A 72,089-nucleotide genomic window follows, 5' to 3' on the forward strand; every position below is an offset into this window, starting at 1 on the left:
CTTGAATGTGGCAAATAACTACTTGATAGCTATGTATTATTTTATCTAAAATAGGAACTTCAACAGTATTATCGAATACCTCAATTAACTATTGTCCCATAAAAATTAATAGTCTGAAAACTAATAGTTCAAACCGAAGATATAAAGTTAGTTTTTGCTATAAGTCGGAAAATGGATTAAAAAGCTGAATATATTTAAAACGTTGAAGTTTATACCAGTGAAAAGTGAAAACTTGAAACTAGTAGCCTCTTGACGCAGAATAGTTCAATAATAAATGAAGGTTTATGCCATATATGTTTGTCTTGATGAGACTGTTCAAGCGATTTAGTTTTCAGATGTAGGACATTGCAAATAGAAGTCAACTATATGAATAAATGATGTTTGATACTACGTGCTTATGACTATTGTGTTCGGTTTCATAAAGTACGAGTTTTCAAGTGCTAGAGTTTCTTTGTCGATCAATCAAATATGAAATTAAGTAACAATATTTTTATGATAAATTTAGAATCAGGGAGAATTGAAAATCAAACAGTCTATTGGTATGGAATCTGATGATAGCTGCGAAATATCCTCGGTAATTACAAGAGCAGATACCAAGTCTGATTTATCTGATAATCAGATCAGTGGCTGGAGTAGTCATCAAAATTTAAGGAAAGCAAACTATCCAAGTTGCGATGGCTACCTATCAAACGTAGAGGTATTATCAGATAGTTGCCCAAACAAACAATTTCACATATTTTCGCTAAAGCTGAGAGGTGAGTTACTCTGCTCGGATTCCAATCGTTTACCTAGAACAAAGAAAGAAGATTAAACTCCTGGAACAAGAGCGTATTGGCTTTTTGGAACAAATAGCCAGTCTCTGTTCATCTTTAGAAAAAAAGCAACAAGAGTTGGTTGACGTTTTGAAACTTTCGGAAGAAAAAGCTAAATACCACGCTCATTACATGACGGAGGTTTGTTTGTAATTCCCCATTGTTTTTTGTCATGTTTTTATTGATGTTGCATGTAGTGTATGTAAGTAGATTAACTGTCTGCACAGATGTAGTTGTCTTATAATTATCTAGTTGTTTCACCATGGAAAGTCACAGTTTTTGATAGCAATAAGATCACTCATTATTTCATTTTATTACAAGGACATCTATATTTTTAATTGGCTTCAACCGTATAGCCAACTTTGCATATGACACAGGTGAATCATCATCTGTTTTTATTTAAAATTTCAGGAAACACCCGCATAGACCCATTTGAAATGAGATAAAAAACTGAGTTCTACGTCAAACACATTTTGGATTTTAGGTTATTAGACATTACCATTTATTTTACTTTATGATGAATTATACCACCTCATGAGGTATAAAATTTGAATATGAACACAAAAATGTCATCGAGTTGACTGTATGCAGAGTAAAACCTAAACATACTTCGGTTAAGGGACAAAGTAAAAAACCAAAATTATTGTTCTCAAAATGGTTTAATAATGTATGACGTGCCGAGTTTTTTCGTCATTGTAAGATAAGAGGTTAGAAGAGCACTGATAAGCTGAGAAAACCAAGTTATGATTTTAGTTTCTAAAACGTATTTTGTTATTACATATCAGCACATCAAAAGATTATGTACCTCACTTAAAAATGAACTCCTAGGTCAACTTAAGAACTTAGATTATAAATGAGTTCTTATCAACTCTTATTCTGTGATTTTTTTACACTCTTGAAACAAAAATAAAAAACAGGTTAGTAGTCTACTAGCCGAACTGAAAACACTATTTTCGGAGCATTCAAACTGTTTTAATCCAGAAAATCAGGTTTTAATAGATCAGGGTGAACTTGAGGACAAGAATGAAGTTTCAAATGGTACCGGTACTGAAAAAGTACCCTTCAATTCCACTAGTGGTTCAACGAAAGGCGCTCTTCGTTCAGAATTTCAGCAAGATCATCGTAGTCGTGCTCTAATTAATGCACTGTCTACTACTGTAAGTGCTGCCAAAAATATGAACAGCAAAAAATTGTCGAAAAGCGGTCATCCTCCACAAACACAACAAATATTTGGTAAGAATTCTTTTATAATTTCTTATAAATTTCGTGGTTATTTTCCTTTTGGGTATTATAAGGGTTGGTAAACTAGTATGTAATTAATTCGAATTATTAAAAGTGGCTTTTAGTGTATAATTTACATTTTGTGAAAATAGAGGTATAAATTGTTTGAATATTAAAAAAGCACCCTTAAAGAAGACGTGGATCAAAAAATGGAGATAAATATATCTTTACAAAATGGTCAGCAGTGACAATAGAATAAAGAGCTACTCTGTCCTTTCTACTGGAGATAAATTTGGGCTATGTTATCAAGAATGTCTGCTAATTAAATTCCATAAACCACATTCTCCTCCAAAAGACCTTGATTGCCTTCATGATCATGACCAACCGGTACAGTATCTTGAATTTGATTACTTTTAAAATCCTACTATATTTGAGTAAAGTGAACAGTCTGATTTTTTACCAAGGGTGAAACCGGGTATAGAGTGAAAAAGTTTCGAACTTGTTTTCATGGTCCGTCATTATATCTATAGCCTTTAGAATTTACTCATGACACTTATCGAGCATCTTAACCGTTTTCGATTAAATGATAGTTATATTAGAGTGATGCATCTTTTCATATACACCAAGGGGTTGGTATTAACAATCTAAAATGAATATTGTAGTTACGTAAGGTACAAATATTCTGTATATCACACTCTAGAATACGGAATATAGTGAAACAGAGTCTAGGATAGTTTCGCATCAGTTGATGTCCCTATCAAAATGTTGTAGTGTTAAGAGATGACCAATGAATCATGGCTTGTTTTTGTACCAAGATTCCTCTTTGGCGTCCATGAAAAATAAAGAAGACCATGGGAAACTGTGACTTCTTAAACATAGATTTTAGAAGCTGGCGATATCTCGAGTAGAGGCTTGCAAGTAAAATAATGTGTGCTAAAATTAGGTACACTGTAAAATCTCTTGAAGCAACAGTTTTGACATAATTTCTAATATCTCTTAAAATTACTTATAACATGAACTGATTTTATTACAACACTAAAATAAACAGTTAAACTGACTTTGTTCGTTTGTTTTGTTGATCTCCCAATAATTACTAATTTACATTTATTTGCACTCCTTCACTTTAAGTGGAGATGTCCTCACGGGTTAGTGATCATTGATTCAATGTGTGTTTTACTCTTTGTAGAGACTTTTCCCATAAGCAAAGTCTTCACTGTATAGTTTATTTACTTGGAAAACATACAAACCGCCTAACTAGTTAGTGCAATATTTTATTTCAAAGAATGTTTAGACTGAAATAATTAATTGACTTTTTATACCATTATTCCACGGTTTCTTCTTTCTGTCAGTGTACACCTAATAAATTCTTGCGTCATATATATATATATATTTGGAGAGAGAAAAGCAAAACTACGAATGAGTTACGTTGCCTTCAGGGTAGTTTACGTTTGAACACTGTCTTTTCAACAAAGACTGGTGAGAAATTCCAAATTAAGTATGATCTCGCTATAAAATCATCAGTAGTCCTGAGTTTAATTGAGGTCTCATTTCCCCTCATTTTTAAGTTTTCCTTGTTTTAATTAATGACAGTTTGAGTTGTCTAGTAGATTCAAGCGAAGGAAACCTGAATATAGTGTTTAGCGAAACTGAGGAATCTTCAGGAATCGGTGACCGATTTTTTGTTCAAATTAAGGTATCTTTTCATGCCTCTTCAGAATTTGTAGACTGTTTAAAATCCATTATGTGGCCCTTCCTAGGTGTAGAAATTACTGTGTTAACAAAGATTATTTTTTGCGGTCAACTGGTTCAACACACAGTTTAATTCGAATCATTCGTAAAGGTTTTTAACTTGACCATCATAAAGTTTTAGTCAAGTGTGATGATTTCTAAATCATAGCCACAAGTTCGTGGTTTCAGGAAGATGTCTACGTAGTTTTAAGACATTTTCCTCCACTTCTTATGGCTTTGCTTTGTAAAGAGACTATTTTCTCAATATTGAGTTTCATTTGAAAAATCCTGAACCTGTTTAAATAATAATATAATCATGATGAGTGTACACCTTTATATTCTAAGTTTGCTTTACTTAAGTCTATTATATTTACAACCAAATACCAATCTTACCTTGTCCCGTCAGTAATTAATCTATACACGATATCGTTTTTCGTATTAACTCCTAGCATAAACTATAAATGAATAACATTTAGCGTCACTAAATTGGTCATTTGACCTTTAAAAATACCTATAATAGGGTTAAAAGTCTTCGTATTACCCTGTTTTATTTTATTTTCTTTAGTATTTTTGTTTGTATGGACGATATTAAAAATTTTTTTTGAATTCGCGTGCGAAACCGCAGGACCTGGGTTCGAGTCCCGCATGTGGGACCGTGGATGTGCACTGTTGGGTGGTCCCATACTAGGACGAAAAGGCCGTTCAGATCTTCCAAGTTTTCAATAGTGGTCTAACATTGATCCATTCATGATATCAATCTAAACTCAACAATCTCCACAGCACTATACTTATAATTCTAAAGCTACCAGGCGGACGTTTTCCCAAATTATTTTTATTGGCAAAATTTAGTTTTACCTAGGCTAGATGTTGTAGTTAAACCGGTTTCTTTGCAGTTGCTTCTTATAAGCGTATAAGAACTCTAATTGAGTAAAGAATTTTTAAATTGAGGGTTTGTATATTTTTTTTTTATAAAAGACTATAATTTCGATCAGATTTGTGGAATTCATCATCTAGTTGAATTTGTTAAGCTATAAGTAAATATATACTGTATACATATATACATTTGCAGCTTGAAATATTGGTTTTCAGGAGTAGGTAACCCTGTATTGGTTCGCGTCTAGCCAAAAGGTACTTTGTGTACTAGGGGAGGATGCAAAGTATCGTGCGTGACGAGGATTGAGAGAGAGAAGAATATAAAAAAAATTAAGTCGAAGATCCAGTTAGGGTACACAATGCTCTTACATTTATTACAGAAAGCAATAGGTAGCGCTGAGCAGTAACATAAACCTCAGATTATGACAAACTCGGAATCGAAACTAGGAGCAGATAGTTAAAGCCAATACGGTCCTCGTAGTTTAAACGTGACGGATATTTTTGAAACGTTTATTCATATGATGTGTCTAGTTAAGTTCCGTTTTAATTATTTAAATAATTTAAGCAAATTAAGTTATTGATTTTTCTTAGCTTCATATAGATTTTTCTGCTTTGCATCTAAAAAAAATTTGATTTATGGTCACCAGGATATAAAGACGAAGAAATCATGAAACAGTTTTGTGTGAACTTTTCCTGTGATACATAATGTGACAGTTTGTGAAAAAATTATCCCTGACATGTTATTAAGCTCATTCAGATGGAATTTAATAGAAAGTGATGATTGAGCGTGTTTAGTGAATATATCCTGGTGTAATGATATACCGCAAGACAGAATCGCTCTGATTTATTTGTCGGTTTTATTGTTGTTGTTTTTTTGATTGATTATTCGTTATAGTTTTGAGTTTGTTTATTAGGTTTTTATATTCTGAATACACTTAAGTGCTGACTGGAAACAGAATAAAGACATGAAATGTCTATCAGAATACGGATTTCTGCGATATATATATATATATATATATACATATATATATATATGGCACTAAAGATTAATTAGGTTATCCAGTCATTAGTTTTTAAACTCGAGATGTGTTGTGATACAGATGTCAGACCATTTCTACCTTTGTCTCATCGATCATATAGACTTAGTGGTAGTCGTTCTTATTTCCAACAACTTTGGAGCAAAATAAATTAAATTTTTTGAAATTGGGATCAACTGGAGAAGGAAATTAGTTTCTTTTATGTCAAAAATTATGCCTTAGGCAAGTATAAATTGTGTTTATTGAAACGCAGGTAGTAATTTGTCACTCCTGGGACTCGTCTTTATTTTTATTACCTCAGTACCTGATTTTGTTCATTGTTAGTTACTAAATGCTTTTACACAAATATCTTTGTGTATATCATTAAACTGTTTAATTCATAGCAAAAAGAATAGTAGATTACAGAAAATGCTTCATTATATCTCTAAGCCAAAATGAATTAACCACTGACTTTGTAAATTATTTCACAGCGTTTGTTTGAGTGAACCTCTACAGTCCTCTGAAAGCTGGATATATATGCTCAGAATATTCAGTTCATGCAAGATATGTAGGGTAGCTTGTAGGGTGATAAGTCAAGATTATTTACTGTATGCTGTATTACTATGATTTTTTATTTAATTTCTGAGTTTCAATGACAGTTTATTTTTTAGTGAATGGTAATATTTTTGTATAAATATATTTTGAAATGTTTGAAAGTCACCATCATATTGAAATACATATATAAGCAAAGAATATTCTTTTTAATAAATTTGTTGAATAACTTGAATCTGACAAAAAAATCTATTATTAAATACATTCCTCTTTCATGTCTTTAATTTCAAAGTTTTTTTCATTTTCCGTTTTTATTACAATTATATCACCCCAATTTCCATGAGATTATTATCATTATATTTGATTGTGTTCCCAATATGACAAACAATTATTATAGAAAGAGGTTTTTGTGTAGATTATAGAAATTTTAAAGAGTTGAAATCATGAGTCAATTGAAGCTAAACCACCATGGAAAACCTGGAAGCACTTGACGGCAGTTTCGTCCTATTGTGGAACTCCTCAGCAGTGCGCTCAATTTCGTAGATTGGTTGAAGTTAGACATTAGCACCGTTGGATGCCGGCTCAGTGGTCTAGTGGTTAAGTGCTCGCGCGAGACCGATAGGTCCTGGGTACGAATCTCGCGGGCGCGGGATCATGGATATGCACTGCTGAGGAGTCCCATAACAGGATAAAACTGCCGTCCAGTGCTTCCAGGTTTTTCATGGTGGTCTAACTTCAATAGACTCATGATTTCAACTATATAAAAATTATTATGGAATTATCAAAATTCTGAAATATCATTTTACATACATTCTCTTAAATTCAATCAATTATCCTTCATTATTTTTATTTCAATGAAATAATCATAGATAACCCACTATTATTTCAAAAAAATTTTATTTCCATATTTTTTCTACACTTAATATTTTCTATAAGTTCTGTAACTTACGTTATATTCGTTTTTCCAAAAAAACCTATTTTAACCTTAGTATATTTTGTCTAAGTCTTTAGGTAAAGAAATTCAACAACACAATTGACAGCTTCTCATACGAAAATGTTTCCATATTAGGTATATGATGTTATCATAGTCACAGTGTAGGCATTATTCTTAAAATCCTGACAGAAAAGATTGTATATATATGTATATAATATAAAATGTAGCTTTTCCCATAATTGTCTTTTTTGTGAAACATTTACATATTGAATTGACTGAAGTGAACATTTCATATATGACTGAAAAGCTTAATTAATTTATACACCGATTCTGTATTTTAATTCTAAATAGTGTTTTCAAACTTTTTGTTCAGACGACAAAGATTAATAACTAAAATGAATATTTCTTTTTCGAGAATATTAGTCAAACTTAATTAATTAAGTATTAATACAGTTTAAATGATTATTGTGTTTTATATTATGTTTATTTTAATAGTGATATATTATTTATAGAATTAATGAACCATTTATTAGAATCTTGTTTCTCCGGTAACAGAATGAAATTTAAAGATTTTTTTTAAAAAACATAAAAAGGGAATAAAGATGTTATATCGGGTTAGTGGGCGCCCTGTTTATATATGACGTGATAATTCATGTCAATTGGAGAGGAGTGAATAATCGATCAGTGCAATGATATACAAAAGTCTTGAGTACTTATCAGTTTTGCTTTCTGCCTATCCCAGTCAGTTAAGTCCAGAACACCAATAACAGCCTCTGCAATATGAATCATTTTTCTCAAACATACTGGGTTTATATACCAAACAAACCGACCACATCGTACCATAAAATTGAGAGATTCGTTTGGGTTTCTAATTACAGTAACGTAATTCAGCCTGAATGAAAACCTATGTGTATTTTAGATTTCAAATAGATATTTGTTAATCAAACCAAGCAGAAGCAGCCAAGTGATTGGTTCATGTCTAAACATTTAAAATTACTCTTTTTTTCAAAAAATTTCGTGTACCGTAAATGAGTATAGTTTATGATTAAATTTCTAACCGTGATCAAATTTAAACGGTAAACTATTCGCTCAACACTTGTGAGCAATTATTATTGAAACCACATGTTTTGTTCATTTAATATTTGGCAAATGCTTTCATTACTGTTCTTTTAAATTCGGGATCGCAATAATTTCATTTATTTTTATAAGCTATTTTTCTTAGCTTCAATGTTTTAAATGTTGGCTACTTATTTAAGCTATTTTTCCTATTTGTTGCATAATGTAACGCCAAGTTTTAGTCACATTTTGAGAATTAAATCCTAAAGGAAAGAAATGGGGCTAAGTAATATATTCCTTTGTAAGTATTTCTTATAAGATTCTTTTTGTGACGGTTTTGCGTAATCATTTTACATCTTTTGGAAGTGGGCTTAATAAAAAATACATATTATTTACAGTAGGTTATACAAAAAAACATTCCACTTAGTTGTTAATGTGAGGTGAGTATCTGACTTTCGATTTAAAGCTAATATCTGAAACTCTCAGATATTTAGTACCACTTTCCATTCGTATTTAATATACTGCTAGTAACTCTTTTTGTATATCATTTAGTAAATCTCTTTTAATTATGAAATAAACCAATCTCTCATTATTACTTAATATGATGGAGTTTTACCAATAAAACGACTCGATATGTATATTTTAGAAGTTATGGTTTTTCCCCACTGTCGTGAAACAAAATTTATTCGTGATCTGATTGTTTAAATAAATAAAATGCCAAAAAAGTGAACTCATAAATATCACAAAATAGGTATTGATATCATAAAAAAGACGTTTATCGTGGCTTTAATTGTGGAGATACTAGCGAAAACCGTTGTTTTCTATGTACCAATATAGTTAAAATCTCAATGAAGTAATATACATTAATGCAAACATTGAAAATATACCTAAGGAATACACTATGTACAAGCAAGTATTAGTATAAAGAACTGCGGAACAAATGATCATGAAATGTCTGATAAATAATAAATAATTTTATCAGTATAAGCTAGCGCTTATATTTAAAAACTATGTGTATTATATTGGACCTTAAGATTGAATCTATTTAGTTATCATGTAAATCTTTTCAATCGATTTAGTGAATCATTTTTAGGGTTTATATTTTTCTACTAAATTCTAGATTTCTTTAAACCAGTTAGTTATGAATTGAATATTTATCAACTATGTCTTGTCAGTAAACAAATAATATTGATTGGGGAATACTCACCAAATTTACTACTACTTTTCTTTGCTCATATGATATGTTTGTTATAAATGTTTACATTTTTTTCGAGCTGGATCTTTGTGCATTCTTATACAGTTACCGAATGGTTATATAATATATTAACAACAAATATTTAAATAATTGCACATGACTAATGTTTTTAAAATAGTAACATTTTAACATACTATATTTATAATAATCAGTATAGGGTTCTGGAGATTGTTGAATTTTGATTGATATCATGAATGGATCAATGTTAGACCACCACTGAGAACCAGAAAGCACTAGATGGCTTTTTTGTCCTAGTATGGGATTCATCAACAGTGCCAGTGGAGTTCAGTCGTGTATGTTGTGGGGCAGTTACTCACTTAAAACAATGGTAGACGGTCGTGCAATATCGTATATTTATAATAATTAAGAGTGTGATTCAATGATATATATATATATATATATATATATATATAATTTTGGTGTATAAGAATCAGAAGGATGACAAAGTTAGTAAAATTGAAGTCCTATATATTAAGAATAGATATCTGAGTAGTTATAAAAGACTGTGAAAAGATAAATTTCTGCTTCCGTCTCTCATTTCTTACATTTTGAAGCTGAACAATAGTCCTTTTAGTGAAGTAAAATATCCATCTACTGTGTAATTTATTTTTGGTGACTTATTTGCAAAACGATATCAGGTAAGTCTGAGAACTTATTAAATTTTATGTCATTATTTGCGTTTCAGTACTCTCAATGACCCTAATGAATTCATTTCGAAAAGTTATTTACGTGCAAAGCTCAAATGAAATTCATGACGTTTATAATTTGTCTGTGATAATAGGGTTTAATTAATGCCCCATTATGTATCTTAAGAGTTTTTCCTTATGATAAATCCTTTTATGTATGTTTGAGTGTCATTTAGGTTTGTTTAATTAGTATCTACTCACCTATTGAAACTGTTTCATTTTAGTCGTAGTCAGTCAAACAGCTTTAATAATGGTCTTTGCATGGTTTCTTAAACACGAAGCTGCTTTGTTCTCTTTTCGATTCAAACTTATCAACCAATTTAGCCTTACGATAGTTAATTTGAAGGCTAATACCTTATTGGTAGACATCATTAAGCCCAGGGAAAGTTATATTTGAGCACGTTAGTATTTTTACTTACTGAATAAAGCATATGCTGATATTTATTTACTAATTATTAAAAGTGAACTAATACAGTTTACAACATCGTTTGGATGCAATATACAACTCCATGACTCTTTTTCAAACCAGCTTTCAATGTTCTGTTTTGCATACAAATTCAAAGTTTAATTATTTGGACATTGTCAGTTGAAAATTGAGTAACAAGTTCATCTATCATTTTATTTCCTGTTGGATAAAATCACTACTGTCATTTTATACAACAGTAGTTTATTTTAAGACTTAGTTATAAGGATTTCGTTTTGTTTTAATATATTGTATTATGTAAAATACTTAGGAAATGATCAATGAGTTGCTTTAATTAACAAATATTACTCAACCTCAAGTTAATGATTAAAAAAAACTTTATTGAAAGGATGAAGTATGTATTATTTCATCTTATTAGAAACATAATTATATGCAGTTTTTTCTCATGTAGCTCTTAGTGATAATTAAAAATGAATTGTAATATATTTTATGAAATAGGTATATTGAGTAATGATAGTTGATGTGTGAGGTTCAAACGTTAAAAAAGCGAATAAGAGTTATTCAGATAAGGTTTTTTTAAAAACGTTTTCTCATTGTTTTTCTGTCTTATTGTCAAAAAGCATTCATTTTTATTTCTTGGTGGTCTGTTTTGTTTTGCATTTTATAATGAATATTTATCAACACTATCTAATACTCTTATGTATTAAAATGGTAATTTAAAAAAATACTATCAGCTTAACATGGAAATTGTCATAGAGTCAAATTACACAATGTGAATATTTATCTTTACATGTACCATCAAATGAATAATTAAGTTAACGAATAATATGCTGATATATGCTTCATACTGGAGACAATCTTTTACATCTAAGTTTTTATATATTAGTACATTTTAAACGATAATTAATCAGCAATACGCATCCACGATCCCGCCTCGCGAGATTCGAACCCAGGACATATCAGTCTCGCGCGCGAGCAATAAACCGATAGACCACTGAGCCAGCATCCATGGTGGTCTAGCTCCAATCGACTCATGATCTCAACTATAAAAAAATAACTAAAATCTCCACAAAACCCCTTTCTGATAATTAATCAGTTTACATGTAGGAGATGTTAAAAATACAGGATGAATTATTTCACCATTTTATACTTTTTGTCAATTATAATCGTCTATCCATTTCAGGTGGGTGAAAATCATAAATTATTTCTATGTCCAATTCAATTTTCTAAGTTATAAGGTCAAAAATGAAGAAAAAATATTTATCATTATTATTTAAACGTGAACTATTTCGACATACAATTAGTGGATAATAATTTTTCTCTGGCCTTCTGTTTATATCGAAAAGCACATAGATTTCCACTGCAAATAAAGCTGAGACACTTATCTTGATTGTTGAAGTATTTTAATTTAGTTGAATACGTTGATTAGGTTCATTTTTATGTTTTCTTTACGTTTAGTTTTTTTAAGTAAAACATTAACTTAGATAATATTATAACTTAATGCGTTAGTGTGCTTAAATTATACCGTAGCTCCTGAATATCCGATATCATTTAATTTGATTTATTAATAATTATTGGGTGAGACTATAATTTATGTATGATCTTTGAGCGACGCTAAAAAAGACCTTGAGAATGTCCACCTACATACTACGGCTAAATGAGGGTTATAAACCAGTGTGAGGAATTAGAATTTTGACTTAGAGTTGATAGTTAGGGTTAGGAATTAGATATAGAGTTTTCATCACGGACTGACATCCGCTATAATGCCAAAACTCTATTTAGCCAAATGAATGAATTAATTTTGCCCCGAAATCCAAGATCTGCTGACGTAAATGTGACTGGTTCGTCCATAAATTGTAGTCTCGCCAGTTATTGCTTTCAAAAATAGACTATAAAATACTTCTGCTATGACTGTTTTGTAGTCATATTCATATTTATTTAGTTATGTACTAAATATTCGGTAGATTTACAAACTTTTACTCGAGATAGTAAGACTGATGGGATGGTAAATGAAAAATCAAGGGAAAGCCAACCCGATATAACTTTTGCTTATATTACTGTCTTTCATATAACACGAATAACTTTGCCTATATTCATCGAACTACACGCTTACCGTTACATAAATCTGAAGGAGATATTCTTCATTTACTCAGGACATAACTAAGAACCGAATTCAGGTTATTCACGTCTCTTGGTGATCACAAACATTTTATAAATTTTATAAGCAAAGATTGATAGTGGATAGAAGTGGAATCTAGGAAGCGCGTTTCGTTGTATGTCGAACTTGTCAGCCGCATGTACCTGCATCTTAGGGTTTGTGTTCACTCTGCGACTCAAACGCAGTGCCGTTCGCCTCAAACGCCATCGCGTTTTCCACTTAGCTACTAAGTCCTGATAGCCACTAGTTTGGGCGATGGAATGAAGTTTAAATTCATTTTTTATTATCAGTTGCAGTCTTGGATATCAATGGGAAGATTCAAATAAACAATATAAATTGTAGATTATAACGACTTCAGAAATTAGTATACTTGTTTTATTTAATATTGGTTGAATCATTATTTAATGTTGACAAGATTACAGATAATTTTTTTACTTAAATGATACTTTATAAGAGGCTACTATTCAAATATTTTAAAGAGTTCCTTTATTTTATAGTGTTTTGTTATATGAATATGTTCAGTAAATGTTTATTTCAAACTATTATTACAAAGTTTATCTAGTCGTGTGACGCAAATATAAATGACATTAATTTTAATCAGAATTGATTCTTACATCAAGTATTGACATTCTATAAACAAAGTGTTATCGGCGTAAATTGTTTTGCTCATTTTGGTATTCATAAACAACCTATATAACTTTGTCATAATCACTCAATATTACGTCTTATATTTCCCAACTGTGTATTAAATATCTAGTCAATATTACTTCTAGGCTTAATGATCACTTCTAAGTATCAGATAATAGTTTGAGAAAGATATGATTAAGTCCTATCTGTTGAGATTTTGAATGATTTACTGTTCCAATACTGGAGCATTCGCTACTGTTTTCATAACGTGTTGTTGGTAAATATAACGAAATAAGCATGTTTATTTGGGTAGTAATGCGGGGATTTTCTGAAATTACATTTTATGTTAGTTCGTATCCATCAACAAAGCTTCGTAAATCAAAGTCATAGTTTTATTATGAAATCATTTCAGCTTCAACAAATGCCACCAAAAACTCAAATATGTTATTAGAAAACAACTTATTGTATGCACCACCTAGTACACCGAGGTAGCTAAATTCAGTCTGTTTTGTGATATTATTAGTCAATAGGTAAAAGCTATCAAACATAAATTTTAAGGTTCATTATCAATTACTTCCAATCATCTGACAATGTATACAGAAAATGTCTGACGTGACTTTGACTGTTTATTTGAGTACAGTGAAAATATGACTGATAATATTAGATCACTATGTGATAATCACTACTTTCCTGTGGCTATTTAAAGCGTAGCATTCCTATTTCTATCTTAATCAGCTGAAGGGATAATCGAATATAATTCCATGCATTAACACTGATGATATTATCAAAAAACAACCTCAAAATGCTTTCCATTAATAATGAATCTTGGATAGATATCGGATACTTTCATTAGGGTGTAGCGTACAGTATTGTAATAGCACTTATTATATTTAGGATTTCTTCTAATTCTTGAAATATTTTTTTGATTTTTGATTCTTTTTCAGAAATTAGAATAGAAAAGGTTTAGGTTTCAAATATTTGAGATTCATTGCGGTTTAATGGGACCGACCTGAAATACCCAATTTCTATTGTAATTTTTTCCAACTATGGATTCAGTTCAAGTGATGATCATAACATGAAAAGATAATTGTGTTCAGCACGATAACTTATTACTATATATATATATATATATATATATATATATATATATATATATATATATATATAAATTTTCACAACTACTATGGTTAATGAATTGAGTCTTCATTTCTCTTTTTTTCTAAAAATCAGATACGTTATCATCCAAACCTTTAAATAGTTCTGATCCTATTAACGCATCCACAAATCAGTTGCCTAATAAATTAAATCGACACGTTCAGGTGACAAAAAATCCTATAGCTTCAGATGTTTGCATATTACCATCATTTTGTTGGAACACTGACCATGTTCTGTACTGGTTACGTGAATATGTTTGCTTACCTGGTGGATGTTTGGAAGCTGCTAGTCGACTTCGTTTAGATGGTAAACAATTAACAAGTGTTTTCGACAGAAAAATTGAAAAACAGTTACATCTTAAGTAAGCGGTTTTCTTTTTATGTTATTCAGGCAACTTTATAGCCATTTTTAACATATATGTATACATTTACTCTACAGTTAGCTCTCTAATGTTTGAAGCTGACAGTTCACCTGAACTGGTTGACTTTAAATATGAAAAGTAATTAGAGTCATGAAAAATAAATCACAATAGACCATCGTTTTTTAATTTAACTCATAAATTTACGTCTAAAGTTTTAACTAAAATAGGTGTCTTATGAATTACATATTCTTTATTCCTACTAATAATTTGTGAGGGCAAACTATTCATTTATAGTTTTTTTAGTCTTTAATTTCAATCACTTCATGATATTATAGTAAACCGTTTGTTCTGTCTGAGGATAGATGTTATAGCAGCTCTCCTAAAATTAATTTCGACTATTGTCAATTCTTTTTAAACCCTTTTATTAACTTAATTAACAATGTTATTCAAACAGTAACGATTTGTTTATCTCTTAGTACTACTACGATCACTATCTTATATGTGCAAACGTGTATCTCTAATCATATGACAGCATACACACATATCTCTCTAACTTAAATGTTGATAGCTTTAATATCACTCGATGAATCATTATCTTCCACACGTATATATGTAATCGAATCCTGTCGATAGCCTTTGCCTCGCTGTACCCCTATTCGATTTGACTAGGAGTTCTCCTCTGTACTTGCTCGCACACACCTATTCGCTTCTGCTTCAAATTTGTTTGATGTGCTAGTAGCTTTGTGATCTGTGCTACCCGCTTATAAACTCTAGTTGCCACTTCTTATTGATTTCTGATTTCAAATACCATGGGATTTATATAATAACTGTTGTCAAGTTGATTGATTAACGAAGCTAAGCCACTACGAAAATGGGCTACTTGCCTTCTCCACCGCGTGTCATTTCGCTTAGCTCTGTCTCTCTGTTTGTCTGTTCTGATCTGCAACTGTATGAAATACACGTATTCGAAATTTATTCTCGTATTTGACTTATTTAATTCCGTTATAAACTAACGCGAGTCAAGTCTATGATAATATACGAGAATATTTAGAATATATATTTCGACAGGAATCATTCGATAACGATCATTTGCCCGGTCTAATTGGAGTCAGATAAAGGGCCACCAAAATGTTTCGATTACTAAAAAATGAATTCAATTAGTCAGAAAATACTTAGTCACGTAAAGTGAAAATCCATCTAGTTCATTCATCTGTTTAAAGTTTAATTTAACTAACTTTATTAGAGTCTTTTATATATTCCATCTGTATGCTATAGTGTGTAGGTGTTTCTATAGGTTTGGTTCTGTCAGGACAGGTAACTTGATAATGTTTAGACTACAACAAACTTTTTTTTAGCATAACAATCTCATCGTGTACGGTGCGTTAGCAAACTTATAATATTAAGGAATGAAGCAAGATAAGGTGATGTGAATTGTTTGTATTTAATGTTTATATGTATCTTGATGCAGTTATATACTCACTTGGGATGATACGTTGCTAATAGTTTCGAGACGTCAATTTTGTTATATTCGCTTTGTATAACCAATATCATGAACCGATCTCGGCTACATGACCACTGGAAACCAAGAAGCACTGGATAGCTGTTTTGTCCTTGTATGAGATACGGCTGTGAGAATCCAAAACCCTGAAGAGGAACAAACTCAAAACCTTTGGATCTCTTGGCACATACCTAACCTTTAGTTTGCTGAGCCGGCATCCAGTAGTTGACATGTTTAGCCTCAGTTAATCCCATCCAATAACAGAATACATTATTAAATATATGCACTGACGTTTTTATTATCATCCTTTGAATAGTTTGGACGAAACATTGCGGATTTCACTGTCACTCACTGTTATGAATCCATACTATCTGACGAATATATTTTTTAAATAGACTTGCAATCGGTTTTTTTACTTATCCATGTACATACTTATTCTTATTCAACGAGCAAATAATACAAACGTAGCGTCTATCAAGGACTAACCTAGGCTAGACGACCTTCCAGAGGTCAAGCCGTAAGTCAAATGCAGGACGTTCAGGCTATATGATGAAATCATTTAATTTACAATTTGAGTCATCTATTACTGTCAGTACTATCTTTATCACGTGTGATATGATTGCATTTACTCGGTTTCGAGGTTACACACTTATTGCGAGTCTTACAAGTCCTAGGTTTGATCCACTTGAAGGTTTTATGTGTGGATTCCAGAGGAATTGTATACTGTAATGAAAAAGCTATCTAATGCTTACTGATTTTAGATGATTATCTGACTAAAGTCAATTTGTAGTTTAAACTATCTCGATACCTGACAATCTACACGAAGCTTTGGATTCTAGTTGCTGAACATGATCCTAGGAACTATGGTAAATATTAAGTGAGAATACATTTAAGGACAGCAGTGAAATAATAAATTTGTTTGTTTGTTTCAGTTTATCAGCAAGTGTACGCATTGCGCAACCATATTTCTAAACTAGTCTGTCATGTAATTATTATTCATACCATGTAATTATTAATAACGTTATTCGAATTTCGTTATTAACTACAGATATTGGTACACATATTTCAATATTCAAGACGTTTTGTTGAAAAAATTTTATAAATCTAGAACATGAAAATATTTTCACAAATGCACTTGTTTTAAAACTCTTAATATGTGATACTATTTTCACTTGTGAGTAATTTAAATATATGAGTTTAGCTACACACGTTAACACTAAACAATTAAAGGAATGAATATAGTTAAAAATATTTTACGATTATATTTTAAGAATTGTGAAAGTCATATTGTAAGTTAGAGATAAGTTTCAATTCTTTTTGTGATGTAATGGCAAATAGTTATAACAGAGATAATGAATCTAATTATGAGTTTTATTTTTCCCCGAGTTTCAGGTTTAACAGTCAGATATTTCAGCATTAGGTGCCAATGAGTGTAATGCTACGAAATGACTGTGAAGCTATTAATCATTATACTGTTGAAGTGGCGTAAAAATGCTCATATTTATATTATCGAATACTCGAATTAATTTTAAATTTTTTAAATTATAGGTTAGAACATACTACTTAAAATGTTTACAATATATCTCAAATACAATATAGGGTTTATTATAAAAGTTGAAAGTAGTTAGACTACATTCATTTTTATCAATAGTTCTACGTCATCAATGTCTTAAACGTCAGTTTTTTATTTTTATTTTTTTTTAAATGAAAATCATCTGATATGATTTTCATCATATGATTAAAAATAGTTTATAAACAGAAAATTTAAGCGCCAAAAATGAATTTTTTCAGTGAACAATGCAATTCATTCAATCACTTTGCGACACTTATATTCTAATTGTAACCAAAAGTATTATAAATATTTCTTTGAAAATTTCTTTCATATAATTAATATGAACCATTGATCAAAAGATTAACTTAATGTAAATAGTTTAATGTTGTTGTTGTTGTTTTTTACACAAAATGCTGCCTATTCAACATTACATTATTCAGTTTCGAAGCTGTTTAACTAATAATACTCTTGAGATTAATGAATCAATTATTTGAAAGAAAGGATTCTTTTGAAATGCAGCATGATTTTTTCGAATATTATTAAAATACAATTTCTTGGTATACAGTTTCAAATATTAGTTTATACGCTTACTTATAGATTTTTTAATCATTTTATTTAGTTGTCTAGTGGTCCTAATCTTCGGTCGAATATTGCTTTGATTTATTTGTTTGGTTGTTTGGTTTTTATTTTTACGATGAACTACGGATGACAATAAAGCACTGTAAACCTACTTTGTTTTCACAGAGGCGCCTCTACAGTGAGCAACCCTGCTGTGACCTGATCGTAGCCGTTACATCCATGGGAGAGTCTGATTTAGATATCATGGTAACCTAATCTAGCCATATGGGCTAGGACGCGTTTTTCCTCCGGTCCTATTATACCAAACAGGTTATTTGGAGAAGAGTGGAACTAAAATTAGTCACTTTAGGTCCGAGACCATGACGAAATTAGGGCGATTCCACCAGACAACTGTGATTTGCAGCGAACCTGCCTTTATACAGTGGAAATAAGGGATTAGAAAAGATCTGCCTTAAGGTAGCACACATCAGATTACAACACAGTTTTCCATCTGTAAGCCTTTTCAAGTGTGAGGTTAGCATATCAGTTACTACTAAACAAAAGACCGTATGTGATTGACCTCAAGACCCTTAGGTCATGCTCGGAGATCTCCGAGACCATTACTGATCTAGTTTTCTTCGTAGGTACTTCATGAGTAAGTGATAACTACCCATAAATCCCCAAAAGTATTTGGTAATAATCAGTGACCTTATATACCAGGTTCTGCGTTGTTTACCAATGATTAACTGAGCCTGCCATGAATCGAAACCAGGATCTTCGGATTTAACTGCAAATGCAGATAATTCAGACAAGTAAATGCTGATAACAAAACTCGTGTTCATTTTAATCTTCAACCACGATTTACTTTAAAATGGTTTCAGTTTTTTAGTATCTAAGACTAATGTTTATTTTCTCTTCTAAAAAAACATTTGCTTTGAAAATGAATTTGAATTCTCAGATTTATCGTAATTAGACTATTTACCATAAATTAACCAAATAATTGTAAGTTGTGAGCATAATGCTGAGCTTTAAAACTAATAGTTTTTAAATCCTACAAAAAAATCAATATCATGCATTAATTCAATCCTAACATATATGCCTAACAAGATATACGTTGAACCATTTCATTATTCAGCACTGATATTGTTCTAATAATACATCAAGTAAGCTTTTTATATTAGCTCATAAAAAGAGTATGAACTGAAATATACTTTATTGTTGTTATCGTTTTCTGTATTTTTGACTCATAACACGAAAGGAGAGAGTTTATAGAAGTAGAAATTCATTTTCCAGTCCCTTTTGTTTATTTCTCAAGATGTATTTGTTTACATATTGGCTAATTAATTGTATCATTGTTTGTTTACGGAAAAAATCCCTTCCTTTTTTATTATGTTGATAAACTCCTATAATTTTAAATATTTTTAATTATGAATGATTTATTGTTTAATTCTTTATAAATCATTGTTTCCTATTCTTCATTCAGCGTATAAAATTCCGTATCAGTTAAAAAAGCTATGTTTGTAATTATATGATACATTGGTTTCAATTTAGTGGAATTTTTCCAGTCTTGTTTTCTTAAATAACTATGCATTTACATAATATTTGCTTTATCTGTTGAAAAAAATCTGTAAGGTAGTGGTTGGAGGTAATCGACTGGATACTCTGGACCTAGATTTTGTGCTATTTGGCACTCATCACCAAAGGGTACCTATAATCATTAGGGAACTGATACTCTCTGGTAGATTTGGTCCTGTATCACCCAGCTTTACTGTCAGAGACTTTGTCACTGAGCTATTCGGGCCTCTACTAACCTTCTGTAAGACTGAGATGTATTTACAACTGATTGATCACTGGTTAATGACAAGTGTCATGTATGATTGGTACTTCCTTGTTCAGACCGAATTCTGTCAATCACTTTACAATTCGACAACTAGTCTAGGTCACCGGACATCGAGTGGATTATGTTGAAATTTGAAATGTTGGTTGGAGGTAGTCAACAGGAATTTCTGTTTGTTGACGTTTATGACACTGGTCACTGTCCGGGCATCAATCAATTGTGAGGAAGCAATTTCGTAAGTTTGTCGATTTTATTGGTAAAGTTCCGAATAAAAAATTTCCATATGAAATTTATAGGGGACTGGTCTTATCATTAAAGCACCTAACGTTGAAGCATTCTGATGTATGACTCTATTCATATTATTACTAGCGCTTATACTCATTTAAAGCTAATAATATGAGTTCATAACTGTTCATTAAGTTATATCTATCACATTTATATTTTTATTATCAGATATTCACCAAACTTGTAAAGTACGTAAATAGCTGTGCTTGTACTTTAGATCAAGTTTTAGTGGAAAGTCTTTTAACGATCTGTGATTATAATAACATCTTATTTGGAAGCAAACAGTCAATATTATCTTTTAATGACAACTGAATGTTACGGACACCATTACATTTTAATCAAAAACTTTTCTCAATCTAACTAATTGACCATTTAGATCTTAAAAAAAATCTTAAAAAATTAATACAATTTGAGGCTGATATTTAAGAAACAAGTTACTATGTAGCCACTTTGTTTCCGTAATCATGCCTAACAACTTGTTAATGTTCAAATAGATTATTCTGTTTTATTACCTTTGTAATTAGGTATTTAAAAAAATATTAATTAGCGTAATTTATTGCATCAAGAAACATTAAAAAGTATGTATCTTTAAAAGGTTGAAATATTGTAGACAAACAGTTCAAAACCTAAGTGTTGATCATGTTGTTAGTTGTCAGTATGATGTACATACAGCTTAATTAATCGCATGGTTATAAGTCAAGTATTAAAACTTTTACTCATATACAAAGGCACACGAAAATATCAAAAGCTATGAACTGAATCATTCACGAACTAGATCATTAGGATGAACTTATTTAATGCTTTTGAAGTACTTTTGAAAAATCATCTATTTGTGTAATGTCACTGTGTTCAGTCCTGAGAGTTTGATTGATCTTTTTTTTCTCACTATCGAGAATATATATTTTTATGGTTAGATTTTTATTTCCATGAATGATGTCAAGTGTTCATTTGAGTGACTAAGCGAAAACTGTTTGTCAACATTGATATTTTTTATATTTAGTAATATGAAAATTCCAGTATAAACATTTAAAAAAAGCACATAATGAATGAATATTTTTATTAAAATTTTCATCATCGCTCTACATAGTCTTTGATAGCAAAACAAATGCTTATCAAGTCTTGCGAATGATGGTTAATGAATTTATTTCAACAAACCTTTGAAAAGAATCTAGAATTCTCAAGTTATTTGCTTATCAAGTAACTTTTACATGATATAGAGGGTCAGTGGGGATTCTGGAATTTTTACAGTTTGAATCACGAAGTGATCGCAGGTACTACTAAATAGCTCAAGGTGATGGATGGTTGTTTCGTTTTAATGCGGGATTCCTTCACAAATCACCTATATAATTAATCATCAATTGCTCACTAGCGACTAGTTTCAACATGTAACTTCTGATGTCTCAGCGAAAAGCTTTAGCCAATACGGTTCATTTTGTATCCGGTTTGAGATCGCTATCTACCTCAAGCAATTGATAAAGGTTTTGCAATATCATGAGTTGGCAAAGGTTAAATGCTAACACCGTTGGGTACCCGCTCAGTGGTCTAGAGGTTATGCGTGCGAGTGTGAGACTAAAGGTCCTGGTTTTGGTTCCTGCTTGTAGGGTCGGGAATTCGCACTTTTGAAGAAACCAATACTAGGAAGAAACTGCTGTCTATTGGTCCCAAATTTTTAACTGGGGTTTAGTTGAAATCAATTTATGATTTAAATTGTGAAAATTGTTTTACGAGCAATGCTTAATCGTTGATGCTCATCCATCTATGGCTGTAAATAATAATTATCAACACGTTTCACTTTAATCAATAATGACTGGGTTTTACTTAATTTTTTTACTCACACACTCCTTTACATTGTTTTATCAGGAATATGTTTTGTATCACATTTACAAATATACAAATATGATACTTATTTCATAATATCTATCATTCCGTAGGCGTTGTATTTCTTTCATTCATATAAGTGAATAATAATATCTAAGAGTTACAGATTTTATAATAGACTTGTTATTTAATCATGTAATCATGTAATCAGATTCTATATGTTCTTAATAATAATACAAGTAATAATATCTGATTGTTAAAAAAAAATGACATCATATAAAAATGAAATATTTTGTATGCTATACATGCCATACCTTTTTTGCTGGTCAATAATTATTCAACTAATTGGTATGAATTAGTTCATTAATTTTTGAAAAAAACCAAATTAAAAAGTAATATGATTGATTATTACTTTCATATATTAAACTGATTACATAATTTGAAGAAAATTAGGGAATAGGGATGGCTTTACAAAAAGAATTATGGTCTAGTATCAAAGTGTTTCAATGCTTTCGTATTTATGTTGTATTATCCGTACTAAAGTAATTATGATGATCAGTAGTTATTTTGTAAAATATACTATTCCACATTCCTTAATTTTTTTTAAAGGTATAAACATATAATATTGTTGTTAGTAATATAATATTGATATAAAATAGATAATGGGATGTTCATGAAATGAAGGTTGTTTTGTAACAACTACGAAATACATGTAAATTTTTGTCACATTGTAGTTATAATTCAATTAGTAATAAACGGAGTGAGCGAATAACTACTGATGCTACAAGTAAATGATTTTTGTTGTAATAAGTATAATTATAATTATCGATAATAATAATCATGTTAGTACCATGAGTAAATCCATTATTGTTGGTACGATCATTACCTCATATGGTGGTAAGAAAATAGATATTATTTTCGGTACTTGTGCAATTATTCTGTTTGCATAATATTAATTGCTTGTTAGTTTGATCTATAAAGCTGTATGAACTGTTAACCTTGGGTAACCTTGTCGGTGATAGTCCGCGATTTTTCTGGACACCGAAAATTTAACTTATTAGAGATAGATAGTGGGAAAAGAAATAATATATTCAAGTAAAAAAAGCCTTACTGTTTGATATGGAGTATTATTCTGCTGTAATATTCGTAACTTGGAAATAAATGTATAAATAAAACAGGGATAATTCAAATAATAAAGATCACTATAAATTTTCATTATATAGACTGTAACTGAGTATGAACAGATTTCTGCAATATTTAAAGGTATCTGAATTCACACTGAAATCGTTACTATAAACTGTTACAGGTATTTTTAGTAGTAGTAATAGACTTCGCGTGATGACATAGTTAGAAATTGATCACGATATTACTACACTCCATCATCCTTAACTTTTTAATATGCTGTCGTGTTTATTTTAGATAAATTTTTTGCTCATTTTAATAATTTTTACTTACATATTATATGCTGTTTTATAAATACCATAATTTTAATTAACTAACCGTTGCACAACGTGTCATCTTGCCATTTGGTTTTTTGGCGATAAAGTGAACAAAAATTTTATATTCATAGTTTCTGTTTTCATCTAGCCCGTCGTTTCACCTTATGGTTCGATTTTGAAAACAACCTATAAACTGTTTTATATTGATGTACTTGAAAAACAAATTTGTTACACTTTTAATCTGAATGAGCAAAGACAATAAATATAATACGAGTGAAAAAAGTTTGAAAGAGAAGATATAATCAAGCAGCAACGAAAAAACTAATGATGAACATTCCATAGAAAGTTTTAATAACAACTAACTAGGACGTTTAAAAAATAGATAATCTGAGTAGTTATAGTTACTATTCATAGAAAAAATATATAAATTTTAGTTGTGAATCAGATATTTGGAGAATGAAACTTTGGACTGTTAACTTTAAAAACAATAAAAGTCTTAATATTTCTGGATGAAATACCCGATATTAAGAAATAATATGAAAATACTGAAATACGTCAAGATATGAGTGAGGTGTTTCATGAGCATAATTAGGTACTTCATTTGTTAGTTATCACTATTCAAATGGATCTTTATATAGAAATACAGTGATTATCTTTATTTCTTCCATCCTTAGTTATTTTTAAAGTTGTTCATTTTTACGTCTATAAAGTTTAATGTGAAAGGAAGATAATTCAGTTCATAAGAGCGATCTAAAGTAATCACAATTCAAAGCAAACATCAGGATAGTGTCATAAGAGTTTCTAAATGTAAATTTATTATTTAACAGATCATTTATACTCTAACGGAATCATTTAAATATTTCCTTATGGTGAATTTTACACGCTACATATATTTAAAAATAGAATTTTATCTACCTACCTTAATAAAATTTATTCAGAATCATTGAAATTCACATGAAACTAACATTTGTTTGCCTACATTATTATTGGTACATTGATTATCAAATCACGTTTTATAAAGTGGTAATTTTTTGCAACATTTCTCTTTCTGTTTTTACTGTTTTCTTAGTGATGAAGGATTAAGGAAAAAATTTTTCACAGCTCTCGAAGATTTACGAATACATGGACCACCTGGTATATCACGGCATCCAGGACCAAGCCATATAAGCTATCAGTGGATTTGTGATATTTGGTTAAAACATCATTTAGGTCTTGTACAGCTTATTCCTATATTTTCAATTCGACGTGTGGATGGTCGAATGTTGTCTAGTTTAATCACATATAAACGTTCAAAACATTACATTCAGCATAAAAATAGACGAAAAAGTAAAGATATTCATCACAATTGTAATAATGATAATAATAGCCATAATATAATCATTTCTAATCCTAATGGTGATATTCCTGTTTCAAATCCTTCACAACAGAATCTTATCAATTTGAAAAATAATCAAATTAATGGTAGTAGTAGTAGTAATAATGATAATATTAGCAATCATTCTAGTATTAAAAGTATTTCGTCTGTATCTTCTACAAGCAGCTTAACTAACGCTGTTCAAGATTCCAGCAGTCATATTAATAGCAGTAACAAATATGATAATGATAATGAATATATTGAACGTAATTGGCAAGTTGCTGGACGTAGAGAAATGTTACATATTTTATTAGGTTTGTCGCATACATCATCATCATCGTCGAGTAGTGGTGCAGATTTATCTATAGATTCTAGATATTTACTTGGCAAAAAAGAGGCTGAAAGTTTACGTACTGCTATTGAATTATTGCATCATCATAATTTCAATATAGAGGTGAGTATCCAAGTTTTCAGAATTATGCATGTAATATAACAAATGAATTTCCAGTTTTTAATTCAATATGATTTATGTTTGTTTGAAAAGTAACAAATTCAATCTATTTATTTTTTTCACCCAATCTGTTTAGCTATTTTATGCTTTCCTTGTCTAAATTATTAAAACGTTAGACGGTAATATGATGTACTTATTCAAATTACAGTTAACCTAGAAATTCTTATTACAAATTATCATTAATTCATTTCAAAACCCAAATGGTCAAGTTATAGGATTAGAGGTATATTTAACTACTTTTAAATGTGAAGTTTTCTTCCATCATTAACTTCTACAAAATTTCAGAGATTTTATTAGATAAAGGCAACTGAAAGCTATATAGGATAAATAAAAATATACAAATCTCAAATAATGTACCGGGAAGGTGTTTTGGCACAATCAAGATCCAAATGAAGTTTCAATGACAAAAACAGTGAGCTTATATAACACATAAATATTTTACGTGAAAATAAAAATCTACAGAGTATTTATTTGAGCAACGAAATACAATATATGTACGTTTGAACTAAGTGATTATCTACAGAAAAACCATTTTGTACTCAGAGTTTTATGGTATGACTTGGGTAAAATTAGAGGTTAAATTAAGGAAGAATCAATCTTGTTTTCAAAGATGTTAATCAACTGAACTTCTGAACTCTATCATCTGATTTACTTTCCCTCTTTTATGCCTGTGAAATATATATGCGATGTTGTGTAGTTACACAAGACTAAATAATTGTAGAATGCTTAAGTGTTTTATTTAAGTTAGTCTTGTTGCATAGTCGAATGTGAAAACTTACCTATGTAACACAGAGTGATAAAAATTCTCAACACGACAGTCGGCGAACGTCACAACATTTCTTGTCCAGTTTCAGTAGACAAGTAATGCCTAAAAGGTATTGTATCTAGTGAGTAAATGAAATAATGTTATATTTATCTATTCTATTTATAACGATAGAGTTAAACATGATTCATTATAAGTTGTGTGACATGTTCGTAAATAAGTAAAACCTGGCTAAATCGGAAGTATTTAAGAAATCTGAAAGTTGTGTCTGAATAATGTTTACTGATGAAGTCACCATTCTCAACGAAACGCCTATGTTTGTGTATTTCACGCTATCTTAACTTAACAATTAAATTGCTTGTTAGGTGCGACATCAAATTTAAATCAATTACATTAGCTAAAACTTTCAAAAAGATACGGAAAAATGAATTAAATTAAACAGTATACAGGATAACTCAAATCCAAAATCAATATTGAATAGGCCATTCCCAATAATTCCATTGAGAACATACGTTTTTGATTGGCTGTTGAACATATATAATTCGTTTTTAGTATTGAATGTCAACTAAAATCGATAGAAATCCATGTTCTTTTTCAATGTAAAACTTATGAATATATTATTAGTAACAATTTATAAATTAAATTTTCGGAAATATTTTAGAAAAATAATTTCATTTCCTGTTTCACAATTTATGGGATAAAAACAGTGTGTGTTTTATTTACGTTGTTTTCTAATTAAAACGATAGTAGAAAACAATTTAGTAAGTTACTGACATGTTATATTGATTTGAAGCCTGTACAATGGAAAATAGTAAATCTCCGAGTAATAAATACGAATGTTAAACTGAAGAAAAGGATAAAATGAAGAAGTAGAAGAAAGTATATCACTGGCAATATTCCGTTTATCTTGATATTATCATAAAAAGATAATGTGTTTAAAATTTATCTGCAATCCAGGTACTAATTTGTCTTGCCCGTATAGAGATTATATTTATTTTTAATTAAAAGTCACTTGTCTAGTTATAACGTACTTATATCAGCTTTAGACTGAAAATTTGTAAAATTTTGGAGAAGGTCAACTATCTAGCTTTGAAGTATAGCAATAAATGGTTTGAATAATGTTTACTGATGAAGTCACCATTCTCAATGAATCGCCTGTGTTTGTGCATTTTACGTTATGCTGACTTAACAATTAAATTGCTTGTTAGGTGGTACCTCAAAGTTTTTGTTCCAAATGACATAGAAAAGTGCCACTAAAATGAAACAGTTACCCAGTACTCTCCAGATTTGACTGATTTTCCGCCAGACTTTAGCTTATGATGGAGCCTACCTTCAAAATACTTTCTTTGTTAACTGAAGGTTGACGCTACGAAAACTGATGTATGATATTCATTAATTATAGCATGTTTTCAAAAATTTCCCGAAACTAGTAAGACAGTACTGTTAAATTAAGTTCATATTTAATCGAAGCCTGCACATCGTAGTGGTTATGATTTTACTACAAAGTGCTTATTTTGACTCTAATTATGTCCTTTAGGGATGAGTCTACTTATTCTCATTGAACATGTGCTCAGGTAGCTTCAAAACCAGCTAGTGTCAAATGTTCCGATCGACGTGGGAGTAGAAAACTATGTTCATCGATAGCGAAACATATAATTGAAACGGGGTACAAAATTGAAATTAATATAGCTTTTAAAACGTTGTATAGAAATTGTCATGGACGAATTATCAGGTTTATTGAAGCCATGGCTATTCGTAAATTTAACCCCCATTATGTGTATAAAAACAACTTGTCGTAACCTTGAATTTACCCTGGTAATCCTTAGGTCATTCTATGGCCTACGATAATGCGACGATTTCTTATTCTTTCTATACGATGTAAGATATCTCTCGCCCCTTTGTTGACTTTTTACTTGAACTTTCATTTAATTTTCCTATAAAATGCCTGGGCAAGTATGTGTGGCCAGATCGTTCGAAATGTATAGCGCAAATACACCACATTTTCCAGATCAACCCTGTCTTCTAATTGTTCTTTTGAAATTTATACAAGGGACTAATTGCTTTGAATTATTTGATACATAGATAACAGAAATATGTGCAGCAGCGTACCAGTGAATAGATCCATCTCTTTTGTTTATTAGCATATTTTTAAAAATATATATTAGAAAGTTGATCCTTTTATACTTGATTAATTATTTAGCTGATAGAACAAATTCGTGCTAAATCTGATCTTTCCGAGTTAGATCTTTTGTATTGGACAAATGATCATATTGTTAAGTGGTTATCCGATTTGGGTTTAAGTGTAAGTCTTACTATTTTTTTAATTAATATTTTTTTAAAGTATACCAAATCGTCCGTGTGGTTGAATCTCGTTATGGGAACTACACTGAAGACTATTTTGGTAATTTTTGAAAGTTTTATTCTTTAATATTATCTATTATTGACAAATAAGGTAATCACATCCAACTTATTTCTTACTTTAGGAGAAAAAATATTATGCAGATGGTTTTGAACAATGTAATTTTGATTTTTAAGACGTATAGATTAAAAACGGGAATAAATAGTTCTGGAGATAGATGGAACGTTTTTTACTAAACATAAAAATTGCACCTTACCTCACAGATTACCATGGATGACGGCATGACACCAACTATTACTCATAAATTTACCATTAATGACCTGCTCCAAACAACGTTTCCTTGGATACTTTGGTCACGCTCTCAGGTCAACAAGGTCACAAATAATATAGTTTCCTCTTCAGTTACTTCAAGGAATATCCTTTGATGCTGTAGGAAACCTGAGGTTGACAAAAACTCAATAATCTGTTACGGCGCACGTGATATTATTTACAATCAAATCCTAATCCTAACTGAACAGTTTATAACATCAAACTTGGCTTAATTTTGAATACAGATCTGACAAAATTGATAACTAATAATCAGTCTTTAATTACCAATCAATAATCTACTCAGTAATTCATTAAATGCAGATTTTAATTAGATTTAATCTTTGTCAGTGTAAAAAATAACTTTTGATGACGTCATTCGTCCTTTTACTTTTCTGACGGTACCAATTTTAGGACATATCTTTTTGGAATGTAGCTCTCTAACAAAGTCTGGACTGACACATTCGGCTGTTTTAGCCACTAAATTATCGCAAATCTTCAGTAAATGCTAATTTTTTCTTGAAAATAGTTTCCTCCTATAATTTTGTATCAATCATTGGTCATCGGCCCTCCATGGTTGATGAAATTAACAGATTATGTATGGTAGTCAGCACATGTAACGACTTCCTGATCTGCTGTTCGTTCATGCATTGAAGTGTATTAGTAGTGAAACAATATTTATCATTTGGGAAGTAAAACTTACCCTGAAAGTTTTGGGATGTTCAAACAATTGGTTAGAAGAAAGTATTTTGTAGAAGGTCTGACAAGAAATGACTGTTCAGTTTCTGGGGAATGAGAAGGCATTTATTTAAATGAACGGAAAACTGTCAATTTGTTAAATGTTGGTCACGAAATTGAATTGATAAAAGTTGATGACCTTGAAAATATCGTTATATATCCACTTCTACAGCATACTCCTTCTCGTTTACCTTATAAGTTTTTCCACATTTACTCGCAAACTCATGGATAATTCAAAAAAGTTGTCGATCATTATAAAAGAGTACTTGGCAACTGTCTCATTTTAAGCTTGCGACTCTTAGAAGATCCGTATAACCGACTATGTAAACTTCTTGAAGTTGGTTTACACCAGGAACTAGTCTGACTCGGTTCTGTTTCTTCACTTTTGACATAAACATCCAGCTGACAAGTCGGGAATTGGATGAAATGCGCGTTATTGATTCTAATTTCAGCAGCAACTCAAATAGACTGGAAACACCTGTGACTAAAAGACAATATCCAAATAATCCTCCAAGGGTGCACATTAACCAATAGAAACTGAATAATCCAATCTTTCAGTATCAATGACAGGATGTTACAAGCCTTGTAAAAACATAAACAACAATGTATTGGTTGCTTGAATCTTCCCATTGATGTTTAGGACTGCAATTGATCAGTCTCTTATTGGTGTATGTGCATCCTGTGCAGATTACCTCGATATTGCCTTTAATTCACAAGCCTTATAAGCTGAGATGATGGTCCCAAGAAGCACGGTTCCACTGCTAGCCATTGTCATCTCAGCATGTAAACTACAATTTTTGGTGTTGTTTTGTGCTAAAATTAATATGATGTGTTAAGCAGAACCTTAAATATCCATAATCAGTGATTTTATTATTATGCCTCAACTAGTCATGATTTGGACACATCTTAAAGTGTACATTTACATCAAGAAATCATACATTACACTTCTAACGTTAAATAATAAGAAAGGTAAAATAACAAATTGTTTAAAGTTACTTTTGATTAAATTAATAATGAGATAAACTTCATAAGTTTTCTTGTTAGCATTTTGGTTATTGGCAACAAATTTCGTTCGGGTTACTGAGAAAAGAAAACATTTGTAAAATTGTAATATAATACTGTTGATAACAATTAAGAACATATATTCAGTATATTAACAGTAATAATTTTAGCTTGCAAATAATAATTAAATTAAAGATAGTTTAGGAACACTGTAGCTAAGGTGAAATAGTTCGAATTTAGGTATTTTTGATTTTCATTTATTAACTCTTCTCAAGATTGAATAAACAAGTCTACTTTGAGGTAGAAGATTCTTTAATGATTTCTATGATATAGTCTGTACCTACAGTTTGATCATGATTACTAATTGTGTCCTTGCTGTAAAATGCATTAAACATTTGTTTGTCCTTCTTTGGAATAGAGTATATAAATGTGAACTTAGTAAGTAAATAAACAGTATACTGTTTACATTATTTGTGATCAAATATTCATGAACTAATTATAAACATCATTATTACTATCAATATTATTAATACTATTATTATTATTCATATCACATCCTAAATAGGATTTTGTGCATGGAATTAATGCAAGTGGTTTACACGGTGCATATATGGTACTTGATACAACTTTCGATTTCAATACATTGATTAAACGTTTGCATATACCATTGAATGTTGCAGTGGTGTGTAAATTAGAGGAGAATTTACAACGAATATTGAAACCAGCTAGGTAAAGTATCAATAATCTGTTATTATTATTATTATTATTAGAAACATCCATTTAATTAATTTATGCATTTCTTTAAAAGGAAAATCCAATTTTATTTATTCGTAATCAACGTTCATAGTTATGGGTCGATAAACATTTTTCTTCTTTAACAATAGACTATTCATTACATGTATGTTCACATCGTCATCAGCACGAGTCGCATTACTGCTTGGTTGTATAAAAATTCAATCATGTTTTTATGAACTTGAAATCTTAAAATACCACCAAGGAATTATTGAAAACGATTCCTACCTATTCTGTTTAAAGCTAAAACACAAAATATACTCCGTTTTTTAATCAGGTTTTATCAAGCACATTTTTTTGAACAAAATATTCGTTTTTAAAACTGTGCTTACAATCAGATCAGTGTTTATTTTAAGGATGCTAGAGAGTTTACCAGATGAGAATAAAAAATAGATCATTCAGAGATCTCATCTACGTCAACCATTACATTTGGGATTAAGGGTATTCGATGTTAGTTAACAGTGGAGTTTCTGATAAATATTTCACTTTATTTATGATTCGTCTCCTGAGAGTGTCTGCTTCCCACTATCATTGTTCCTGTTGCGTCTCAAAGATATCACTCATTATTTTAACCATGTAATTATTATTTATCAGGTTACTTTTTATTCACTAAATATCAGTTTTAATTAAATCTTGTTACTTACACTTGGTGATTTCTTTTACAAAATCGCATCGATCAGCTTTGATTGAGATGTAGCCTTTTTTTACGAGTATCTTGATATTAATAGTTATACCTTGATACTCTGTATAGCCCTATTAATGCTGTACTTGGTGATACCCGTAAATAAAATTAAGATCTAGTATAACAGTACAAATACAGACGAAATTCTGAAAATCAATCTATAACAGGAAGTCAAAAGCTCTGTTTAGAATTTAGGAATTTACTGTTTCTAAGGTGACAATAAAAGTTGACAGTGATACATATCCTCACATTATTCTAAATAAAAAGTGAGGTATATTTGACCTATATATATATATATATATATATATATATATATATATATGTTTAGCTATTCATAGACAACCAACAAGCCGTATATAATTTGTTGTAAATAAACAACCTTAGTTTTACAAATCACAATGGCTGATATCAATTGATGCACTTTTATAGATATCTGAGAAAATGTCCTTTATTTAGTAATATTAGTGTAAGATAATGACATCTAATTGCTGATTCATAAAAACAGAACTTGGATATTTTAATGTGCTATGTGATATCTATAAAATTGTGCTTTATCGATTTTTTTTGAGTAGTGCTTCACGACACTTAACTATCTTTATTTACAGCTCAAGATTGATGTTTAACAAAAAATTCATATCACAAAATACGATTCTATTTGCTGTGGGACTAGAATGATATTTTTTACTCTATTTAGTCAGTTAATATCAACTTACCTATTTCATTTTTTTGAATAATAATTATTGGGAACGTCAGAAAGTTGTGGCAATAAACTAAATGAATTAGGATTCCAGTATGTTTACTGAAATGTTTGTTTAGGTGTTGGTATTTTTTTATATTGACTCATGTTTTGAACTTTTTAGTACATATGAAGAGTAATTTAGGTTAAAATAGTGTGATCTTATTGCTTTTTCATTAGTGGTTCTGTAGGGATCGAGAATACAGGTGGAGATAACCGAATGTATGTAAATTTAAAGGTACAGAGAATCTTGCTAAGTTATGAGACCCACACACTGAATACTTCATTTGCGAATCTTTATCATTTGTCTGTCACGCTCTGCATGTTTCTTTCAGCCCGCAATTCCTTTCAATTTTTCCTTCCATTCTCTTCAGCTCGATCTTGTTAACTTTGTTAGCCTGCTGCCAGGTTTTCCGCTTCCGATTCTTGTTACATACTACTTATGTCGATAGACACAAGTAGCATACACCACAGTTCCACGTCAATATGTCCACATATTTAATATTGAACAAGGTTACTGTAAATTTAACGGGGAGTTTGAATTATACGAAGATTTGAGTCTACGTTCTACTAAAGAACTCGAAAGGCTCAGAAGTTCAATAAAAGTTTACGAAACATTTTTAACCGTATGACATGAATATAAATAAATAATTATAAAAGTTTGACGGATCAAAGTTTGTTTACACAATAAAGTGATTAATAACAGCATATTCACTGATAGTGGTGCTTTGAAATGAGCTACGTACAGTTTAAGTAAAAGGCTGTGACTAATCGATTCAATCAAGCTAGGAGTGAGACTACTGGATTCGACCCTGTTTTCTTAACGTATCAAGCTCGTTTCGAGGCACGTAGGTTCTGGGAACTATCCTATGAAGGGTCAGTAAAGTACACTTCTAAGGATTTCCGAACAAAGAAGAAGTAGCAATTAGTTACCTTTTTACATTCGTTTTTGGCAGATTTCAATTTATGGTGAAAATAATCTTCGAACTTTTGCGTTCTCCCCAAAAAACACAGATGATATATTTGTATATTCAGTAGAAAGAAGACATTAGTAATTATTATCTCTTTCTTCATAACTATTTCATAAACTGAATAATTAAATGGAGATAAATCTTACGGTTTACATATTCTGCTCATGATGTGTTTCATGCCATTTGTTAATAAATCAAAATGAGTGATTTGTTATCATGTTACAAGTCAATTCACTTGTCTACATGCAATATTCACTTATTAACAAGAATTGTTAAATGCATGTGATTATATAGGCCATAAACTTTAAAACCATTCTAAACATTCTAGACTATACCTATCTGACTGTTCGAAATATTAAACTTTATAAATTCTTTTCCCGATGCCGTTTACTTATAACTTGATCTGAAAACAGATAAAAATTCCATATTTCATCTTATACACCGCATATTTTATTATATGTCAATCAGTTGGATTAACTTCTATTCAGTAGGAAAGCCATGTTAAATCATGAACTGATTGTTATCTACTGAAATTAAGTATTGTGTCTCAAAAACTAATGTACCAACTAGACAGATAGACATCAAAATAAGCCTGTAATTGATGTGGGCTTATCCTAGTTGGCATACCTGATTAGCAGGACATGATAATAGTAACAAACGAGATCGAAATTATGTAGTAGCGATGATAAAAAGAAAGACTATGCCTTGAGAACATCGTTTAAAAAGATAGAGTGTAAAGGTATGCATAAAAAAATACTGGAACTGAAGCATGAGAGAATGAAGAAAAATTTATGGATCTGTACCATTTCACCCACCGTCTCCAATCACTGATTCCAGTTATGACATGGACCCAAACAAGGTAGTTTACATTTACTAACATAGCTTTAACCAACAACTGACAACTTGATTGGCTGACAAGACGTTTTGGTAAGGTCCCCCTAGCTTTTTTCAAATCCACTTCTACATTGGCAAGCGTCACTGATTGAGGTAGGCAGTGGTTAGGCATTTTTATATCGTTGAATGATTTTGGTCAAGCGATAATAAAAAAACCTTGGAGCATTGAGCAGCTATTTTGTTCCGGCATCAGAATCCTCGGTAGAACCCATCCACTGCAACGCCAGGGATCGAAACCCGAATCTTCATTCCTCTCAATAAATGATGCACCCCTAGAATACTAGATACCATCTCAGTATTCTAGGGACAGTTCATCATTGTTTTGCATGGTACTCCTTTGTTTTGCCCTCAGTGTGATTGTAGATGGACAATGATAATGATTCCAATATTAGGACAAGCTAATACTTCCATGTTTCCAGACGTTATTTAACTGAAATTATTTCATAATTGAAACTACATATTCAACAATCTCCACAAACTCATATATTAATAAACCAGAAAACGTTTTTAGAAGTTAAGAATTTCCCTTCTATTTTCCAGCTGATCTTATTTTTTAACCTGGAGTACCATTAAATGACTAAATATTAATGGAAATGATTTATAACCTACAGATGAAATTGGGACCTTTTGATCACTGTTTTTTTTTCAAATTGTCCTCAATTTGTTAGTTCCTGTATATAACTACACTTATTTTCTGTCAGACGTTTTCTTAAGTGTACTGATGAAATCATTATTCTGTCAGTCTTTCCTTTAGGCCAGATAGACAGTTAGTGGCGAGGAACTTCTTATTATAAATTTGCTTTATTTGGGATTCGAACTAGCAGATATTACTGTCATCTTATTACGGAATGTGGGCATAAATAGAATCACACTTGACGGAGAGGCTTTGGAGGATGTGAAGACCGTTTTCATATCTGGGAAGCATCATTGATGAACTCGGTGGATCTGATGCAGATGCGGAGGCGCGGATCGGCAAAGCAAGAACAGCATACTTACAACTGAAGAACATCTGGAACTCAAAACAATTGTCAACCAACAACAAAATCAGAATTTTCAATACAAATGTCAAGACAGTTCTACTGTTTGAGGCAGAAATCTGGAGAACTACGAAAGCCATCATCCAGAAGATACAAGTGTTTATTAACAGTTGCCTACTCAAAATGTTTCGGATCCGCTGGCCGGACACTATCAGCAACATTCTACTGTGGGAGAGAACAAACTGGATTTCAGTGGAGGAAGAAATCAGGGAGAAGCTCTGGAAGTGGATAGGACACACTGAATCACAAGGCAAGTCCTTACATGGAATCCTAAAGGTCAAATGAGAAGAGGAAGACCAAAGTACACATTACTCGGAGAAATGGAGACAGACATGAGAAGAATGAACAAAAGTTGGATAGAATTATAAAGGAAGGCCCGGGATAGAGTGGTTTGAAGAATGCTTGTCGGTGGCCCATGATTCATTGGGGGTAACAAGTGTAAGTAAGTAAGTAAGTAAGAACTCCGACCATTCACGATTCATTTAAACCCACTGAATCCAACACAAGTTATGACTTCCTCTTCGTACAATTTTAGATACGTATAATCCTCTATTGCATAAAACTGTAAAGTGGTAATTTGAATCCTAGATCCCTTACACAAACTAGTCGTCAACAGAGTCTTTAGAGACATTTTCGATTACATTTTTAAGGTGATACCTCCAAATGTTGCTTCCTTGTTCACTAATGTACCACTAACTGAGACTATTGACTTCGTTTGTTAACAACTACTTGGAAAAAAGATCAATATTAGTATTTCCGAGGTTAGTCTCAAAGAATTACTATTGGAATGTACAATGAACATCCATTTTGACTGGAACAACACATATTGTAGACAGATTGATAGAATAGCGATGTGTTCACCTCCAAGTTCTATCCTTGCTGATTTTTTCTCACAGGTTACTGATAAGCTTGACCTTTATTACCGTTCCGTTGATGATACTGTCATTATCGTTGGCAGGAACGTTGGAAAAGAACTTTTAGAACTATTTTGCTATAAACATTCGGCAATCAAATTTACGGGTGAAGAAGAACTTGATGATAAACTACACTTCTTCCACGTTTTGTTGAACAGAAAAGAAAGTGGTTCTGTTAGTGGAAGTGTACATAAGGAAAGTCCTTCAGCAAGCCAGTACACACATTTCTTGAGCTTTGTAACCATTCATTATAAGAGAAACCAAGTTTTATGTCTTGCAGGTAGAGCAACGCAATTATGCTCAGACGACACTATTAACAAAGAATTAGAGTTTATTCATACTATGTTAATTGAAATGGGTCACCCACATTTGGTGTAATGAACAGGAAAATAGAGACATCAATGACTAGCAAGGAACCTCTCTCTCAACAGAGATATAGCTGATGATGTGCTTCGAGATAGTCTGATTAGAGCCATGAAGAGAACGTTTAATGCGACTAACCTCTGTCCTTCGTTTTCCAGACGACCTACGGTGATTCCCCAACTAAAAGATGAATCACCCAATTTTGCCAAATCCATGCGTATCTACGACTCCAGTTGCTTCTGTGGAGAAAGCTATATTGGCCGCACAACCAGGCAACTGAACCAATGAGTTGGTGAACATTTCCCTTCATAGTTAGAAAAGGGCATCTTCAAGACAAAACGCAACTATGTTCTATCACAATTGATTGGTAGCGGTCATCTATTAGATAAAATAGGTCATTCGAAAGGATTTATCATATTCCCACTAGTTTTCTCTATTGGGTTTGATCTTGTCTCTTACACATAGTAGAAGCTATAGGAATTCACGTTAAAAATCCAAGTCATTGTATTCATAAGAAATTTGCAATTTCTTTATCTCTTTCTTGGTCGAATTAGCTTTCATAAAAAAATCTGTTTATTATTCTTCATATTCTATGTTCGTTTGCTTTTCTTCACGCCCCATTTCTTCCTTTTATTATACACGCTTCATCGTCCAATTATCCGAATACTTTTTATTACGTAACTCTATGATTTTTTATGACTGTTATCTCAGTGTCTTAATTTGCAAGTCATTGACCTATTTACTATTATGAAATAGTGACTCATGATTTCAACTGTGAAAATACTAAATTCTCCACAAAACCCCCTCTGATCTATAATCATATGCTCACTAGTGACTGACTTCAAGAGATGTTTCCTTGAGTTCTAGTGGGAAGCAGTGGCCAGTGGAGTTCTACCAGGTCTGTTGTAGAGATATCAGCTCACTGAAGACGATTGGTGAACGGTCGCTCAAAATCGTGGATTGGTCGAAGTTAGACATTAACACCGTTGGATGCCGGCTCAGTGATCTAGTGGTTAAGCGCTCGCGCGCGAGACTGGTAGGTCCTGGGTTCGAATCTCACGAGGCGAGATCGAGGATGCGCACTGGTGAGGAGTCCCACAATAGGACGAAATTCAAAAGTTTGTATAAACCATGTTTAGTGATACCTGAAAACTCTTTGTTATCCTCCCTATGTATCATTTATAGGTGTAGGTGGACGTGAAAGAAAAAATAAATTGTATTTGAATAACCAAATTATTTTAGTTAGCAACATTTTTATGTTGGCTGTAATGGTTAACCAAAATATGTTTAAAGTTTTTGTTGTATTTACTACAGATCTAACGATACATATTTGAAATCTTAATGAACTCCTTATGATTATTGTCATCTATAGAAGGACTACTTATTATCAGTTATCATATTATCACTTAGTCTTTCATGATATAATTCATTTTAATATAAATGAATTTTGTTTCACATGTTTGCGATGAATTTTATGTGGAGCAATATTGTCTTTCACATCATGTTTTCATTACCTATCGGTTTAATTTTAATGTGAACTATAATCTATTGCAAAATTAATAAAAGCAGACACGATATAACATAGACACTAAATATGTAGGGAAGAAGATACATAAAAAATATTTAAGTAGAAGACTGGAGACTTTAAATATCATAATATATCATTTTTCTTATTATCGGATATGGATATAATAATTTTTTTGTGTTGTATACAAACATGGAATGTCAAGTAGGTTGAACATCTAGTCTGTTCATAAACACTTGTATGTAATCAAAAACTGATTTCGTTACCATTTAACTTATCATTACATGTAATATACACTTATTTAGCAAGAAGAAAAGCAGCTAACGTATTAGATATCCTGATCAGTGAATAACGTAGGTGAAGTAATATACAGTGTTATTCCTGTCTAAATTTAATATCAAGTGCATTCTTATCATTGCTATCTGATATTTAAATTAAATCTACCTTATTTTTGTTGCTAGTTTCGTGATGTTTTTATTCGAGCAGTATTGATTTCAATAGCTCGATTTTACTAGAAATTAATCTAAGGATAATGGCGGTTATTCAAGTCAAGTAAATTTGTGTTTTATTACTCTACATATTGGTCTCATAACTCCTTTTTACACCGAACTTCATAGCACTGTTTATTCTGACCAACTGACCAATATATATTAACCAACATATAATCCTAAACTGGATTCTATCAACCAAGTTGTCAATTCAGTTAACAAGCTAGATGATTGAATGCAACGTGCATTAAAATCGGTGTTTGATGGTTTCTGATTTTTTTAAAGGACTACCATTAACAGTTAAATCATATGATTACCCCTTTAAAACCTAAAAAATCTATAGACTTCAATATACATTCCAAAAGTCACCTATTTTTTTAAAAATGCCAATGAATCGTAGTAGTCAACATTTGTTAATATGGTGGTCTGATTGACTTTTTTAAAGAGCTTTATTAGTTTTGTCATCTTTATTTACGATTTTTCCTAAACTCTCATCGGACGAAGATAAATCGCTACAGAAACGTTTCCTTGACTTCAGATAAAGAGATGGAAATTTCAAGAAAGTATTTGGGGAAAAACTGACCTGACAATTAATGCAACTCAGAGAGGGTATTGATCCTATGGTATCTAGGGATAATATCAATTCAGCTGTTATTAAATCATCACTACATGTTTTATAAACAATAAGCAGTTAGGGTAATTTATACGTAGAATAAAGGACAAAGAGACAGCGTTGGACAAAGCTGCATTGCTATTCATATCTATAGGATATATAGGTAATAAACAGTCATATGTGGATCGGAGCAAAGTTATTTGTAGGAAAGCTGGATATTGAGTCATTCCACAAAACCACTAACTGTTGATCTGAACTATAGGATGGATATTCATCCAGTTAAGGCTTGTGTGATGATCATAATCAATGACTTTAAACGTTGCTATTTTTTTGTTTGGGATAACTTACAATAGGGTGGATATGTTCTTTTTTTTTCTTGAAGCTAGTCACGTTTGAGTACATGACCATTATTAATTTAATTTCTCAGTGAACAAGTTCTATTCAATATTTCTTAGTATTTAAACCACTTATTCTTAGTGAGATTACAGTTGATTAATTTCAGCTAAAACACTGGTTCGCAACGTTTTTTAAAGTTGAAATTATTTATCTATCTACCTGCACACCTTGTTGAAAATTCATGAAAAAAACATCAAAGATTCTACTACAGTTACTATATTTACCCACCGAAAAATCCCTTGTTTTTTCAAAAGTACATTTCATCTATTAAATTTGAAGAGATTATTTGATTTTGGTTGAAAAGAAATACTTAGTCATCTAACAAATAGGATTGGTTTCGCTTTTACACTTATTTTCTATTTTTATTTCAAAATAATATGTGGTGCATTAGTACGAAATGTTCTGCATAATGGTGATGGAAAGATGTTGAACTCATTATTTTAATTACAGTTCACTTTATATGACTATGTTTTAATCTTATACAAAGCAATTTAGTGTCGAAATACATTAAATTGTTTTAAAAAGGTAAAAATTATTCATTTTTTTACTCAACTAATAGTTTTGTTTTTAATTTTACATTTAAGTATTCCTAACCGAAAAGAGATATTATTGCGACAATTTTGTTCACGTCATCGACGTATTTACTTACATTCATACATACATAGGCCGCCCACCAGCATTTTCCATCGAACTCCACCCTGGGCAGTCCTTTCCAGTTACTATTCATCCTTTTGATGTCTGCTTCCAATTATCAACGTGGTTTGTTCTTTGGTCTTCCTCTTTTCCGTTTCCCTTCAGGATACGTCATTGACATATCTCAAGAAAAAAATGATGATTGAAAAAATAGTTGATATTAACTAACAAATTAAAACGAAACAAACCATTTTACGATTTATGCGTAGATCTGACTTATACAGAGTAATAAAGTAAGATAGTGATCATTAGCCGAGATGGTCTCACATATATTTGTGCACAATTAAACCTATGGTTTAAATAATTTATACGTGCTTATTAACTTTTGAATATTGTCCTATCATTTAACTATAAGTTTACGTATATATGGAAACTTGACAGATGTTTCCTTTATTTGAATAACTTTTTCTGTCAGATAGAAATAAAAAATAAGTTGACTCATTCGACCAACAGTTATGCTTATTTAAATATTTTTCCTTAAATAATAATAAACTCATCCTTATTTTATATAGTGAACTCTGTTCATATTCCTACTATACCCAACAATCCTGATATTAATCAATACTAAATCTCTATTTAGGGTAGCTAGAAAAAATTATCACTAACTAGGGGAAACACACATATACTAACAATAGAGATATGTATATACTTGTATCTGTATGAGTAGATTGATTGAATATAGAAAGCAATTATTTACTTTATTCCATCTGTTTCATGCATAGATAGAAGTTTTAATTTAATCTCTTCGTAATGAACAGTAATTGCTCGTTTATCGATCATTATTTCCCTGTTCTGATTGATTAAAAATTATTTTTGTGATGAAACTTACATAGTTACTTATTAATTTACCTTTTTTTTTATAAAAAAATAAGTTTTGCATGACTGTGATGATCAGAAATAATGAATTCTAACTATCAATCTTTTAAAAAAAACCCAGAATGGTTACTACTAATCCAGAGGATTTAAATGGTAGTAACTAGCAAATCTCCAGGAAATAAGTATGAATGGTTTTACGATTTAATTTTAAATAACGTTATCTTGGGTTTTTTAACGAATCATATAAAACACTCAAAAATGGAAAAGATTTAGGTTTACGGAAATTGGAATTATGTAATAATATCTATGGGAAATTGTCTCTAATTTTGTAGCCCATGAATTTAGTACAAAGGAGAAATGATAAGTTGTAAGAATCAAGATTTCGAGAGTTATGAAAGTATTAGTTAAATTTATTTGGAATGCTAGAAACGTTAAAGTGAATAAGGTTCGCAATCGAATGTTTGGTCGCAACTAATATAGTATATATAATTATTACATCAAGTTGCATACGTTTTTGTCAAATCAGGCATTAAGGTCTACAAAAATGATTAGATTGACTGATTTAACTTTGATTTAAAGTTTATTTATTTATTTGACCACATTAACATTGGTACAAGGGGGCACCAAATACATATGGGCCACACAAAGCGCTGAACATTCGCTTTCCGTTCTCTCAATTTTGCAAACAACACCCACGCCAAGAAAAAGCAGTGAGTAGGACTTCCCTGTCAGTGGCTGTATACGTGTGGTCATGTGAGAGCATTTCCAGAGGGAGAGCGAACTCTTCGCACCCTCAGACGTACCGGGGTATTTGAGTACATTTAAAGTTTAGCCATCTGTATCATTTTATTGAATAGGTGGATTACGAGTACACTCGAAATATCAAATGTTAGTCCCTTTTAGTGTAATAGTTGTAAATTCTAATGAAAATGAAGATCAGTCAAATAATACATTAATGAATACTGTTCGTACTGTTAACAAGAGTTCATATACAATGTAAACTACATTTGGAAATCAAATGATGATTACTGAATTTTCTAAAATTAATCCTTTGACTTGAGTGAAGTATGCTAAAATACTTCGATATGAGTTCGGTAAGAACAGTGAATAAGATTATTTAGTTAAATGGACTCATCAGTATTCTCCCAAACTGATTATGATAGCTAAGGAGTATAGAGGTATACAAACAATCAGAAAAAAATTATATATTGACTTGGCTTATCTTTGTTCAAGAATGTTAACTAGATACAGTGTACTTTTATCAATGTGTTTATTATCAAGCAAAAACGTAGATAGAAATTCTCACTTTAAAATCATACGATGAGAATTCATCAAAACAATAAAAGTCATGAATTTAAACTCTGTCATCAAATAACCTATCATATTACACGACTTTGAATTCAACATGTAAGTGGAATAGTATTTGTGCAATTTAAATCATTTAAATCATTTAGAAAAATAATCTTGAATTTTCAATAAGGATACAATATTTACGGATCTAATTATACATGAAGTAGATTGTGTGGTAGTCATTGATGTATTCATGTTGAAGACCACTAAAATAAATTGGAATGATTTATCTAAATTTTAGTACGAGAAATTCTAAAGTTACTTAAATGACTTAGTTGTATTTGATACTTATTTCAACTGTCTTTCGCTGTTCATAATTCAAGGCATTATTTTTTGTTTTCATGATAATCCACTACATTCTTCGACTATCTGAATAATTATGCTGAAAAAGTGGTCGAAAGTAGACAGATCAAAACATGTTAATAATTTACGAATATGATAACAGTGTCAGTCAGTAACAATGTAGTGCCTGGTACGTATTTACATCGTTTCAAGTTGCCACATTCTATTAGCACTGTTAGATTAAATTGTCAGGCCAAATCTCAGAACAGTAGAGGTATTAACGATAGGAGTGGTAATAGGAAAGATTAGGGATCAATGATATGACTCAACAAAATATAAATTAATGAAATGAAAACACAAAAAATAGTTGTAAGGAGTTCAGAGGCTTGTTGTTGTTGTTTGTTTGGAATTATGTCAATTAATACAATCTATGTGATCACAATCGATCATTTGATGCCCTTGACAGAAAAAGTAGAAAATAATCAATATGACCAAACTGAATTAACTTCTTTTTTTCCTCACTTTAAAACATCATCTTTACTATTTCTTTATCACATCAACTTTTGCAAAATTTTGCTTGTTTGTAGTGTTATAAATATCACAACTGTGAAATATGTGACATTTTGACTTATTATGCCCATTTTTTTTAAAAAAGAAAAAAAGGAAACTGATTCAGTATCATTTTAAAAAGAATTCTGTACAATTGTAGATTTCAAACTAAGTAGAAGTAAAGTTTCTTTTCAAAAACAAAACTGCTTGAAAATGCTTTTTGACAAAAAACAACAATAATAATAATAATTTTTTTAAAACATTCTACTTAGTTCAACAACTTTTTGCTTAGCAAAGATGGATAGTGGCTAGCATTGGGATCCAGGACGCGCGTTTCGTCCTATTTGGGACTCATCAGCTGGATGCACCTGCATCTCAGAGTTGATGTTCACTCTGGAACTCGAACCCAGTACCTTTCGCTTCAAACGCCATCGTGTTATCCACTTAGCTACTGAGTCCTGTTAGAGAATGACCACTTGCAGCCCTAAATATCAATGGGAAGATTCAAACAAACAATAAAAATTGAATTTAAACTTTTTGCTTGGTTTCAGATGTTACAGAAAACCATCATTATATTAATTGACATAGTAGTCAATAATTATGCGAATACATAGAAAAAATAGGATGAATATTACATGTAATTCTAATCTGATTTTTAATTATTTTTTTAGCCTTTATGTTTTACAATAAATGTCAAAACTATTGAACAGAAAACTGTATTTCTCGACTCACAATAGCTAATTATTTTTTCCAACTAATTTTACTATAAGAAGGGGTTTTGTGGAAATTTTAGTAATTTTATAGAGTTGAGATCATGAGTCAATTGAAGCTTCCAGGTTTTCCATGGTGGTCTAGTTTCAAATGACTCATGATCTCAACTCCTATATAATTTTCTATACCTAAGGATTAAAAGACAAATGGCTTTGATCATTTAAATGTTTGGCGCGAAAAGCTGAGAATTCAGTTTTCATCTGGTATCGTTTGTTTTAATCTTCCCATTGATGTTTAGGACTGCAATTGGTCAGTCTCTTATTGGCACATGTGCATCCTGTGCAGATTGAAATATCGAGGCAATCCGCACAGGATGCACATATGTCAATAAGAGACTGGTCAATTGCTGTCCTTAACATCAATGGGAAGATTACAACGAACAATACGAAACAAATTTAAATTTCATTTCAATGCACAAGCTAGTGGCTATCATGACTCAGTGACCGAGTGGGTAACGCCGTGGCGTTTGAAGCGAACGGTGCAGCGATCAAGTCAAGGAGTGGACATCAACTCCAGGATGCAAGCACATCCATCGGACGAGTCCCATGTAGGGCGAAACGCGCGTCTCGGAACCCACTGCCAACCACCAACCATCTTTGCTTATAATGTTAGTTTTCTTCTGTTATCGGATTGGATGCATTATTTCAAGTTTTAAATAAGTAAATAAGTGGATAAACTCTTTTTAATGTGAGATTTTCTGACAAGTTTGTATACTGTGTAAATATCTGAATGAAGAGTTAGATGTTTAATGGATAATAATTTCCTAAATAGTCATTCAGTGCTCCCTTGCTTTTTGTGATGGACTACCATATTAAGTAGTTTCCTGGTGAGAATTTTCTTGTCTTGTTCATGTTCTTCAAAATTATTCTATCTTTTATTTTAAGAGTTGAATTCGTGAGTTGATCTAAGCTAAACCACCGTTGAAAACTTGGAAACACTGGACGGCCGTTTCGTCCTAGCCCGGGACTCATGAGTAGTGCGCATCCACGGAACTCAAACCCCAGGACCTTCAGTCTTATGTGCGAACGCTTAACCTCTAAACCACTGAAGCGGTATCTAGCGATGTTGATGTTTGACTTCAATCGATTCATGATCTTGCACAACCTTTCGTCCATTGTTTGAAGTGGATAACTGTTTCACACCCGACACGGATTGGACTCCACTGGTCAGGGCTTTTCACTAGAACTCCACAAAATCCATCTTGAAGTTAGTCACTAGTGAGCACGTGATTATTACCATAGTAGGGATTTATGGAGATTGTAGTAATTTTAACAGTTGAATTTATTAGTCGATCTAAGCCATTTGTTTATCATTTAGACGTACTGTTGTCAAATTTCGTATGTATATATTAATGTTTATAGTAAAATAAGATTCTTAACTGAGACGATACACTGATAAAACCTAGTTTATGGTGATATTACAGTACACATTTTATTATAAACAAAACTTTAGTTATTGTTTATATATTATATACATATAATCAATGTGTTTCATGTTTTCTTTATCACTATGGTTTGGACATCAGAAGTTTATTTTATACATCTAAATATTTCCATACTATTATATTCAAACACTAGATACTTATACCACAGATAACTTTGGTTTATATATTGAAAAGTATAATGTAAATTAAATGTATATTTTAGAGCACATCGTTATTATAATTTAAATCTATATTAGTGTGTCACATTATGATAATGATAATAATAATCACTACTAACATAATAATAACCACACTAATATTATACCTGAACCAACGTAGTCTGATGAGCAATTAAACACTAGGGAATATTCGGCATCTGTGTGCAACGTTAGCTAAGAAATCCAAGTACCACTATAAGTATTTTGATAAATCTGATCACAAGATTTGAACTTTCTAGACCTAGTTCATGCAACTGGTTCTCTTCACAAAATTTTTCACCAAGCTTTTTAAATGAGTTTATAATAAAATTAGTGGAGTTGAAGAATTAGACAAACTATTCAGGTATTTATTCCTGCTTATTTATTGATTTCCTCATTGATTAGTGTTATTTTGAATACCTACATTGAAAAGGGGATTATTTGCCTTCATAACAACTTATGTTGCCTATAGAAAAGAATGAGATTATCATATTACGTATCAACTATCTTTGAATCCTTATGATAACTGGTATTATAACTGATGTTGTTACTAATTAGTGTTCCTAATATTATAAGAACATTGATCTTTCCTATATAATTAAAACTTCAGCCAATTTTGAGATAGCAAGTATTTCTGAGTTTGGAATTGAAAAGTAGAGGATATTATCATGTTTAAAAATGAGGTGTCACATTATTCACCTCCGAAATTTCCCTTTTAAGATCCTGTCGCATGAATGGCGCCAAGTGTATGAACTTCATAAACAAGGTGTTTTCTTAAAATTGTCACCAAGTAGTCTGAAAAGTTTTAAAATAAAATTTTACTGATGATATCGGTTCCTTAATCTTGTATTGAATTTTGGTTTTCACTTATTAACGAAAAATAGGTTGGCTTTAAGTATGAACATATCATTAAATTCCTGTTATAGATCACATAAGAATTTTTGTTGAAACTTTGACACTAAATAGTCATAATAGTATCTTTATAGTAGACAAAGACGTTTTAGCGGGCTTTGGCTCAGATTATCTGTATATAAAGAGTTGATAGTGAAGCCTTATTAACTGATGGGGGATGTGGAAATATGAGGAGAACTATGTATACAGAAAGAATTCTAAAAGCTTAAGATAAACCAGTTGGAAAACCAGGAGTGAAAATACCGAAATAATATAGAGCAAAATCAGACTACATCTCAACTTTAGGAGCATCTGATCGATACAGTAACGAGGAACTTTCAAATAAAATTTCAAATGTCATTTTATGATGTTTAACTAATGGAACATTCAAGTTCATTTCTGATCACTTGTTGATCTAAGTTCATAATGCTGAATGTTTGTGGTCAATCATTTTTAGTTGTATTTATCCAGCGACTATTTTCCAGTTTACGGCAATACATTACGTCCACATTACATTACATATGTCTGTTACTCCTCAAAAACATTCAATTAACCTTTGTATTGCTGTCTCCTCATTTATCCATTGTTTTTTAGCTTTACTTTCATTTCGGCAGCCACCAGGTGGTGATCTGAAACCATGTCAGCTCCTCTCCTGGTTCTCGCGTCCTCCACTCACCTGAAATTTCTAGTGATGCAAATATGATCAGTCTGGTCCTGTGTAGTGTGATTAAGCGAGACTCATATAAATTAATGTTTACATTTGTGTGGGAATATTGTGCCACCTATAACCATTCTGTTGAATGCACATAAATTTGCAAATCTGTCGGCATTCTCGTTCGTTTCTCCAAGTCAATTCATGTTGTCCCATGATATCTTTATATCCGGTGTTGTCCACTCCGAACTCGGCATTTAAGTCTCCCATTAGGATAGTGAGTTCCTCTCCTAAGTACTCCTCTATGAGCGATTGCAGCCTCTCATAGAACTGATCATTATTATCGTCATCGCTTTCATTGGTGGGTGGATAATACTGGATAACATGCATTGTGATTTCGTCTCTCTTTGTTTTAAAGGATGATTTAATGATCGTGGGTCCGTGAGATTCCCATCCTATGTGTGCTTTGTGTGTCTCTCTTGACTGCATCAGAGCAACTCCCTGAATGTGTGGAGCATTTTCCTCCTCATGACCGGAGTACGGCGGCATCTCTGCCGTACCTAACCTTTGCTTTTTAATTGAGGTCTAATGAGCTTCTCTGATTCCGAGTACTGCCAATTAGTATTTCATCATTTCTGTAACTATTTGATTAGTCATCCCAGTCTCCGATATAGTCTGGAAATTCAATGTACCTTTATTAATTGTTGTGCTGGTTGTTAGAAGGGTCATTGATCCAGTGACTTCCGAAGTATCTCAGGATTCACCATGAGGCATCATAATTCTTCTGAATTAAGATCCTTGAACTGTCAGGGTTGAGTTTCAGTGGCTTTAATTGTTTATTGTGGTTCGCGTATTTTTAACGTTGTTGTTTTCTACGTGATATGGTTGCTGACCCCATCTTCAACCCACCCTCTTTACTCGGTCTTGAGACCGACGGTGACTTTAGAATAGCTACAGGAGGAGTTACGGCAACTTGTTGCTCAGTGATATTTCAGTAGATGTTTAGTGGAATAAATATATTTCATTTATGTAGTTACATCCTTCTTTTATCCTGTTCTAAAGTATAAACGTACTTATTCGCTATTCGTTTACCAGCTTGACTAGTTATTTCTCCTTACTGTTATTGTGACAAATAAGAGTTATTGTTATTCGTAGTACTTAGAAATGACATTAATATTTAATTTGATGAGTAATCAATTTGATATACTGAGCATCTTCTTGGAAATTTAATTCTTATTCAATAATTAAAGTCCCACTAAAACAAGCCGCGGTACATTTTATCTAGTAATCATTTTGTAAGCTTCGGTCTAGTCACAGTCAACTACTACCCCATTCGCCAAGTTTGTATACGACAGATAACAGTGAGATATGAAGAAAATACTCAATATATATTTTGGGTGTCTATACTGTGCTCCAGTAACAAAAACACAATTTTATCTTTAATTTTAAACATGTTTTACATCACAAGTAGTGTAAATGGTTCTAAGCAATATAGAAGAATGTGAAGTTATTTATCTATTTTTTAATGTTTAATATGTACGGCATCCATCATCTTCTGGCATTTTACTTTTCATTTAGTAGGTGAATGCTGCATATAAGAGTGTAATTTTTTCCAGAGATTTTATTTTCAGTATATTAAGTTATCGAGATCTATGTGGTGTGAACATATCAGTATAGCGTATCCCAACATGCCTGATACAAGAACAAATATTGAGAAACTTATAGCTCAAGATGATATCCCTAGTAAAAATTACACTCTCATATTCAGCACTCAAGCACTAAACACACAAAAAATGTCCGAAAATGCCTTACACCGCTCTTATTTAGCTTTGAAAAACGGATGGATAATCTTCTACGACAAAGATGAATCATCGACTTTTGTAATGAAAAACTCGAATAAATGCTCAACCAATACAACGAAAAGACGAAGTTTGAAAGAAGCATATGATACGGTATAATACATTTTAAACAAAAGTGTTAAAACATTTCTGTCAAACATGAAAAGGTCAAACTGAAAATATTGATACGTAGCAACAACACCGATAATGGCATAAACCTTAATGTGGCTTCATTTCAGTCTATTCTAAAGGCAAAGCCTTTACAGGACGGATGTGATAGTCTGTGGGATTGTAGACAGATCACATGCTGTCTCAAGGCCACATAGTAGGTGAGAGGTTCAAAATGGACATGTTAATGTAAGATAATTGTTCATCCTACCATGATCACAGCTTACATATCTCTGTCTGGGTCAGTGAAGATACGTGTCTATGACGCATTAATTATGAACATTGATTCTGTTTTGGGTGTAAAGCTTTCTGCACATTCTGAATTTTATACTATCACATAGCTATGCCAAACATTTGAAAAAATTTAATGTGGCTGAATCGAACTAAATAATCATACAAATATTTAAAATAGATATGAGAAACAATAGTGTTGTGATTTCTCAGTCTAATTCGATCACAAGTCAGGCTTCCTAGCGTTCGACTCAACAAGCTATGCGACATTAGACGATTGAGAATCTGCAGGCAGCTTTAATGTTAAAACAAAATCAAAGTGTTTATAGCTCACGGGTATATATATATAGACAACTTAGCCATTAAATATATAAACCAAATTACAAAATTCGTTGATAAAGTAGTCCTGATAATAATCACATTAATATCAAGATTATTTAAAGTGTAAATTGTCCGCTAATATTTATGACATTCTATAACGCAACAACTTTCATATTGACTATACTGTTAAAGATGATACTTATGTTACATTTGTCTTATTAAATAATCAGATTATTGTTTATTACATCGTATAGTATTTACATTATTTATCATTCTAATTCTTATCACCATCATTACTATCTTTCTTACTACATGAATGATAATTGATTGGCTTTTTTTCAGAATTCGTGAAGGTATATCTACTAAACAGTGAGTTGATTATTTAATGAATGTGTATGTATATATTAATATTTAATTCCAATTTATAAATGGTTTCATTGTAGAATAGTAATTATTATCACAAGGGTATTCAGTGTTGATGTCTATTTAAAGATAATGTATAATGAGTAACAAGATGGAAATTTACAAAATAAACTTTATTTTGAAATATTATCATTGAAAATCCATGTACATTTATTGATAGTGCAATACAATTTCAAGGATCCTGTTTGTAGAAATGGTTTTCATTCCTGATATCATTTTTTAGTTGGTACATTGAGTCCATACAAAAAAAACTCTAAGGCAGATGATATTCACGCATTATTTTCACCTTGTCTTAACTATGTCATACTGTAACAGTTCATAATAACTTTAGTTGTTCATCAATTTTTTGAAACGATTGTTCCTAATTTTCTGTTTGATCTTTAATTTTAATAGTTGAGATCATTCAAGTCAATTGAAGCTAGATTTTTAATTGACAGTGATTATACATAAATGTTGACAAATTTTACAAGTGTACGAAAAATTACAACTTATGATTATCTTATAGTTGAAATCATGAGTCAGTTGAAGCTAGACCACCATGGGAAACCTGGAAGCACTGGACAGCCGTTTCGTCCTATTGCGAGACTCCTCAGTAGTGCGCACTCACGATCCCGTTTCGCGAGATTCGAACACAGAACCTACCAGTCTCGCGCGCGAGCACTTAATCGATAGACCACTGAGCTGGCCGGCATCCAACGGTGTTAATGTCTAACTTCAACCAATCCACGAAGTTGAGCAACCATTTCACCAATGTCTTCAGTGAGTTGATATCTCCCAACAGACCCCCTTATAATTAATACTTTGGCCAGTTTAATATACTTTCATAATTCATAAATGAATACATTACCCTTTGAAGAAAGCCTTTGGTTAAAAAATATTTAGGAAAATACTGATCGATCTCGTAATGAATAATTCATTAAATCATTTTATGTCATTAAAATAAGATGAAATTATATCATAGTTTTCTTTCAGTTTTTTTCGTTATACTTTATTAGTTCGAAATAATCAATAAAAGTAGATGAAATAGAGGGATAGTTTAAGACGCAGATAACTAATATTCCAACTTCATTGCACCTATGTACGATCAATCGATTTACTTAGTAGGGCTTAGACAAAACAAACTTTTCCTTCACATAAATATGTACGAATGTCTTATCATATGTAACAGTATTCACATAAGAATCTTTCTCTCCCACTGATCCCTACCTCACCACTTCCTAGTAATAATAACCCATTAAGTGATTTATAAAATAATAGTGAAAATTGAACAGGCAGATAAAATAAGTTGAGAAAATTCTAACCACAAAGCTTATTTATAATGAACTGTATTTGTTGTAATATGGCTTACGCTAATATTCGCAAAACAGTGAAAACAAAATCTGACCGAACAAAGCTGAGAGACAAAGGTTTTATTGATTGTCGTCAATTATAATTTATGCATTTCGAAAAATGTCCTGCCATGGAAGAGATTAGACTAGTTCATAAACAAATGTATCGAAGTTTTTTACTTCCTTCCTCTTTCTCCTCGCCTCTACGTTTATATAAACCATTCACGATGTGTTGAATGTATGTATTCATGTCAGTTTACCAATGCATGTTTTGGTATTATGAAATAATATTGTGTATATTTAAATGTTTACTCTGTAATTACTTAGTTTACTTTCTGTATGAATAGATTTTGGCGTAAATATCAAATAAGTACCTTAGTTTAGTATCTTAAATTAGCTTCTTTAAACAACAGCTTCGTTTATCATCATATAGTAAGTTAATATTACATATGTCTGGTAGCTCTTTTTCAACATAAAAAATTAACAAATGATTTGAGAGAAAAACAAAACTCACAAGACCATAAACTCTTTCTTTCAAATGGATATAACCATAAAGTGACTATTCACAGTGAAACGATCAAAAAGCAAACTGATATGTAATTGATATTTATTCAAAGAGTTGAAATGCCTTAAGTCTATGTTGTACCAAGTGAAACTAAACGGTAAATGGTTTCATAAAAGTCTAAAAAGTATAGTAACTAATAACCATAATGAGTTACGCGCGTTTGTTCAAATTCGATATTGGACAAAAGACGTAATTTTACACAAATTTATAATGTTGAAAGTAAATCCGGACAAATGTTCCCAAATTTGTTCTGCGTGTGTGGTGGAGTACTATAGAAGACGATTTTGTACAATGTATTAAGGGGTTTGTTTTTGTATCGTCTAGTTGATAGATGATTAAATCCATAAATACAGTGTATTATTGGTGAGAGTCTATTCGTGCTAGAATGGTTTCAGTAAATATAAACGAAACGTCTTACAATCGGTGAGGAATATTTAAAGACCAGAAGGAAATTCGACAAATTTTATTTACAAAACTGGTTTTTAAGATATTTACACGTCTATCAGTAGATAAGGGTAATTAATAAAAACTGACTCAAATATCGGAAGTCTGATTTGTAAACCGTAACCGGCTGCTACCAAAAATGACCAAACCTTTTAAATCCTGGTTTGAATTTAGGGCCAACTTTTGTAATCAATAGGTTTGGTCTTTACTCATTTCAGTATGATCAGTTTCAGTAATATCTCTTTGAATATTGATGATGATTCCATACGTAATTAATTTACCTGGGTCATTGAATGGTGATTTCAGTTTTGATTATTGAGTTAGATTATTTCGCTGGACGATATAAACTTCCTATTCTAAACAAGCAGAAGAATTGTTTTTTCCTAAAACTTGGAGATTTACAGAATGAATTTATTTTATTTTGGCAACCATTGACAAGTAGGAAGCACTAGAAGTCTGCCTAGGCCTAGTATGAAACTAGGTATCATTACCAAGTTTTGATTTGATAACTTTTTTGAATAAATTGAGCATTAGGTAGATTGTTATAAATAAATTAATATATTTATAACTAGTATGAAACTGTTCAGCAGCGCTCATCTATGACTTATACTAAGGATCAAACCCAGTGCTCTCAGGCCTTGCGGCAAAGTGATCAATTATTGTAAGAGGTCCCAGAATGGTTCAATCTTCCTCTTTATAATCACCCTTCACTGTAAATTACCGAAATCGTCTCAATTTTCAGAAGTTATAATACTGTCTATCGTTGTTACTTAGAATACTCATTTTGTTGAAAAAAAAGGTTTGCATGCTCCTATTCTGATATGACATGTACTTTCTAGTTGATAAATGATAAGAGCTATAGCAAATACTAGAGCACAAATGATAATTTTCTATGGACCGTCTGTTTCATGCTGAAACTCGGAAATTTCAAACGACATATTATAATAGTTGAATAGTAAACATAAAGTATACCGTTATTTCATCTTTTGATTAATGTTTAATCCTATTTTGTCCATTGGTTAATTTAGTTCTACTTAGATTTATTTTATAAAAAGATTTGACTAATGATTTACATTCATTCCTTAATTCCTGTTTTACTAGTTCTATTTTCAATTGATTTGTTACTTCTTTATCGTTATCATTATTAATATGTGTCCTAGTTCCTATTTGCCTGTAGGCATTTACAACTTTGTTATAATATCCCACAAGACGACTTCTTTCTGTCTTTTCGAATTTTAACCCAAGGCCAAATTATAAAGGAATCTTTGCGTTTGTCTTCCCAATAATTGAAATGACAAATGAGTCACTTTGAAGAATTTCAAATTTTTATATCGGTAGATATTTACTTATTGAACTGAAATTTTTTTTAAATGTATAGCAATTTGTAGATAGTTTTCATCATGAATTAATATCAAGTGGAAATAAAAAAAGAACTTGATATCTGTTTTATGCTTCAATTTTGAATCTATATCGATTCACACGTTTCTTAGATCTCTCGGTGACCACAATCCTTTTAGACCATTAAGTAAGAACTCACTGATTAAGATCTCTAGTCGATTCTCAACAAATCGTGACGAATAATTACGTTATCAATCAGTAACTTTCAGATTCATAAATTTCTTGAATTCTTAAAGTAGGTGTTGAGTAGATCTAAATTAAGATTTTACAGTTGTTTGATTATCTTTTAATGGATCTACACCTAATCTTAATTAGGTATTGAAGTGATTTTAGAGAATTCTAGACAAGTAAAACGGTTACAAAACATTTTATTGATATTTTACATGGTGACATAACTCCGTGACACTCAGACTTTTCTGCAGTGATCCAGAGCAGTTTAGTTTATTGATCTTCAATCATATAACTCAGCAATACTTATTTTTCATCTTATTGACAGTCTTGAAGAAGCCTATTGAAATTTATGACGATTAGATCAAGAATTAAATAATGGTACTAGATTTATTTACCTTTCTTAAATCTCAATCAGTTATTATTTTATAACTCTCCTATGAATGAAATTCATGTTCCTTTTATTATAGAAAATTCATTGTATCTTAAATGAGATGCCACTAAAATAGCCTATTTGTTCTAGAGATAAGTCATAAATCTATGATAATAATCAGTGCTTACATCATGGTTTGATTATCTCTTTAAGTACAGGTCTAATTTGTCGAATCGTTACGAAATTGATTATATACATGAAAATTTTAAAATATATCGATATCATTCAACTTTTCATACGTCACCTTAAATTGTCCTAAGAGTTTGTAAACTCTAGTTGAAATTGTATATATGTGGAATTTTTGTTATAGTTCAGAACTTATTCCTTGTTTATTAACGTAAGTTCATTCATAATGAATCCATATATTTTACTTCAGTTTATTGTAATATTGAACGATAAATTCATTTTGCATCGTTTTTATTGAAAATAATTTTCTGTGTTCACGATTTGTAAATATTTCCTCGTGATATGTGGCCTTATACTTTTTTTTCTTGTTAGATTTTCAATTGATCTAAACTCGTTTGCATATTTTTTTTCTGTTGCTAGGTCGAATTCGCTAATATGTGAAGAAATAATGTAGTCTCATATCTTACAGGCTTCTCCAATATATGCTATGGTCTTAGAACCAAGAATCAGTCATGATGAAATGGTCATATTTTCTGATTTTGCATCAGGTCACTACTTTACATATCCAGTAAAACGTAGTCTAAGTCAAATATACTTCGTTTATCTTTGCGATTACAAACAACACCCTTTTGTATTTATTATTTAAAATTACGAACCAAACACATACATAGTATAAGCTAAGATGATGGATTACTGAATTTTGTATGGCTACAAATTTTTTTTTAAAAAGAACACTGATCGGAAACCATGTATATAAAAATTACCAAGATCTCAACATTATCCTATTATTATGACTAAACTACTGATACAATCGTGAACGAAAATAGAATTAAAAACAATTGAAATGACATGATAGTTAAAAATATCTTTTTACTTTTGTTGAACACATGAAACACAAGTATAGGAGAACTTGAATCTGCTTTTTAGCTAATACCGTATGAATTTGTATTTGTTCTTCACATACAACATTTTTGATATAACAGATTGTATCCATAAAAATTTAACCTAGAAAATAATAGCTTGTAATAATACTAATCAGTTTTAATCTTCCTCACATTAATATGTTCAGGGTTGTTTTATGACTTAAAGTTAAATAAATAAAATACAATAGTAATAAATAACAGACTGTAGCGTACAAATTAATATTAAAATTGTAACAGAGTTAGAAATCAAGTCTTAAATGTCAATCACGTTCTTCCTATGTTGGGATGTAATATGGTCCCTCATTTAATTTATTTGACATTCTTGTAGAAATGAATATCTGATGTCTACTAACTGAATACTTAAAAAACTGGATTCGTTCTTCCTTAAGTTGGTTGGTATATGTTTATCTGTAATCATACACAAATTCATCAATTTCCAGAGATTCACACTTATATTACCAAGATTTCAAATTACAATAAGGAAATTTTATTCTTTACATTAAATGTTACTTATTACTAATGGTAGGGATTTGTTATTTATCTTGATTTCTAAAAGTTGTTTCTTATACTTGTCTCCATAGTTATTTGATTTGTATTTCTAACATATTATTGACGTTCTAATATGTAGATAAAGGTTCATAAACTGGTCACCAATTTATATTGTTGACATACAAGAATTTTTTACTCCTTATGATCTAATTATTTCTTACTTATTCATATCTCCTGTTCTTATTGTCATTGCTTATCCTAGAAAGCATGACAAACCAGCATGTGATAGACTAGGAAGTAAATGTCAAGATGATTCATTCTTTGTTTATCGTTCTTTTCACCATTATTACTATTATTTCTCTTAATTCGTTAAGTAACTATCTAGAAATGTTTAAAATGCCGTGTTATATTCATTTTTTATCTATCCATTCTTTAGTAAAACTCATAATTTTTCCTTCTGTTTACGTATTACTATTTTATTCTTCCTATTTATATATAATTAATTATATACTGACCAATGTTAGACCACTGGACGGCTGTTTTTTTTCAGTATGGAACTTCTCAGCGATGCACATGAGTCCCTCACGCGAAACTCAAACGTAGGACTCTCGGTCTCGCGCAAACGCTTGACCTCCAGACCATCGAGTCGTGATCCAAGTGTTAATGTCTAACATCAACCAGTCAACAATATTGCGCGAACACCTCCCACTGAAGAAACGGCTGTCCAGTGCTTTCTGGTTTTCAGTGGTGGTTTAACATTGATCAGTTCATGATCTCAATTAAAACTTAACAATCTCCACAAACCTATACTGAGAATTATATACGCTTACTGCGAATTCTGATTGTTACGCGTTGTCTAAACTATTGCGGTACAATTGGTGTGGGAGTTTTCATAGCTGTAGTTGTCAGATTATCAGATGCATTATATAAATATACTGAAGGTTGCTATTATGTACATGTATACCTTCCAATAAATGAATGGAAGATTGTAACGCAATAATAATAATAATAATAATAATAATAATAATAATCCTAAGTAAGCTTATGTAACAGATTGGAATCGCCTGAAGAGCTATCTAAAACCAAATATTGCCCATATATTTACCAGTTATTGGCGTTGAGATGGACTGCTGAAATTCTGGTGATAGGTTGTGCTTACTGGAGTTCAGCCATGCCTAGCAGAAAGCGGTTATCCATAAATGATATCAGATGATTAAATTGATCAAACCTGGAATGTGAAATATTATCTTCTTACTCAGTGAATCAAATAAATAATAGTTTCCTCGAAATCTGAAGGTTCGGGGTTCATTTTTGTGAAGTTTTGTGTGTTCACGGATAACGAGTCTTAAGAGCAAACCAAAATAATTACCTCCAGCTTAGGTTTATGTGAGATGAAAATCTTCAAGAATTACTCAACCATTTGATTTCTAAGAACCTGTAGAATATTTCACACTCATCAAATTACTATTTTTAATACTTCTTATTCTTGTTATCATCACCATTATTTAAATTGTCTACTATGATTACATGTTTTATTCAAAGTTGTGTTGTGTGTTCACAACGTTTGTATGTCTGAGACATATTTTATGACGTACACCAATAACACACGTCAAGTATTTAAGCATAAACAATACTATCGATTAGAATTTCAGCTGATTTACCAACTGTCGTTTATTATTGACATTTTAATGAAACCAGCATTAGATTATCTATGATATTTTTTAATTGTCTAGTCTTGGGACGTCAATAATTGCTGGATAGATGAAGGAAAAATTGAGAAAAAGCATTGATAATTTAGAGATAGACTATTGATGTCAATAAAAGCCAATGTTTAAATCTTAATTAAATAATTTCTCTAACAAATCGAAATACTCTTCATACCACCATCAATTAAGGGATTTTATATTTGCGAAAGAATGATAGGATTTCACAGGAGGAAACAGTTGAAAAAGATTCTAGTCAAGGCAAAAAGGGCTATAAACCTGTTGTTATATATTTCATGGAGACAGAAACCGTTGATTTGAAGATTTTACGGTATTCCCCGCGTTAAATATACGTTCTTATTTATACGGTCTTATTTATTTTTCATAGTTTAGTCTTCTTTCAAAGTGTTATTCATCTTAGTACTTGTTTGTCAGTGTGTTCCACTCGGCATAATTTCTGAATCTGTTTCTGTATTAATGATGAATCGATAAGCTCGGAAATAGATTATCATATTTAACACATATTTCATTCTTAATACGTGTATATTATAGACACGAGAAGAAAGAGACTATTAAAAAGATATTTTTGTCAGTTGAGATCTTCAGTTTTTACTTCCGTCCACTTTCTATTCTAGTTTAAGAGTCACACTAGGATGTATGTGTTTCTGTAACGTTTACTTTCCTTTCAGTTTATTAATGTTGTATTGCGTAATATACGCTGTTCAGCTTTTTCCAAACCTTTCGAGAAGATAGTTTTATGATGGCTCTCATAATGTAAACGGGAAAGGTTTATCATCATGACTATTGCTGTAACCAAATATCTTTCTAATGCCCGTTCACCACTTGAAAGTTCTACATGTATACATATACGGCTTATGCAACGTAACTTCCTCTTGTTAACTAGCTAAGCATACAGACGATTATTTTGACTTTAAAATCTTGAACATTTACATTTTGATTGATTTCATTTGAAGAAACGTCAAAACTGAAACGGTAAAAATGTAATATTTTATTTATCAGGCAATATTCGAAAGTCAGTTTATGTCATAGTCTTTTTAAACAATCTAACGAGTAACATTTGAACTGGATTCAATGTCGTTTAGATTATTATTAAAGTTGTGTAGCTTGTAGGCATTATGTCACAAAAATTTTGTTTAAGAAAGTTATGAACATCTCCTGACCTTACGTTTTAATGATAGTCGGAACAAAATCTAAATAAACCAAAATTTACAATGATGCAAGGACAAAACATAAATAATATTGAGTTATATTATATGATGCTAAGCTATCCGGTCATATTAACAGTGTTTGAATTACAGTTATCTCTTAGTGATTTGAGAAGAGACAGGATACCTAAATTCATATAAATATGATGAAATTCATGGGAGCTCATGAACTGTCTAGACGTTCACTCAAAGATAGAGCATAACAAAGTGTATTTTGTAAATGTTGGTTTCCAGGGAAAAGTTTTCTGTAACTCAAGCCTGTATATTTATTTTGATCTCACGTAGATAAAGGATTTACCATGCTAAACTACTATGGTATTATCAAAAAAGGCTTTTAGTTTAGTTTTCGGAACTGCGGTCTATCATTAGTAGTCGAACTAATTTGGTAGATTTTTGAGTTGTGAACGTTTGATATATCAAATAAGCCAAAATATTGTTGTTAAAATTTACTGTTCTGTGTCAAAAAGGAATTTCGTCCTATAATAATCATTCAATTGTTTTCCTACACAAAGCCAAAGTAGATTTTTTTTATTAATTTAAGACGTGAAGATTTCATAGTCTTCGAACAAAAGCTAATTTTCGGCTTTACAAATAAATAACATTTGGGTTCATTGAGTTTATAGGTCATCGCTATAGCATTAGATTTTCAAAAGCCAAATTACTGATTGTTAGAGTTGATGTTCTTAGATGACTTTATGTTACCTTGTAAATATGTGTTGTAAGATAAAATGAGTGTTTAATAATCCTTAGTATAAATTTATAATGAAAAACTTGACAAATATCTTTACATAATATCTTTACTAACAATCAGTATTATTTCATTCTAACCATACCACATATGAATGGATATCAATATTCGAAATCACTTTACTTGTTACTTATGTTAATTCAGTGTATTATCAGTATATACTCAATAAATTTTTAACAGTCATGTTTCTACGTTAATACATTACTTACCTACTTACTTACACTTGTTACCCCTAATGCAGCATAGGCCACCGACAAGCATTCTACAACCCACTTTATCCTGAGCCTTCCTTTATAATTCTATCCAACTTTTGTTCGTTCTTCTCATGTCTGTCTCCATTTCTCCGAGTAATGTGTTCCTTGGTCTTCCTCTTCTCATTTGACCTTTAGGATTGCATGTGAGGGCTTGTCTCGTGACACAGTTGGGTGATTTCCTCAGTGTGTGTCCTATCCACTCCCAACAATTCCTGATTTCTTCCTCCACTGAAATCCAGTTTGTTCTCTTCCATAGTAGAATGTTGCTGATAGTGTCCGGCCAGCGGATCCGAAACATTTTGAGTAGGCAACTGTTAATAAACACTTGTATCTTCTGGATGATGGCTTTCGTAGTTCTCCAGATTTCTGCCTCAAACAGTAGAACTGTCTTGACATTTGTATTGAAAATTCTGATTTTGTTGTTGGTTGACAATTGTTTTGAGTTCCAGATGTTCTTCAGTTGTAAGTATGCTGTTCTTGCTTTGCCGATCTGCGCTGCCCCATCTGCATCAGATTCACCGTGTTCATAAATGATGCTGCCCGGACATGTAAAGTTTTTTACATCCTCCAAAGCCTCTTCGTCAAGTGTGATTCGAGTGATCCATGTTGTGTAGTATTGAAGAATCTTGCTTCCCCCCTTGTGCATGTTGAGACCTACTGAAGCTTAGGCTACTGCTACACTGGTCGTCTTCTCCTGCGTTTGTTGTTGCGTGTGAGATAGAAGAACCAGATCATCTGCGAAGTCAAGATCGTCCAGCTGCATCCTAGCTGTCCACTGTATCCCGTGCTTCCTTCCAGATGTTGACGTCTTCATGATCCATTCGTTCACCAGGAGAAAGAGAAAAGGTGAGAGTAAGCAACCTTGCCTAACACCGGTCTTTACCTTGAATGAGTCGATGAGTTGTCCTCCATGGACGATTTGGCAGTTTAATCCATCATAGGAGTTCCGTATGATATTTACTATCTTCTCAGGCACGCCGTAGTGTCGAAGAAGCCTCCATAGTGTTGTCCTGTCCACACTATCAAATGCTTTTTCGTAGTCAATGAAGTTGATGTAGAGTGATGAATTTCATTTAATCGATTTTTCCACAGTGATACGTAGAGTTACAATCCGGTCTGTACACGATCGATCCTTACAGAATCCAGCTTGTTGATTTCGAAGTCGGGCGTCCACGGAATCCTTCATTCTGTTTAACAATACTCTGTTGAAGACTTTTCCTGGTATTGAGAGGAGAGTGATGCCCCTGTAGTTGTCGCACTTGCTAAGATCGCCTTTCTTTGGTATCTTGATCAGAAGTCCTTCTTTCCAGTCTATTGGTACTTGTTTTTCATCCCAAATCTTACTGAAGAGAATGCGGAGCATCTTTGCAATTGCTGTTACATCTGCTTTCAGTGCCTCTGAAGAAATGTCGTCTGGTCTTGCTGCTTTGCTGCTCTTGATTTTTCTGATGGCCATGCTGATCTCTTCAATGGTTGGTGGGTCAACATCGATTGAGAGGTCTGTGGGTGCTACTTCGATGTTGTGTGGGTTCAGTGTAGCTGGTCGATTCAAGAGTTTTCTGAAGTGTTCTACCCACCTGTTTCATTGTTCTTCAATGTTTGTGATTACCTTACTTTCCTTACTTTTCACTGGTCGTTCTGGCTTACGATAGTTTCCAACGAGCTTCTTTGTTGTATCATACAATTGTCTTATGTTTCCTCCTTTTGCAGCGTTTTCTACCGTCATTGCTAAATCGTCCAAACATTCGCGTTTGTCGGTTCTGATGCTCCTCTTCACTTGCTTGTTTACTTCTGTGTATTGGGCTTGTGCCTCGGCTTTTTCTGCTTTTGTTCGGCTGGTATTGTTTGCTGCCTTCTTGTTCTTCCTTTCTTCAATCTTATCCAGTGTATCAACAGTGACCCATTCACTGTGGTTGTGATTTTTGTGGCCCAGAACCTCATGACATGTTGAAGTGATTGCCTCTTTTATCTTTTTCCAGTTGTACTCCATAGTAGTTCCTTTCCATTGAGTAGATCATGAAAGGCTTGAAACTTGTTATTGTGGGCTATCTTGAATTTGTTGACTTTGTCAGTATCCCGAAAAAAAGCCTCATTAAACTTTTGTGATGTTGTCCGCCCCGTTGTCCAGTGCTTTTTAAGTTTTAATTTCATTTTGGCGACCAGCAAATGATGATGTGATGCTATTTCAGCTCCTCTCCTGGTTCTCACATCCTCCATTGTCCTCCTGAACCTTTTGTTGATGCAGATATGGTCGATTTGGTTCTGTGTAGTGTGTTCCAGTGAAGTCCATGTGGTTTTGTGAGAATATAGTGCCGCCTATGACCAGTTTATTGAAGGCACATAGGTTTGCAAATCTCTCACCATTTTCGTTCCTTTCTCCCAGTCCATGTAATCCCATGACGTCTTTGTATCCAGTGTTGTCCATTCCAACCTTGGCATTTAAATCTGCCATCAGGATGGTCAGGTCCTCTGTTGGGCACTTCTCGACGATTGACTGCAGCCTATCGTTGAATCGATCTTTAATGTCTTCATCGTAACCGTTGGTAGGCGCATCGCATTAGATGACGTTCATTGTAATGCCCTCTCTCTTTGTTTTGAAGGAGGCTTTGATGATCCTTGGACCATGGGATTCCCATCCTATAAGTGCATTTTGTGCTTGTTTGGAAAGCATCAATGCAACTCCTTGTGTATGTGGGGCATTTCCCTCTGCATGGTCGGAGTATAACAGAAGCTCCCCTGAAGATAGTTGTTGTTGTCCAACCTGCGTCCAATGTGTTACACTGATTCCAAACACCTCCAGGTTGTATCTACTCGTTTCTGCAGCAATTTGGAAGACTCTCCTTATCTCCTACATTGTGTGAGTATTCCATGTACCTAAAATAATGGTTGCTCTTTTTGTCAGAAGGGGCATTAGCCTCGTGGATTCCGAAGGAACTCGGCTTTCACCATGAGGCGTCATAACTCCTCTAAAATATGAGCTTCTGACTCCCAGGGTAGAGTTTGAATGGTTTGAATAATTTTTTCTGGCTAGCGTTTTTTTTAGCGAGTTGGTTTTCTACGGGATGGGGTCGCTAACCCTTTGCCTAACCCTTCTCCTTTATCCGGGCTTTGGACCGTCAGTAGCCTTACGAGGGGTCTACAGGCGGAGTTACGTTAATATATTTTCTTTTTTAATGCCAATCGTATTATGAAATTCTTTTTTTCCATATAATTTAGGCATAGAATCTTTCGTCGACGTAGTATTAGTCGGCTGAACTGTACAAACAGTATAATGCAACGTAGTATGACTTCAACCAATACAATCAATGGAAGTTGTTCATCGTTGATAAATTCATCAGAATTCCAAACCAAATCATCTACAGATAATAATAGTTATAAGCATTTAAAAATGAATGGAGATGTATATAATATGAATCATAACAAAAATACTGTCATAACATCTCTTACTAAAACTGATGTTATTCGCGATGCTGAATCATTGGATCTGACCGTTAAGGATATCGATTTAACACTAAATAATCCAATTGGATTGACGCCGAGACGCGAGAAACGTCGGATTCTAACAGTTACCGGTGATTTAATGAATTCTAATCGTTTAACACGTGTATTTACACGTGGTCATAAGACATCAAATGTTAATGAGCAGTCAAATAAATCACTACTAAATACACAAGTATCCAAACAATTATCAGTAATGGGATTGAATAATAATAATAATAATGGCATTAATGTTAACAGTTCCAATGATAATTTAGACTGGTCATCTGACATTGAAGATAAGTCAAGTACTTTAGTAAGAAAAACATCTGATAAAAGTTCAGACAATTCTTCTGCATTAAAACAACTAAATTCATTAGATTGTAAAAAAACTACTCCACCTAGACAAGTTGTTCAGGTTAGTTTATTATTATTCAAAATAATAATATTATTGTTAACAGATTCTGTCGTTATTTCTTTATGTCAACATTTTGGCCTTAAATAACATATTTACATTAAGTATAAATGTTTATAGAATGGAATGTGAGGAGTTAACGAAATGCATAAATTAATTGCTTCCTTTTAAAGTAGAATTCAACTTAATATCTTTGAGATATCATGAAATACATGTTAATATTCTATCCTTGGAATGGAATATATGTTGTACATTTCTATATTTTTATTCAATTCACAATAATGATATAATCTGAATAATATGTATCCACTTCTTATCGGCTTAACCCATTTGTGGGCAGTCGTTGTCTGTGAGTATGTATGAGAAGTTCCAAACCAGAGTGCACCAAACACTTCATTGTTTTTTCAGTATTTTTCTATACAAACATTGTTAGTTCGAATAAAAATTTTGGTTCTATCTTATCAATTTTTTAGTGCCACGTGAAATTCATTTCTTTAGAATAAAAATGTGACTATTTTTAAAATATATGAGTTTTTTTATCCGTAAAACCATTCCCTAGAAATTCACTCGGTTACTCTTGTACATTTATTTTATCTATTGTTTATTGGGATTCTATATGCAAAAGATGAAAGAAACAAACAGTCCTCCTAGTTAGGAACATCCGATTAGTAAGAAACCTAACAAATGGAGAAGGTTTTTAATTTTTCTGGAGTTCTAAAACACTATTAACTGTAGATACACTATAGGTACCAAAAACGTTTGCTCAAATTTTTTTCTTATCCTGGTTTGTATTTCTAGGTTTACAACTTCTCTTTCTCTCTTATCTTTGTGTTAACTTAATATTTCCAGTCAACTCATGTTTACTTCACTACAATTTTTCCTATTTTAATCAAAGAACATCATGGGATTTACTCATTAACATTTACCTTGTTTATCTATCATTTCTTAACAGTGATTCTTCATTTACTTCATATTAAGAAAAATATTTTCGTTATTTAATACTATAGATATTGTTACGTCATTGCATATCTTTTCTGACAGCATCAATGAAAGGTGCTGTTTGTGTGATTGACTTCAATTGTTTCCACTTAATTCATACTCACCTAACTTCAACATACGGGCATCTATGGTTGTTCACGAAGCATCAAGCCTTCTATGTAGATAACGTATGTGTTAATACGTTCGAACTGCGTTGATTTTTAGTCGAGATAATCGAATATATTCGTAAAAACTTCTTTTGATTTTATTTTGACAACTACTCATGAAAAGTACAGTATTTCAACGCAGTGCAACTTTTTACCATTTCTCCAAGTTCTTTACATTACCTGATGTTCTGAACTTGTCGAAATTTGCTGAAAATAACCAGCCCGTTTCTATTAAATTTTCATGAATAGGGAGTATTGCTTTTAATTTTTTAAGAGTAATAAAACAAAGAAATCATTGTTATTTTCTTTGAGATAAAAAAATAATAACTAAAACTTTGTTATATAATTTGTATTCGTCAATTTATAAATTTATGGGTGTAATGGTGAATTCAACCCTGTTAATGGCGAGTGAGAAGTTTAAAAGTGAGCATGCTTATTTTGAGTGAGTAGATGGACCGTCTAACTAAGGTTATCCCTCACAAACCTCTGTCTGAACTAGTTTAGTAAAACATATATGTCCATGAATTATAAATGTATTCAACCGGTGATGAACATTAAAGTTTCCAATACACCATTAGTCTTATTACTTCTGATAAGTGATTGAATGGATGTTATAAAGTGTATATTTTGACTAAATCGAACCGAAGGTCGGTTTAAATTGAGACATTTATCACTTATGGCATTGCATAACCATCGTGTCGTATGGGAAATTGGATGAACTTCAAAATGTAAACCGTCTGATTCCATTTTAGTTGTATTGAAACACACTGCTGTACATCACGAGACCTGGAAGTGTTGGTCTCAACCCAGTCTGGTCGGCTATAAGCGCATTCTACAGAACAAATTCATTGTTGCTTGTTTAATAGTAGTTCTTCAGTGAATATCAGTCTGTTATGCGAAGTAATATTCAAAGCAACAATTGAAAAGTTAGATAATTTATTTAGTGTGAAAACGCATGGATGTTATATTTTCCTGGGTTTTCTTGTAAAATGTTATTTTTGTTAGTCAGTTAATTAATTACCATTCGTTTTATAATAACAAGTAGAATTCGGCATAAGGTAATTAATTATTAAGTTTTTCTGTTAATTCTACAGAATATTCAGATGTTATTAATCAAAGTTAAATCCAGGTAAATAATGTTTGTATAGTTTTCTACAACTGAGATGGATTTTATTTCACTTTTTATTTTCCATAATTATGCTGATAACGTATACGAAGATCATTTCCTATCTTATTTTACCAATTAATAATTTGGAACAATTTTGTTGGTGTTTTCATCATAAACAAAATCACTCAGTCATGCAATATTTTTATATAGTGGAAATCATGAGTCAATTGAAGCTAGACCACTATGGAAAACCTGAAAGTACTGGACGGCCGTTTCGTTCTATTGCGGAACACCTTCAGCAGTGCGCATCAACGACCCCGTACTCGCGAGATTCGAACCCAGGACCTACCAGTCTCGCTCCAGAGCACTTCACCGTGGATGCGCACTGCTGAGGAGTCCCACAATAGGACAAAACGGCCGTCCAGTGTCTCCAGGTTTTCCATGGTGATCTAGTTTCAATTGACTCATGATCTCAACTATATAAAATTAATAAAATCTCCACAAAACCCCCTTCTGATAATGCAATATTTATTTGATAAATACTTTACAAACTTTTATTGATATAAATATAAGAAATCTTTACTTGGTGATATTTTTCACATAATCCAATAATAATTTCATTATTTTAGCACTACTGAAATATGTGGTTTATGTTACTATAAATATTTAAGCAAATCAGAAACCTTTAGACAAAAAACAAATGGTAGTTACTACGATTGCATACATGAAAGGTTCTAAAAAAATGATTGAGATAATTACTCATATACGGAATATGTGCGATTGTCTTTCTTTTTCATACAGCTATTGTCGATGTTAAATTTATCATATTTAATACTTACTCCTAAATGAGTATATCAGTCCAAAGTGAAATCCATTATCTTTGATTTATATAATTGAAAATTATCTCTAACTCTTAGATTGAACACTTATAAATAAACGGGTTCTCTATTACCTAATTTGTTCTGAGAAATATTGATAGTACTTATGGATTATTACCACTTAGTTGCTTAATAATCCATAGAAAGTTATGACTAAGTGAGCCTATTGTTATAACATCAAAATAAATAGACAGTAATCTTGTGAATCAACCAGTAGAAAATCTACTAGACTCTATACACCATTGACCTATGTCTAATGAGGAATTTTGAAAGTTATGTACGATTTCCAACAAGGACAACCATGTTGTTGTTTGATACAGGAGTTAATTTGCCAAAAGTTGTATTCAGTAAATCTAATTGTTTATGTTTTTGTTTTATCACCTAAAAATTTTCATTAATGTGTATAAAATTCATCTTGTTGGATCGGTTATGTCATTCTTTATCTTGTTACTTATCTAAACTCATACATGAAGCATATCGTTCATAAACTATCACTCATAACCAACCTTCAGCAAAATTAACAAGAGCATATTTTTGTATTATAACATCTGCTCATCCATTTCTTTGAGTTAGCAGTTCATTTTTACTCAGTCTTTTCATTTAATCACTAACGATGTAAGACAAGGCATAATTGCTGATTGTTTTAAGGTGCTATATTTAAAATCATCATAGTGAAAGGAAACTAATAAAATTAAAAATAAACAAGTTAATATAATTGTGAATTTGGTGGACTAACCAAGGCTAATACATAGTTTACATCTGACGCATCATTGGTTTGTAGTAGATCATACATTTCATAGATACAACTCCCTCATGTCAAAATTATAAAAATTCTTCTGCTAGACTGTTATTTCAATTTCGTTAAATGGTTTAAGAGAAAGTATCTCTTCAACTGTATACTGAAATCGTTCTTCAACTTCATTTATTTATTCATCTGTTAAAGTAATATCATGAAAATCGCATATTTCATATTTATATTTCTCAATTCAATTTATGATTTCCATGAAAATATAGAACAAATATTTCGGAGCTGAAAATTTTTTTGTTACAGATCCATTTCAAATGTGGTACCACTGTATTTCCTTTAAATAATATTATGACAACTTTACTTTTTAACATAGAAGGCTTACAATTAGTAAAGTTCATGAATTGAAGTTAATACTATTGGATGAAATAAAGGAATCATCAGCTTGACAAGATGACATAAGAAGTTTGAGTGGATAAAGATTTGATTTTACAATTACATTCAACAAGGTGATTAAATACAAAAGTAGATTCAAATTACCGATGATCCGTTTATGAAAGTTATGAAGTAAATAAATTTTGTGGACTTTAGTTAATTAGAGTGTAATTAACCAATGGGGATAGGGTTTTATTCTATTCAGAAATAACAAAAGGATAAGAATAAAATTATGTAAGGAAAATATAAAAGCATAACTTTTTACAGATTGCTTACTGAATGGTTTGTCCAGTTCTATAATCATCGTTATAGATACACCTTGCTGATGTGTTCGCCATGGCATGTAAAATCAGGTTTGTGACTTTCTATAGATTGAGTCCGGACACCTAATGTTACAGTATTAGAAGGTTTTCTCGAAGATTGAACTTAATTGGGGCACTATGAAGGGAAACATTTCCGTTGTACGAGATCGTACAGACTTTTTTCTGTCTGCACAACATTTTATAGTGTGAATAACAAGCTTTGATTATATTTCCTTAAAAAAGCTTGGACCAGATTGCTAGGCGAAACGTTGGATTTACTTCAAATTCATTCGCTGAAATTTTACAAATATATTGTTCCTATTTAATGACTTTAAAATTGGTGTGGGTTCATATCATTACAAATATTTTATCTGATACACCGATTATTGTTCTTTTTCTCAATGACGCTATATTTTTTAATGTTAAATATTTATATAGCCTCATGAAGCTCCACTTCTTGATCCTTTTGGTTCTGATTGTGGCAAGCCTCGTTTACGGATTCTCCTAGGACAAACAAATCGTTTAAATTCTCTATCTGGAATATCTTCAAATATGAAATTTAATCCCAATACCACATACAAAAATATCTCAGATCATAAAAATAATTTAGCTAGTCACCAGTCTCTAGCAAAATCCTGTATGACATCTACATTTACTGCCACAAGTCTTGTATCAAAAGGAAGTACGAATTCAATCAATAGTATCTCTTCTTCGTATATAATCCCAATTAGTAAAACAGATTTTTAAAATCTACCCGTAATTATTTTCAATAAATTCTACGAAACAGTATTTCCTTCATTGTATTTTTTCTCCCATGTGATTTATTCACTCTTTGAATATTTTTTATACTTTAGTACATCATCACCAATGTAGACAACCAAGTTACTGCATTGATTCTGTCATTTTATCATGAACCTTTATTTGTTCAACAGTAAATATTTCTATATTAAGGTGGCCCTAATGATGGCTACCAATTTTTTTATCTTGTAATTGTACAGAAACAATATAGAAAAACTCAATGCATAATTCAGTCCGTTCGCCCTACGTTTTGTGCTTAAAAATCAATAGATTATGTAAACAAAAAGAGAATTCAGCAATTGCTACAGGATTATTATTGTTATATTAAGATTCATGTCACCAAAATTGTTCGTACATGTATACAATATGAAAGATAATATATCTATAATATGTATATATACTACTTACAATGAATGGGCTTTATCATATGTATTATTTTTGGTCACTGCTATTTCATTTTCGTTCATAATCTACAATGGATTGTTTTAATAATCATTATATTTTAATTCATTATTAAATGTTGGATTTGTATGATATTGAACTCATTCGAATCATACTATGAAAATGTAAATTGATGATTTTTCTATCTATAATTTAAATATAATTAAAATATCGAATTAATTGTTTTTTTATCTTCAATGGTTAATAATAAAACTTTCAGTTGTTTTTACGCCTCTTAAATTACTTGATCGTTAAAGTGAAATTTTTACTGCTTTCCTTTTCACTTTTTTTCAAATGTGAGTTAGGAGACACTGTCAAAAAACAAATGTTTTTGTTCCTGTTATTAAGGTTTCCTTCTTACAAATTTAACTAAACATGACACATGTGATTGCACGACGTAAACAATATGGAGGTGATATACTAATTGGAAGTGGAGACTAGTTCAATGGCTACTACAGCATCAAGTACCTTCATTTATTGAATGTTTGACTTTGAAAATTGGCTTTTGGATGTCCAGCAGGTTGCTCATTTGCTAAAATGCAATGGGATTTTTTTAACTATGGTTAGATAACTACCTTTCTAACATGTATAATTTCTAACAAAAAAGCTGTTTAACTGAACAGATATCTTGCTATAACTGGTGAGGAATTCGTCAGCCCTCTTATCTGTAATCTATTTTCCGGTTCAGTAAGTTTAATAGATTAAATAATCGATAGGGTTTATTTTTTCTGTACATATCTAAGTGATACTTCATGCATAATGTTGATAATGATGGTTATGTTATAATTCAAACAACTCTAAGTCTGTTCTTAATCTTTTTGAGAAATATGAGTTTTCTAACATTTAGTATAGTAAATTAAAATAATTATGACCATTCAAAGGAAATACCAATTATTATTATCACAATATACGAAGAAAGTAGGCTATGAGCATCGGTTCCTTAGCGTCTAATTGTAACGAATGACATTACTGTTATATTTTTTTCATTCCAATTGATAATCATCTTTAATTTCCTATTTCTCAACTAAAAATTCATATAAAGAGTGTAGCAAACTAACAAACAACATCCGGAAAACTAGTTTGTAATGGAATGTTTTGACACGGTCTCTTGAAGAAGGGATCTAGAAGTTGAGGAAATTTTAACAACTTTGTTTCATATAGAGTTCAACAGTAAGCATCATTCCTGAAGAACGCGCGTTTTCTTTTTGTGTGTTGATTGATTTGCTATTATATTGTCCTTTGGAAATGTGGAGTACTTTGTTATATGAAGTGTGCTCTGCAAATCATCTGGTTACATTAAATACACCATCTTGTAAACACTTGTATTTGTCTATGAATTTCAGACTATCTGTAGAAAGATGTGTCAACAACGTTAGAGAGATTAAGTACTGCGAAACAACAGACTGATACGTCTTTGAGGTCACACCAAGCTGCTACACTGACTGTCTTCACTTGGATTTGTTGTTTATATGTGATAGAAAGGATAAATCATCTGAGAAGTTCAAGCCATCTAGTTTCATCCGAGCTGTTCATTATATTATGTACTTCCTCTGAGAAACGGACTTCTTCCTAATCCAGTCGGCCACGAGAAGAAAGAAATCAGGGAGAATAAATAGCATCGTCTGACACCGGTTTTCACTTGGAAT

At 31.5% G+C, this 72,089-nt stretch overlaps 2 protein-coding genes across 2 annotated transcripts; both read left to right on the top strand.

The window, feature by feature from the left end:
* Positions 1 to 541: 541 nt before the first annotated feature.
* Positions 542 to 31,611, top strand: Smp_148490 (lar interacting protein (lip)-related protein; the record flags this gene model as incomplete). Its single annotated transcript, XM_018795790.1, has 8 exons — positions 542 to 755; positions 793 to 953; positions 1,802 to 2,045; positions 14,573 to 14,858; positions 24,915 to 25,171; positions 25,406 to 25,653; positions 28,674 to 28,775; positions 31,444 to 31,611. The coding sequence occupies 8 exons, from the start codon at positions 542 to 544 to the stop codon at positions 31,609 to 31,611; spliced, it is 1,680 nt and encodes a 559-aa protein (XP_018650067.1).
* A 32,359-nt stretch (positions 31,612 to 63,970) lies between these two features.
* Smp_148500 (hypothetical protein) lies at positions 63,971 to 66,869 on the top strand (the record flags this gene model as incomplete). Its single annotated transcript, XM_018795791.1, has 2 exons — positions 63,971 to 64,594; positions 66,831 to 66,869. 2 exons carry the CDS (start codon positions 63,971 to 63,973, stop codon positions 66,867 to 66,869), a joined length of 663 nt encoding a protein of 220 aa, XP_018650068.1.
* Positions 66,870 to 72,089: the final 5,220 nt, after the last annotated feature.

This window comes from Schistosoma mansoni, chromosome 2 (assembly GCF_000237925.1).
Source record: "Schistosoma mansoni strain Puerto Rico chromosome 2, complete genome".
Lineage (NCBI taxonomy): Eukaryota > Metazoa > Platyhelminthes > Trematoda > Strigeidida > Schistosomatidae > Schistosoma > Schistosoma mansoni.